General features: G+C 45.1%; 1 protein-coding gene and 1 pseudogene across 26 annotated transcripts; one reads left to right on the top strand and one right to left on the bottom strand.

Moving 5' to 3' along the window:
* Positions 1-23,844: 23,844 nt before the first annotated feature.
* On the top strand, positions 23,845-67,991 carry LOC145536802 (histone-lysine N-methyltransferase PRDM7-like). 25 transcript variants are annotated; one of them, XM_081566758.1, is made up of 7 exons: positions 23,845-24,013; positions 26,423-26,736; positions 53,004-53,100; positions 54,179-54,342; positions 63,390-64,033; positions 65,159-65,351; positions 67,034-67,991. In XM_081566758.1, the coding sequence occupies exons 5-7, from the start codon at positions 64,029-64,031 to the stop codon at positions 67,139-67,141; spliced, it is 306 nt and encodes a 101-aa protein (XP_081422884.1). In that variant the 5' UTR covers positions 23,845-24,013; positions 26,423-26,736; positions 53,004-53,100; positions 54,179-54,342; positions 63,390-64,028; the 3' UTR covers positions 67,142-67,991. The 25 variants fall into 25 exon arrangements, with proteins under 25 accessions (XP_081422884.1, XP_081422870.1, XP_081422880.1 ...); XM_081566744.1 differs by having other exon boundaries at positions 67,031-67,991; XM_081566754.1 differs by having other exon boundaries at positions 63,266-64,033.
* LOC145536804 (histone H2B pseudogene) lies at positions 45,555-46,195 on the bottom strand (annotated as a pseudogene). The gene has a single exon (XR_014076019.1). The product of XR_014076019.1 is annotated as a histone H2B pseudogene (transcript).
* Positions 67,992-72,089: the final 4,098 nt, after the last annotated feature.

The following is a 72,089-nucleotide window of genomic DNA, read 5'->3' as shown; positions in this document are numbered from 1 at the left end:
CTGACGTCGTCCTCTCTAGGATGTGACACCGCCTCTCACTGCTCCAGTCTTTCCTCTCCAGGACGGGACACCGCCTCTTATGGCTCCGTAGCGTGTTTCCTCCCTAGGACCGGATGCCGCCTCTCACTGATTTCTGACGTCTTTCCTCTCTAGGAAGTGATGCCGCCTCTCAGTGATCCCTGACGTCGTTCCACTCTAAAACGTGACGCCGCATCTCAGCGCTCCGTGATATCTTTCCTTTCTAGGCCCTGACGCCGCCTCTCACTGATCCCTGAGGTCGTCCTCTCTAGGACCGGACGCCACCTCTCACTGATCCCAGACGTCTGTCCTCTCTAGGACTGGACGTCGTCCTCTCTAGGACGTGACGCCACCTCTCACTGATCCCAGACGTCTTTCCTATCTAGGATGTGACAGCACCTCTCACGACTCCAGTCTTTCCTCTCCAGGCCCGGTCGCCGCCTCTTATGGCTCCGTAGCGTATTTCCTCCCTAGGACTGGACACCGCTTGTCACTGAGCCCTGACGTATTTCCTCTCCAGTATTGGACACCGCCTCTGACGGCTCTGTGACGTCTTTCAGTGACGTCTCTCCTGTCTAGGACCTGTCGCCGCCTCTCATTGGTCCTTGAGGTCTTCCTCTCTAGGACTTGAGGCCGCCTCTCACTGATCCCTGACGTTGTTCCTCTCTAGAACGTGACACCGCCTCTCACATCTCCGTGCTATTTTTCCTCTCTAGGACATGACGCCGCCTCTCACTGATCCCTGAGGTCGTCCTCTCTAGAACGTGACGCCGCCTCTCACTGATCCCTGATGTCATTCCTCTCTAAAACGTGATGCCGCATCTCACATATCCGTGACATCTTTCCTCTCTAGGACGTGACGCCCCCTCGCACTGATCCCAGACGTCTTTCCTCTCTAGGACTGGACGCCGCCTCTCACTGATCCCAGACGTCTTTCCTCTCTAGGACTGAACGCCGCCTCTCACTGATCCCTGACGTTGTCCTCTCTAGGACAGGACGCCGCCTCTCACTGATCACAGACGTCATTCCTCTCTAGGACTGGACGCCGCCTCTCACTGATCCCAGACGTCTTTCCTCTCTAGGAATGGACGCCGCCTCTCACTGATCCCTGACGTTGTCCTCTCTAGGACCTGACGCCGCCTCTCACTGATCCCAGAGGTCGTCCTGTCTAGGACCGGACTCCGCCTCTCAGCGCTCCATGATATCTTTCCTCTCTAGGACATGATACCGCCTCTCACTGGTCCCTCACGTCTTCCTCTCTAGGACCTGACGCCGCCTCTTACTCATCCCTGACGTATTCCTCTCTAGGACATGATGCTGCTTCTCACTGATGCCAGACGTCTTTCCTCTCTAGGACCAGACACCGCCTCTCACTGATCCCAGACGTCTTTCCTCTCTAGGACTGGACGCCGCCTCTCACTGATCCGTGACGTCATCCTCTCTAGGACTGGACGCCGCCTCTCACTGATCCGTGACGTCATCCTCTCTAGGACCGGACGCTGCTTCTCACTGATCCCAGACGTCTTTCCTCTCTAGGACTGGACGCCGCCTTTCACTGATCCCAGACGTCTTTCCTCTCTAGGACTGGACGCCGCCTCTCACTGATCCCAGACGTCTTTCCTCTCTGGGACTGGACGCCGCCTCTCACTGATCCCTGACGTCGTCCTCTCTAGGAACGGACGCCTCCTCTCACTGATCCCTGACGTCGTCCTCTCTAGGATGTGAAACTTCCTCTCACGGCTCCGTGGTGCTTTTCCTCTCTAGTACCCGTGCCCACCTTTCAGTGATCCCTGACGTCGATCCTCTCTAAAACGTGACACCGCCTCTCACATATCCGTGATATCTTTCCTCTCTAGGACCGGACACCGCCTCTCACAGCTCCGTGATATCTTTCCTCTCTAGGACATGACGCCGCTTCTCACTGATCCCTGAGGTCGTCCTCTCTAGGACGGGACGCTGCCTCTCACTGATCCGTGACGTCATCCTCTCTAGGAGCGGACGCCGCCTCTCACTGATCCCAGACGTCTTTCCTCTCTAGGACCTGTCGCCGCATCTCACTGATCCGTGACGTCTTTCCTCTCTAGGACCTGTCGCTGCCTCTTACTGATCTGAGGTCGTCCTCTCTAGGACCGGACACCGCCTCTCATGGCTCCTTGACGACTTTGCGTGATATCTTTTGTCTCTAGGACCTGTTGCAGCCTGTCAGTCATCCCTAACGTCTTCCTCTCTAGGCGGTGACGCTGCCTCTCACTTATCCCTCCGGTCTTCCTCTCTAGGAAGTGACGTTGCCTCTCACTGATCCCTGACGTCGTCCTCTCTAGGACTGGACGCCGCCTCTCACTGATCCCAGACGTCTTTCCTCTCTAGGACTGGACGCCGCCTCTCACTGATCCCAGACGTCTTTCCTCTCTAGGACTGGACGCCGCCTCTCACTGATGCCAGACGTCTTTCCTCTCTAGGACTGGACGCCGACTCTCACTGATCCGTGACGTCATCCTCTCTAGGACCGGACACTGCCTCTCACTGATCCCAGACGTCTTTCCTCTCTAGGAGCCGACACCGCCTCTCACTGATCCCAGACGTCTTTCCTCTCTAGGACCGGACGCCGCCTCTCACTGATCCCTGACGTTGTCCTCTCTAGGACAGGACGCCGCCTCTAACTGATCACAGACGTCTTTCCTCTCTAGGACTGGACGCCGCCTCTCACTGATCCCTGAGGTCGTCCTCTCTAGGAACGGACGCCTCCTCTCACTGATCCCTGACGTCGTCCTCTCTAGGATGTGACACCGCCTCTCACGGCTCCGTGATGCTTTTCCTCTGTAGTACCCGTGCCGACCTTTCAATGATCCCTGACGTCGATCCTCTCTAAAACGTGACACCGCCTCTCACATATCCGTGATATCTTTCCTCTCTAGGACCGGACGCCGCCTCTCACAGCTCCGTGATATCTTTCCTCTCTAGGACCTGAAGCCGCCTCTCACTGATACCTGAGGTTGTCCTCTCTAGGACCTGACGCCGCCTCTCACTGGTCTCTGACGTCTTCCTCTCTAGGACGTGGGGCCGCCTCTCACTGATCGCTGTCGTATTGCTCTCTAGGACCTGAGGCCGCCTCTTACTCATCCCTGACGTATTCCTCTCTAGGACATGACGCCGCTTCTCACTAATCCCTGAGGTCGTCCTCTCTAGGAAGGGACGCTGCCTCTCACTGATCCCAGACGTCTTTCCTCTCTAGGAGCGAACGCCGCCTCTCACTGATCCCTGACGTATTCCTCTCTAGGACATGACGCCCCCTCTCACTGATCCCTGAGGTCGTCCTCTCTAGGCGGGACGCCGCCTCTCACTGATCCCAGACGTCTTTCCTCTTTAGGACTGGACGCCGCCTCTCACTGATCCCAGACGTCTTTCCTCTCTAGGACTGGACGCCGCCTCTCACTGATCCCTGACGTCGTCCTCTCTAGGACGTGACGCCACCTCTCACTGATCCCAGACGTCTTTCCTATCTAGGATGTGACAGCACCTCTCACGACTCCAGTCTTTCCTCTCCAGGCCGGGTCGCCGCCTCTTATGGCTCCGTAGCGTATTTCCTCCCTAGGACCGGACACCGCCTCTCACTGATTCCTGACGTCTTTCCTCTCTAGGAAGTCATGCCGCTTCTCACTGATCCCTGACGTCTTTCCTCTCCAGTATTGGACACCGCCTCTGACGGCTCTGTGACGTCTTTCCGTGACGTCTCTCCTGTCTAGGACCTGTCGCCGCCTCTCATTGGTCCTTGAGGTCTTCCTCTCTAGGACTTGAGGCCGCCTCTCACTCATCCCTGACGTCGTTCCTCTCTAGAACGTGCCACCGCCTCTCACATCTCCGTGTTATTTTTCCTCTCTAGGACATGACGCCGCCTCTCACTGATCCCTGAGGTCGTCCTCTCTAGAACGTGACGCCGCCTCTCACTGATCCCTGATGTCATTCCTCTCTAAAACGTGACACCGCATCTCACATATCCGTGACATCTTTCCTCTCTAGGACGTGACGCCACTTCTCACTGATCCCAGATGTCTTTCCTCTCTAGTATGTGACACCGCCTGTCACTGCTCTAGTCTTTCCTCTTCAGGACGGGACGCTGCCTGTTATGGCTCCGTAGCGTGTTTCCTCTCTAGGACCGGACGCCGCCTTTCACTGATCCCTGATGTCCAAAGAGTGGGACACGACTGAATGACTGAACTGAACTGAAAATCTAACAGCACTCGTATATTCGTATGTGAAATAATAGAGTATTGCATATGTAGACCAAGGAAACCTGCATCCAAATGTCTTTGCGTGAAGTATAAAATATACCAAATTTCAGGTAAGATAATCTGTACCTCGATTTTCATTTTTGAAACATACAAAGTTTCTATTTCATGAGTGAAAATTTGCATCGTGCTTTCATATTTGAGCTATGGACAACATACTTCATGTCAGAAGATGTTAATAGAGATTTTCATATAGAAAATATATAAAATTCCGTATTTCAAGCAGGAAAATGTATGCTCAAATTTTCCTATGTAAGATATACACAATTCCATATTCATGTAGGAAAAAGTGTGCACAGACATCCAGATGCGTAACATTCCATAAGCCATGTATCACGACCAAAAATATACAACTAGATTTTCAAAAGGGAAATGCAGATTTCGTATTTCATGTAGAAAACTCTGCACCCATATTTTCATCTGTGAAACATAGAAAAGTACATATTTCATGCAGGAAAATCATCCTTCAGGTGTACATATGTATGAAGCGGGGCATCCAAAGCCAGTGATCTGGAAGAACCCAGAGGAATAATGTGGGGAGGGATGTGGGGTGGGCTTAAGGATGTGTTGGACACATGTGTACCTATGGCTCACTAAGGTTGATGTATGGCAAAAACCGTCACAATGTTTGTATAGTAATCATCCTCCAGTTAAAATAAAGAAATCAACTTAACTTACTAACAAAATCAGAAAGAAAAGCACAAGGAACTCTAGTCAGTGCTCTGGAGACACAAATGGGAAGACAATCCAACACGGAGGGATCTATGTTAGCATATAATTGATTCACACTGATGTGCAGGAGAAACTAATACACCAAAGTAAAGTAACTATACTCAAATAAAAATTGATTTAAAAATATTACAATGCAACTAGACCTCCAGCAGTGAATAAATAAATGGTTCCCCCATTTGCAATGTATATGTCTTTAGGGGCATTCCGCTAAGTAAAATATTTCAGTTAGAGGAAGACAAAAACTTGATCATCACATGATATTGTTAGTTAAAATACCTGAGTTATAGAAACAGAGAGTTGAATGTGGTTATCAAGGGCTAGTGGAAATGGACCATGATGGCCCAAGATACCAACTTTAGTCATACGTTGAATAATCTCACCAAAGAAGATGCTGTAAGAGGGCAGGAGGAATATGGAGCTGCACACTTAGCTCATGTCCATTAGTGAAGTTCGAAATCCAGCTCCACCAGAGTCAGCCTCTCAGAAGAGTTTAGTTAAAGATATATTGCAGGCTTTGCCCAGGGCCCTCCAGGTCCTCTGGCCTCGTGCCGGGTAGCAAGCCAGGGCACCTGGGGACAGGCTAAAGGCTGTGTCTTGCAGTGGCCCAGAGCCGCTTGCTAGAGCCACTCACTGGCCTGGCTCCAGGTTCAGAGCAATAGCCAAGCGCTCCCATCCCCACCTCCATGACTGAACGGTTGTGGCTTCTGCATGAGTCAGTCTACCGAACCCAGCCCCTGCCCGCTGAGGAGACTGAGGGTCAGCTGCATGCTGGACACCTGGCTCCCTCATTGAAGATGGCTGGGCAAAGTATGGGGACCTTGGTAAGAGGAGGGCACAGAGAACTGAGAGCTGCCTCTTCAGCTGGGACTGGCTTCCTGTGGGAGGATCAAGACTGGGTGCTGGATGAATGCTCCCAGTCAGGATAACCAGCATGCCCAGGGCCCCCCCCCCACTCCTAAACAGGACCTTGGAGTGTGAAAGTCACGCTTGGAAGCTTTTCTTTCAGCATAGGGAATCATATTTGTTTCGATAGAGGCTTACATGAACACTGTTACCTCACCGTGACCTTATTTCACTAGCAGAGGATCTGACAGGGATACGTTTGCAACGGTTAATCACACCCCTCCCTCACCTCTCCCAGAAGTGTATTTGGCTGAAAACCCTTGGGGAGTTCAGGATTTTTAAAGCCATATGCCATCCTTTCATGGCCCTGCAATAAAACTCTCTCTGCTTTAAGCTCCAATGTTCTGATATTGCTTGGCCTAACTATACTGGGTACGTTGGTATTCATTAACAGTAGCACCTAAAGTCCTATTTCTGAAGAGGGTAACTATCTGAGAGAATACCTCACTCCCAAACCACATTCAGTCATTAAATTATGTGCAATTGATCATTCTTCCAAACACTGATGGCTACAACAAATTACCAGGTGAATTTAGGACAAAAGAACGGTGACAAATGTTGTCATCAGGTCTTCTTTGAGGAATACATGTTACTTTGTAACCTTTGTAATGACTGTGCTTTAATAGGATCATTTCAGTCACTCAGTCGTGTCTAATTTTTTGCGACCCATGCACGCCAGGCTTTCCTGTCCTTCTCCATCTCCTGGAGCCTGTTGAAAGATATGCCCATTGAGTCAGTAATGCCAATCCAACTTTAAATCAGTATTGAAAGTAAGCAAAACGTACATTTGACTCATGATAACATATTAAATAGAAAAATATTCATCAGGCACAGTACCAGACATATGAAAACATGTGTCTTTAGATTTCTCTTCTCTTGAAAATCAAAAGCATATGAAAAGGTTGATTAAAATATCTTCCCCCCAAAGAGAACTAGCACATTCTATTTGCTGACACGAAACCAAGGCTGTGGATAACTGAACTATAACAAAGCTCTAAGTTGAGCTAGTTAAAACTGAACATTAGATTTTCTGTAAATCTATGTTCTATTGAGGTGCTTTCTAATTTATCTTCTCTGTATAGACTACATGCAAGAACATTTGGACTTTCATAAATACAAAATACACTGAGAGAAAATTAATTCGGCTATTCAATAGCAAACAGTTTAGTTACTGTTCTTTTTGAAGTCTATTTTCTTCAATAACTATACCAACATATTTTATGGCTGTTCTCTCTTTCAAAGATTATATCAATGGGTTCGTTTGAATCTCAATGGAGAAGAGGCACAGACTGTTAAAAACTGGAATAATGAGCAATAGTTTTTCAAACACTATGAAGAACACACATAATACAGTGAAGACTCATATAAAATACACATATGCTTGTAGTGAAACTTCATGATAAATGTAAAACTGCAACTGCAACTGGTACGCATACCGATTTGGTTAACATCTCGAAAGGATAGAAGAGAATCAAAACAAACCAAAGAAAAAGGGGAGAAGTTCATCCTGAACTTCAAGTTTTGTGTGGAAACGCTGAAGAATAGTGGACAAAGCAATACTCAGGAAAAGAAAATGTGCTCAGTGTTGTTCGATTAAAAATATTTTTTTCTAATATGCATGATTTCAACTTACGGGTCCTTCATGAAAAAGTTATTAGAGGACTAATGAAGGAAAGTAATCACTGATGGCATAAACAGAAGCAGAAGTTTTGCTGAGCAGAAGATCTATTTAAACCTCAGAAAACCAGTGAAGTTGGTCAGTCGTGTCTGACTCTTTGTGATCCCATGGACTGTAACCTACCAGGCTCCTCCATCCATGGAATTTTCCAGGCAAGACTACTGGAGTGGGCTGCCATTCCCTTCTCCAGGGGATCTTCCCAACCCAGGGATCGAACCCAGATCTCTCGCATTACAGGCAGATGCTTTACCGTCTGAGCTACCAGGGAGGCCCCAAATGTAGGCGATGTCAGGAGTGAGATTAAACCTCAGGTTAAAGAAAAAACACCCGAAGAATTTATGGTAATAAAACACAATGGAAATATGGAAATAAGATAACTTTTTAGAGTAGACTGGTGAAACTAGAACACTGAGATACAACGACAGACTTATTGGAATGGTCAGATACAAAAATCTGACAAACCATTTGCCGGCAAAGATGAGGGACAACAGGAACTCTCATTCGTTGTTAGTGGGAATGCCATTTGGAAGCAATTTCTTACAGAGCTAAACATTGTCAGACCGCATGATCTAACCATTGTGCTCCTAGATAGTTCAGCAAACGATTTGATAGCCACTGCCCACACAAAAACATGCACATGAATTTTATAACAGCTTAATTCATGCTATCTCTCTCCCTGTCTCTCTCTCTCACACACACACACACACACAAACACAAATTGGAAGCAACCAAAGTGTGCTTTAATAGACGACTTGATAAACTACTGTAGTACATCAACATAAGAAAATATTATTGAAGAATAAAACAAAGTGAGCTATCAAATCACAAAAAGAAATGGATGAAACCTGAATGAATGTTATAAAGTAAAATAAGCTAGCCTGGAAAAGATCACACACTGCATGCTGCCTATTATATGACATTCTGGAAAAGGTAAAACTATAGAGTGAATGAAAAATATCAGAGACTTTTTTGTTTTGCTTCAGAATAGTTTTATTAGTTTGGATAATGTATGTCAACGTTTAACAATGCCTCTCCTACTTTGACTCACAAATCCAGTCAGTTGGATTCTTCGTTGCCCCAGAGCTCATAGGTCTGCAGGAACCTCGACATTGTGGGGGCGGTGGTTACCACCAGTTGACGTGGCGAATTTCAGATTCCACACACTGGACACAAATTTCACGAGGTCCATCTCGAGCAGGGTTAAGGTATGGAAAAGGTAGTCTTCTTCAGAGGAAGACTTTTCCTTTTTCCTTCTGAGAGAGCCAAATGAACGGTCCTAATGGGCTGCAGGAGGAGGCTGCACTTTACTCTCGCCACTCTCTCCTGCCAACTTCACTGTCACGTACATCAGCACAATGAAGAAAAGCCAAAGCAACGTGATCTCAAGCAAGTCTCGGACATGCTCTTGTAGATTCTGCCGAATTAAAAAGTGCCCTCCACAGAGCAGCTTCCCCTGGGGTTCTTCAGCTTTCTCTCTCAGAGAAGTAAACTTTAAGGCGTAGACACAGGTAACACCCATGGAAAAGCACAGGAACGATTTGAGAGACCACATGGTGAGCCGAGAGGAAATGGCTCCTGGTGCGCTGGTCTGCCCTGGCACCTGGAGACTGAGGTCCAGCCAGGGCTGGGCCCTTGGTGACGTTTTAGAGGCCCTGCCCCATCCAGAACCCATGAGGCCATTGTGATGACTTCAGGGCAGAGGATAAGGAGGCTTGCAGAGGTCAACTGGTAGTAGGGCTTAAAGGAAGATGGTGAAATTTCCAGCGGGTAGTTGCAAAAGGGTTGGGGGGTGACAGAATGCCATCTCCTTGCCAGTGTATTCTTTCTGAACCTGGTGCTCTACTGGGAGGGTGGGTCTATCTTTCATTTTTATTTTTCCATTTGTTAAATCCAGACACTGGGTGAGCAGAGCAGACCCATGGGCACGTGGCCCTGTGGAACAGAGGGCCAAGTGGGAAAGAAAGATAGTAAAGGAGAGACCGCAAACTAGGAGCCGCTGAGGTGTTTTGTGTGGCCTTCACTGTTCTAAGTCGTGAGTGACTCCTTGGGACCCCATGGACTGTAGCCCAGCAGGCTCCTCTGTCCCTGGGATTTCCCAGGCAAGAATACTGGAGTGGGATGCCATTTTCTTCTCCTGGCAGAGAGGATGTTTTAGGGCAGTGAAACTATTCTGTATGATGTTATGGTAAATAGATGACACTGCATATTTCCCAAAACCCTCAGAATCTTACAGCACATAGAGTGAATCAATGTATGCATATTAAACAAATTTTGACCTCAAGAATGGAATACAGAATCTGTCTAAACTATCCAATTATATTGCAAATATTTAAAACAACCTCAATCAGATTCCCTGACTTAAGTAACTTTGGAAATGAACAGAGTTTGAAAGACTGAAAGCAAAAGATAAAAGCACTGTAATCTAGTTGATCGTGTTCTTTCTAGTAGTGATACAGGTTAACAATCTTGATATGGTTGCACATGCGTACATGAATTAAACTGTTAAATAGATGGCACATGAGTATACATACATACATTTCTTTGTTCTGTGAGCTGAAAGAGTCTAAGAGGAATGATACTCCCCATACCTGAAAGAAACAACGATGTAGAAATAAGCACACATTTTGGTTCCCAATACTTTCCCCAAGGAAAGGAACCAGGCTTCTAGGAGAAATTGCTGATTATAGGGCTCAGAGAAGAAATATAGAAGAGGAGTCTGGGGCATCTTATGGTATCAAAACGGAAGTGAAAAAAAAAAAAGCCCCACAGTAATGGGGTTATGTCAAAGTAGACAGGAATGAGCTTCCAATGGCCAAAACTAGAACAGGATGAGCAACGGAATAAATTAAGTAAGTCATCCTTTGGGATTATACCCCAAAGTATAAAGCAACTATTCATAAAGCAATTTGGTGAGGTCTATCAAGACAGGCATCCATGATAGGGGACGTGGTACTATAGTGGGCCAGATGAGATGGTAGGGATGAAGAGGATATCCATGAAGACAAAGTAGCCTAGTATGGGGAGTCAGAACCCAAATAGGGTGAAACGCTAAGATCCACAAGAACAGGGAAAAGAGGTGTGTAGTATGAGATGTGATCACACCATTGGACTTATCTGTGTCATTAAGATCTTTTCTGTATAGATCTGTGTATTCTCGCCACCTCTTCTTAATATCTTCTGCTTCTCTTAGGTCCATTCCATTTATGTACTTTATTGTGCCTATCTTTGCATGGAATATTCCCTTGGTATCTCTAATTTTCTTCAAGAGATCTCTAGTCTTTCCCATTCTACTCTTTTCCTCTATTTCTTTTCCTTCATCACTGAGGAGGCTTAAACTCTTTGCTCTTCTTTGGAAGTCTGCATTCAGATGGCTATATCTTTCCTTTTCTCCTTTGCCTTTCATTTCTATTATTTGCCCAGTTATTGGTAAGGCCTCCTCAGACAACCATTTTGCCTTTTTGCATTTCTTTCTCTTGGGGATGGTTTTGATCACGGCTTCCTGTGCACTATGACGAACCTCCGTCCATAGTCCTTCAGACACTCTCTCTATCAGATTTAATGCCTTGAATTTATCTGTCACTTCCACTATAAAATCCTAAGGGATTTGATGTAGGGCATACCTGAACCATCTCATGGTTTTCCCTACTTTCTTCAGCTTACGTCTGAATTTGGCAATCAGGAGTTGATGATCTGAGCCAGAGTCAGCTCTCAGTCTTCTTTTTGCTGACTGTATCCAGCTTCTCCATCTTCATCTGCAAGGAACATAATCGATCTGATTTTGGTATTGGCCATCTGGTGAGGTCCATGTGTAGTGTTGTTTCTGGTGTTGTTGGAAGAGGTTGTTTGCTATGACCAGTGCGTTCTCTTGGCAAAACTCTGTTAGCCTTTGCCCTGCTTTTCATTTTTTACTCCAAGGCCAAACTTGCCTGTTATGACAGGTATCTCTTGACTTCGTGCTTTTGCATTCCAGTCCCCTATGATGAACAGGACATCTTTTTTGGTTTTAGATCTAGAAGGTCTTGTAGCCCACCAAAGAACCATTCAACGTCAGCTTCTTCGGCATTATCGTTGGGGCATAGACTTGGAGTATTGTGATATTGAATGGTTTCCTTTGGAAACGAACAGAGATCTTTTTCTCATTTTTGAGATTGCACCCATCGCATCGGAGGCAAGTAGCCTAACCTATCCGTGCTTCCGTATCTCAGCCGTGTGATCTTAGGCAGGTTGCCTGACCGTTCTCTGCTTTCACTTCTGAGCTCTATGATCCTAGGCAAGATGCCTGTATGTGCTGTTCTTTCATATTTCAGCTGTGTGAGCTTAGATAAGTTGCCAAAACTCTCTGTGCTTCTGCATGTGAGCTGTGTGATGTTAGGCAAGATTGCTAACCTCTCTCCTTCCACTTCTGAACTGTGTGAACTTAGGTAAGTTGTCTGATCTCTCTGTGTTTCCACTTCTGAGCTGTGTTCTTTGTCAAGTTGTCAGACCTCTCTGTGCTTATGTGCTTATGTCCTTATGAGCTATGTGACCCTAGGTAAGTTGCCCGACTTCACTGTTGTTCCGCATTGAAGCTCTGTGATTTTAGGCACGTTGCCTGACCTCTCTGTGCTTCTTCATATGAGCTGTGTGATCTTAGGCAAGTTGGCTGACCTCCCTGTGCTTCCACTTCTGACCCATGTGATCTCAGCACCCGGCCTGACTTCTCTGGTCTTAACATTAAGAGCTGTGTGATCTTGAACAAGTTGTCTGACCTCTCTGTGCTTCCACGTCTGAGGTCTTTGATCTTAGGGAAGTTGCCTAAACTCTCTGTTGGCTTCCCTGTCTATCAACAACTCCCGGAGCTGGCTCAAACTCCTGTACATCGACTCGTTGGTGCCATCAACCTACTCATCCTCTGTCATCACCTTGGCCTCCTGCAAACAAACGTTCCCAGCATTCACGTCTTTTCCAATGAGTCAGTTCTTCACATCAGGTGGCCAACGTATTGGAGCTTCAGCTCCAGCATCAGTCCTTCAAATGAATATTCAGGACTGATTTCTTTTATGATGGACTGATTTCATCTCCTTGAACTCAAGAGACTGTCAAGAGTCTTCTCCAATATTCCAGTTCAAAAGCATCATTTCTTCAGTGCTCAGCTCTCTTTACTGTCCAACTCTCACATCCATACATGAGCACTGGAAAAACCACAGCTTTGACTAGAGGAAAGTTTGTCAGCAAAGTAATGTCTCTGCTTTTTTCATATGCTGTCTAGATTGGTCAGCGCTTTTCTTCCTGCACGAAGCATCTTTTAATTTCCTGGATGCAGTCTTGTTTCCTTTTATTTTATTTTATTTTTTTGTTAGGTTTTACGTGTGTGTGTAGGGGGCTTCACAGGTGGGGCTAGTGGTAAAAAAAAACCCACCTGCCAGTGCAGGAGACAAGAGATGTGGGTTCGATCCCTGGGTTGCAAAGATCCCCTAGAGGAGGGCATGACAACCCACTCCAGTATTCCTGCCTGGTGAATCCCTGGACAAAGGAGTCTGACAGGCTATGGTCCACAGAGTCTCAAAGAGCTGGTTGTGACTGAAACGACATAGTACGCACAAATGTGTGTATGTATAGCGAGAACACAATTAGATATACTCTTAACAAATTTCGGGGCTTCTCAGGTGGCTCAGTGGTAAAGAATCCACCTGCCGTTGCAGTATATGCGGGTTTGATCCCTGCACCAGGAAGATCTCCTGGAGGAGGAAATGGCCACCCATGTAAACTCTAGAGCCTGGAAATTTTCCAGCTAGCATTCTTGCCTGGAAAAATCTCATGGACAGAGGAGCCTGGCAAGCCACAATCCATAGGGTCACAAAGAGTCCAATACGACTAAACAAGCAACAGATTTTGAATAATACTTTAAAAATCTTCCTTCATTGTGCATTTAATATCTGAAAGCTCTGTATTGATGTCCCCTATGGCATTACTGAAATTGGTAATTAGTGTCACTACTTGCTTTTTCTCTCTCTTTTTTTAATCAACCTGGTTGAAAGTTTATTATTTTGTTAATCTATTCAAGGTATCAACAGTTGGTTTCATGGAGTTTTCTGGTACTACTGATTTTCGGGTTTCTATTTAATTGATTTCTGTTCAGATGTTTGTTAATCTTTTTTTTTTTTTTTTTTTGCTGGTTGTGGATTAAATTTTATTGTACTTTTCTAGCTTCTTCAGTAAGAAGGTTATTGGTCTTTGAACGATCATTGGCCTTTTTCCTTTTCTAATACAACGATTTAATGCTATAAATTTCCCTCTTTGAAGATTTGGTGTCACCTCATAAATTTTGATCTGTTGTATTTCCTATTTCTCCTTTGATCTTGGCATTAATTTGAAGTGGTTTTAATTTACAAATAGTTTGTGATTTTCTAGCTATCTTTCCACAGCTAATTTCTACTTTAATTCTCCTGTGGTCAGGGAATATACTTTGTATGATTTCAGTCCTTTTGAACTCATGACGTTTTTAAAATCGCATATCTCATGAACTTCCATATTCACTTTAGAAGAATATGTATTTGGTTGCTGTTGTTCTGTTGGTCTTTCCAGGTGGTGCAGTGGTAAAGAATCTGCATGCCAACGCAGGAGAGGCAAGAGACGCAGGTTCAGTCTCTGGGTCCGGAAGATCCCCTGGAGTAAGAAACGGCAACCCACACCAGTATTTTTCCCTGGAAAATTCCACGGACAGAGAAGCCTGACAAGCCACGATCCATAGGGTCACAAAGAGTCCAATACGACTAACCATGCAACAGGCTACAGTCCGTGGGGTCTTAATGAGTTGGACACAAACGAGTGACTGAGCACATTCTATAAATATCAATTAGGTCAAGCTGGTTCATAGTATTATTCAAGTCTTCTATATATTTTCTCATTTTTTTGCTCTCTTATTGTATTAACGACTGGGAGTGAAAAGTTAAAGTTTCCAGCTGCAACTGTGGATTTGTCTGTTTCTCCTTTCCATTCTATCAGCTTTTGGCTCCTATATTTTTAAAATAGCCTACACATTCATGATTGTTACGTCTTCTCAATGAACTGAATTCTCTATCATTATGCACTGTCCTTCTTTATCTTCAGTAAAAGTCCTCATTCTGAAGTATAGCTTAATGGGATTAATTCAGCCTCTCCAGCTTTGATTTGATTTGGAATTTGAAGGTGTAAGTATTTCCACCCATTTAATTTTAAATTATTAACTTTTTTAGGGTGAGATCATTTTTGACCATACATAATGTGATCTGACCAACTAGGTCTTTAAGTATTTATCTGGCTTCATGGGCCTTCGCTGCTGCGTGCAGGCTTCTCTCTAGTTGCAGTGTATGGGCTTCTCTTGTTGCAGCACAAGGGCTTCGTTGCCTCGAGACATGTGGGATCTTTGCTCCTAGACCAGGGATCACACCTGTGTCACCTGCATTGGAAAGCAGATCCTTAACCACTGGACCACCAGAGGAGTCCCCCAAAGTAGGTCTTTTAGTTGACATGTGTAGGCAAGTTACAATTAGTGTGTACACAGTTCAGTTTTAAATCTCCCATCTGGATATGCTTTTCTTTATATCACATATGTTCTTTCAGTGACCAGTTGTCCATTTCTTCTCTTCGTTTAGATGGTTGTTTTCTTTAATTAGTCCATTCTATTGCCTCTATTGGCTTTCTAGCTATACATCTTATGAAAAATCTTTCTAGGGAATTCCCTGGCACTCCAAGGATTAGCTCTTGGTGCTTTCACTGCCATGGCTCCAGGTCCAGTCCTTGGTTAGGGAACTAAGATCCCACGAGCTGAGTGCACAGCCAAAATAATCTTTCTAGCGGTGGCTCTAGAGTTTACAATATGCATTTTATACTTCTTCCAATAAGCCCTCAATTAATACTATACCCAGTTCCTATCGAAGAACCTTAAAACTGTGTGTTTCCCTTTCCTTCCTGCTATTCTTTTCTTACATTTTATTTTTGCATATGTAACAAACACCACGGTACGCTTAATATTTTTGCTTTCAATGATTATCATATGAGATTAACTACTTTTAAAATGTATATTTATAAAACGTATTACTATTTCCAGTATGAGTCAATTCTTTGTACAGACCCACATGTTTTTCTATCCTTTTCCTTCTTCCTTAAGAACTTCATTAAAAGACTTTGTATGGCAGATCTGTTAGCAATGAATATTCTTAGATTTTTAGTTTGATAGTCATTGGTTTAAATATTTCCACTTCATCTTCACGTTTCAAACAGCATTTGCACTGATTAGACAATTCTGGGTGGTATAAATTCTGATGAGAATTCTGCTTTCTCAAATTTGTTCCTGTGTATGAAACGTGTCTTTTTGTTTCTCTTTCTGCCACTGCTGATGTCACATCAGAGTCGCTGCTGATGTTTGAGTCAATCTTTTCAGTAGTTGAGCTGGCCTTCAGTTGTTTTCTGTCTATAGACATTTTCGATGCAATACAGTTTTTTACTATACTCTAGACATGGAGAATTGTACCTTGTTGAGTTCTGGATTTTATGATAATAGTAATAGCAATAATAATAATTCCTTTCAGTAGTTTTGAGACCGAGCCTGTGATGCATTTCAGATGCTTAGAAGGAGATTTATCCTTTTCAGGCTTGCTTTCAATCATTGTTAGATTGGACAAGAGCAGTCACTAATCTAGGGCTAATTTGCCCCGCTACTGAGGTAATATCTTGCTGAGTAATGTGCAAGATACCTGCATATTATGAGTGTTTTCTTCCCTCTGGCAGGTAAGAAGAAGAACTATCTCCATCCCTCTGTGAACTCTGAGATCGCTCCACCCACTCCTTTTCGGTGGTTCTTTTCGTGGCCTTAGGTGCATTCTTCACACATATGAGCTGATCGGAATGGAGCAGGGGGCTCCCAGGGAACCCTGTACAAATATCGGTAGCGCTCGCTCCTGTTCTCTCTCTCTCTCTGCAGTCCTCCCTGCTAGGTGCAGCTCCCCTTTCTCTTGTCCTGTGTTCCAGGATTTCTAGCTGTGTTGGCCTCCCTGAATGCTGTACTCTGTTTCGTCAGATCTGGCAGAGTGCTGGCCTCTGGGTGGGTTCCCTCTTCCTGCACTAACGCTTGGAAACTTCTTCAGGAAGTAAGCCAGGGAAAATTGTAGTTCTCACCTCGTTTTCCCCCTTCTCTCAGGCATCAGCATCTTGCAGGTTCTACTATGTATGAGAACCATCACAAAATTTCAGTTACTTAAAGTGGGAGGATAAATACAAGCCTGTTAATTCCTCATGGGCTGAACCAATTCCTAAGTCAGTCTTGTTGTTTTCTAAAATGTATTTATTTATTTTAATTGGATAATTGTTTTTTAAAAAAGTTTATCTTTAATTGATGTCTTTACAATTTACATTTCTGTATCTATTTTGTAAAAGACATAATTTATTAGCACAATAGTAAACCTGTACCATAAATAGAGTGTCTGTGCACCGCAAGGAAAGATCCGCAACTCAATTTGGGGTGCACGGACTCGCTAGCTGTGCCACAGGCTCAGTGGTTGGAGCGAATTCGCATGCCCTGCACTGCAACGTGAATTCTTAACCATAGGATTACCAGGGAAGTCCCCTCAAGTCCATCTTAGTTAGTTATTGAATTCTGGGTTCAGAGGGTCAGTTATCTTTCCTTATGACGTGTCTGTGTTTGTGTGTTCTGCGATGAAATGGTTGAGGGAAACTCCCAAGGAGTTGACATGAGTGCAAAGACGTAACAACTTTGATGCAGTCCTGAAAATTACCTCTATTTATGATGCGGCGGAGGCTGTCACGAGGGTCTGGAGTCTGCACCAACCCCATCTTCTCTATTGTACCTACACCAGAAGCGGATCAGCAGGGAACATTTACCGTGGCCATGTGCTGCTCTTCCCTACCCTCACATGAGCTGGGTTCCCTTATGCACACTAACTGCCTGGCCCTGGGCCATGTAAGTTTGAGAACCCTGTTCCTGGACATCTTCCAGAGGCCCTCACATACAAATGCTCTGTGCTACAGGTATTGTTTTCATCATATGACCTTGCTTTATATATTAATAGTTACTCAAATATTATCTGAGTACGGGGCTGGTGAGATTCCATTAGTATATCAGTACATGGACTACACAGGTCATCTCACTCCACGTTCTCTGCTCCCAGGACCTACCACTGGGGTTAGTTATCACTGCCTCCTTGTTCCTTTCAAACAGGTTTCTCTGTATTTAAACCACACACACACACACACACACACACACACACACACACGGCTTTCACAAACACACACACACACACACACACACACACACACACACACACACACACACACACACACAGGGCTTCCCTGGTAGCTCGGCTGGTAAAGAACCAGCCTGCAATGTAGGAGACCCCGGTTCGGACCTGGGTCAGGAAGAACCCTGAGAAGCAATAGGCTACCGACTCTGGTATTCTTGGGTTTCCCTGGTGGCTCAGATGCTAAAGAATTCACCTGCAATGCAGGAGACCTGAGCTTGGTCCCAGTGTTGGGAAGATCCCCTGGAGGGGGGCATGGCAACCCACTCCAGTATTCTTGCCTGAAGAATCCCCATGGACAGAGGAGCCTGGAGGGTTACAGTCCATGGGGTCGCAAAGAGGCAGACATGACTGAGCGACTAAGCACAGCAGAGCACACACACAGACAAATACACACACAGAGCAGGCCCCACTATGAGCATCTCCCATTTGCTTCCCCTCCCCACAACTATTAACAGCATCTCCTGAAGCAGTTCCATAGGATCAGTACACACTGGTCCCCTCATTGTGTTCCACGGCCAGTGCGTGCTGCATGCTCTACCATGAACCCCTCACCGTTAGTTTACCATCCAAAGATCATTGACAATTAATGGACATAAAGAGGTTTTGCACAATTATTTGCTACCACCTTCCTTCTACACACAGGTCTACGAATGTGGGTGTGTTGATTATACATTTTTAAAGTGGAGCTGCTGGATCAAGACTCAGTCGGTCACCAATCACCCAATGAGCACCTACTATGTGCTGGGCACTGGGGTGACTGACAAAACTGGACAGAAAATATCCTTCCTTCAGGGACAGGACAAGGATTTTGAAAGGAGTGTTCACTTTGATAGATGCTGCCACAGCGCTGTCCAATCTACAGTGCAGGAGAAGTCAAGCTTGCTTCCTACCTCCTCACATCATTCTCAGGGCGGACAGAGGGGAATCCCCTTTCTCAGATGTCCAGGAGGCCACTCCAACCCCCATTTTGCCCACGCCCGTCCCCTGCACATTAGAATACACAGGCAGCAGTTTTTGGTTGTGGGGCTTGGAAGGCAAGGAATACTAGACCACTCTGCACAGCCCACGTGGAAAACGCAGGTTCAGGCTCTCGCGGGGTACAGCGACAGAGACCCCAGATCAGACCAGGGCTCACACAGGCACTGAGGCTGATGAGCAAGAGCTTGCAGTGGGGGCCTGGGGCCTGAGCACCGAAGGGCCAGTGGAACCCAGTTTCCAGGAGTGTTTGCTGCCCAGTCAACAGGCTGGAGAGGCTTCCCCAGTCAGTGGCTGCTTTAGCGAGGTCACTCTAGGAGTCAGCAGGCATCCTTGGGCGGGGCTCTGAGTTTCAGGTAATCATCCTTCTGAGTTGCAGTGTCCTAAGCACTTCTAAGGTGCCATCTCACTTCTTCTTCACTAGGTCCCTTGAAGAAAACCCTGTCACACCTGTGGGACCTTGAGTCTGGCTCTTTCTCTCACAGACCCTCACCCTTTCCCACCAGCCCTGAGGGAAGTGCCCTGGACTCCTGGTCTGGGTCTGGATATTCGCTGGATCTTGGAGAGATTTTCCGTTCCTCCCTCAGCAGGAATTTGTGACAGACCCCTGTGTGTGGGCAGGAGAGAGGTGTCCTGAAGAATGCAGGGAGTAGACAGGGTCCTCACGGGATCCTCTGAGGAAGGGGGGTGCCAGCTGAGAGGCCACAAATGGAGTGAGGGTGTCAATGAGGCCCTGGGAGTCGGGCTGGGGGAGGGGCTAAAGAGGCCCCTGAGGTGGGAGGGGAGGCCTCTTGGAAGATGAGGGGAGGGGTGGGAATTTGGGGAGAGAGAGGAGTTGTGGCAGCTGTCACCAGGAGAGGGACTCTGGAAGATGACAGATGATTAGAGGGATGTAAGGGAGTTGTCATAGGCACAGTGAGGGGAAACCCTCTCCGATCTCCAGAATTCAGTAGCCCACAGTGGGTGCTGAGAGAGACGACCAAGTCCCCGGGGCTTCTTCTCTGGATCTGGGATTCACTCTGAACCTCCCATGGGGCAGGATACAAAGTTACCATGACCAGAGGTGACCGGTGATGGGGGGAGGGTTAGGGCCTAAGTCAGGGACCCAGACATGGGAAGTCAGTTTCAGAACCCCTCAGCTCTAAGGCACACCACACCCCTGGAGTGAAACTGCCTTCCTCAGAATGACATGCTGGTGAATGCAGACTGCAGGGGTTGCAAGACTTGCGGCCTCTCTCCCTTGGTGTTGACTTAACAGAGTCTCAGTGCCACTGCCCACACGGAAGTCCAGAGGGAAAGAATTGGGGCTCTGTGTCCCAGGGTGCAGCCTGTCGGCCCTGTGCGGAGGGGTGTGACGCCTCCGAGCTAAAGGGGAGCTGTTAGCTTGAGTAGTGTCTACTTAGAGAAAAACATACGGTGGAAGTGTTGGGAGTCTAAGTTGGATTCAGGGTCTTCTGGGGACTAGAACCCAGGACACAGCTACTCTGTTAGCTCTGAGGAACCTGCTCTGAGGAGGTAGCAGAGAAGTCAGTATGATTTTGGCTAGGAAATACATTCAGTCAAGTATGGATATTGGTGAAAGATTACTGTGAAACACAGAGATCAGATATCACAAGTTACCGCTTTTCATGCTTTTCTGTGTTTGGGAAGATGCAAGAATCTGGCGTCACTGAACCTTTTCCTGAGGTATCCGTGCAACGAAATAAAGGCCAGCTGGTCCAAAGCATAGTGTGCCTCATCCTGTTTTTCACTCTGAATTCCTTCAGGATGCAGTGTCATTCAGCAACCACAGAGGTTACAACCTCACCCGATAGAACTGGCTGTGAGCAACGCTGTTTGTCTTAGGGATCCTAACTCATCTGAGGCCACAGTGGGAATTTCTGAGCTGGTTAGGGTCTGTGTCCTCAGGTGTGACATATTTGAGCTGCTTGGTATTGGTGTCCAGGATGAGCAGGCTCGGAACTATTTGTGGATCTCTGTCCCAGGTATGGAGTCTCTGAACTATGGGGAGGAGGGGTGGTCTTTGTCCAGAGGGATGGGCCTCTGAGCTGTTCATGTATCTGCAAATGAGAGTGTTCTTGAGATGAAGGCTGGATAGACCCCACTCTCACGGGTCTAGAAGTAGACCTGTGATTTCACATTTGCTATGATTTCTACCATGCCTGCCTACAGAGATGAAAGCTTGGGGCCCCATCCTCAGGGAGAGTAAGTGATGTGCAGTTCACAGGAGCCCATGGAAATAACTCTGATAAGAACAAAACTTTCTGACATGATGACCACCCTTGATAGGGGCCCTGTGACCAAATCTGTGTTCACACACTCACTCATTCAATCTGCCCAACCCACAACAAGGAGGGCACTGTTTGTAGATGGGAGCCCAATCCAAAGCCCAGTGCAGATGGAAAGTCTCAGCACCGGAGGAGGGGAGAAACTGGATGTAAGCCTGGGTTCCTTGGAGGAGGCAGGGAAGACTCAGCACAACCCTGGCCAGGTAGTGAGGGAGGGGGGCATTTGCACAGGGCCGCAAGGACCCTGTGACTGACGCACTGTCAGGATATTTCTCTGTGTCTCCCCATCACACACTCAGCTGGTTACCGGATATATGGAATGCAACCTTCTCATCCCCTGGGAGGTGGTGCTGAAAATTACAGAGGTGAGGCTCCAAGCAGGTGGGGAGAAACTTCACACTCAGCAATTTTCATGAGGCTCCACCACAAATGCAGAGACCCCTGCCTCTCTTTCCCCCATTAAAGCATTCATTGGCACTGAGGTCAGCAGGAGTGTAGTCTGGACAGAAGAGGTTGTGAGGGACCCTGTGTACAGCATGAGCCTCCCCATGACTGGAACATGTCCTTGTCTTGATGGGCAGAGGCCCCTGATGTGTGTCAAGGGAGCATGACCGATGCCCTGGCCATGGGTAACTCAATCACTCCCTAGAGGCAGTCCCCGAGGAGGGGCCTCTTTTCTCCTGTAGAGACAGGTACATCATCCAGTAGCAGGGCTGGGCACCCATAGGTGGCTGCTAACTAAGTGGGGACACTTTGCTTCCAGAAAGAGTCTCTCTGCTCCTATCTAATGCTCTAGCTTTGTCTTTCTCCCTGACAACTCCGTGCCTGTTACATCGTCCCTCTTTGCCTCTGTAAGACTGAATGTGACCTCACTCACACCACGAGGGTCCTTGTTCTGGCTCTCCTGAGGGTATCATCCATTGACATGGATGTTCACTGGGAGCAGTAGGGGGCATTCCCCTTGAGAGTGGGGATTCGAGGAAAGGCACGTTCAGCTTCAGAGGGCCTGTGGTTTTCTTGGGGGTAAACCAGGCGTTCCTCAACAATCATTGTCTGACCTGGGCCTCTGAAGGAAGCATGGGGGCTTCTCTTGTAGGAACCCTCCTGGGGCTCAAGTCAAAGTCCTCCCCATGGCCAGTACGCCCTATGGGACCTGCCCCTCGTTACCTCTCTCATCCAATCTCCTGGCTCTGCCTCCATCACGCTGTGACAGTCACATCAGCCTCCTCACTGTTTTCACACACACGACACTGAGTTCCACTCCCCACTTTTTCCACTGGCCATTATCTCTGTCTGGGGTACTCTTCTCCCAGAGAGGCATCTCTTCTAGGCTTTTGCTCAAAAGTCACAATCTTAGAAAGAACTTCCGTGACCACTCTTTCTAGACATGATCCCCTCTCTCTATTTCACTATCCCGATTTAATTTTAATCACGGCAGTTACAAACGCCTGAAAAATTACTTAGAGTTTGGGGGTGTATGATCCCAACAGAATGTACATTCCATGAGGGCAAGGTTGATTTTCTCCTTCCTAACACTCATAGTTGTGCTTCACACATACATGTGCTTCACACATGACTGAATGACAGAATGAATAAATTTAAACTCGTTGAGAGAGGCACAGCTAGACAGGCTGAGGATTCTGCTAGGGAACATATTCAGGGATGACAAGATGATGACAAAGCTGTGGTCTTTATCTCACCTACATGGTGTCCTTGGGTCCCCTTGGAGATGACCCCTTTTCTAACAGAATGGAAAGTCCTGTTGTCCTTTCACATATCACTCGCAGTCAGCGACAGAGGCCGTCCCCACGCCAGGCCTTCGGATTCCATTCTCAGTAGCTTTATCTCTTCTGCCAGTTGGGGGACTGTGGCCGCCTTTCCCCATGAGACCTATTCTGTGTTAAGCAGGAAAGCACAAACAAGCACCAATGCCAATGCTCAGCACAGAGAAAATTCTTTGAATGCTTCCTGTTACAATAGTGGCCACCACAGAGGAGTAATCTTCAGTTTATGAAGACTTTTTTCCGAGTCCAAGAGTGTGGCAATCTGTGGGGTTTTCCTCCTGACTTTGTCTTTCCACCCTTTGCATTATCATCCTGGGAAGGTTGGGGAATCTACGTCTGTTGTTCCCCAATCTCACCACCAAGAGGCGCTCGAGATGAAACAGTTTTGTCCTGGGATGTACCGCTGAGGGGTAGCGGTAGGACCACCCACTCTGGAAGGTACCATTGGGAGAGTGCGTGTGACAACACAGAGGGTCCCCTGACACCGCGTCGGGCATCGACCACAGTTCCCAGCGGAGGCACTCATGGCGCCACTGGGTCCAACCGCATTCGCTCCACTCCGCCTTCCCGCCGCATTTGAATTTGAGTGGACACTGATATTAAGCCGCAACTTTCTTTGTCTCTTTTCCAACTCCACCCCTTCGTTTTGACATGGTCACATCCAAGGTGGGGATGGCTCCAGAGCGAGAGATTGGCTGCCGCTTTGGGGGTAAGGCGACCGGGAGATGGCCGGAATTAGTTCTTCCGGAGCGCGAGTATACGCGGAAGTCCGGCTACTCCCGCCCTCCTTTTTCTCCTGCTCAGTTCCCATTGGCTGCCTGTCTTAGACAGGCACTGAGGTCGCGGAGCTGGACCTCTGGGCGCGAGGCGTGTGTATACCAGTGCGCCTGCGTTCGTTTGCCCGGCTTTTCAGAGTGTGCCATGTTTTCTCCGAGTTTTACCGCTTTTCCCGAAGGGGTTGAATGGCTGCCTTGGTTACTGGCGAGGTTCGGCACAGTCAGTGGCTGTGCAGGGCGACCGTGTTTCAGTCTTACTGAGCTCTCCCTCAGTCTGGATCAGATGGCAACGCGCGGTAAGTCGCACAGATGCATGCAATTCATGACCAGGGAGAGGTCTCAGGGCTTGTTTCGTGTCTCTCCCTGGAGAGTAACCTGGGTCAGGGAGCTTGGGGTTGTGTATGGCTACGTGTGACATCACAGATGCTGTTTTGGGTACGCTTGATCTCTCTGAGCCATTGGCCAGGATTGTGGGTGATGGGGTATTTGATCGGAGTGGATTTTGAGAGCCATAGTCCAAAGCCTCTAGGATGTGTGTGCCTGTGTGCCGGGATGTGCATTTTTGGAGCTTTGGGGCACTTGAGTCCCTGGGTGTGAGATCTCTGTGTAGGCGTCTGCGCCCCAGAATGTGAGATCTCTGAGCTTTTGATTCTGGGTCCCAAGTTGTGCTGTCTCTGAGCTGCTTTGAGGAGGGGTTTGTCTTAAGGTGGAAACTCTCAGCTGCTTGGGGTCTGCGCACAGGGTGCAGGTTTTCCATTTGTCTGGGAACTTTATCTGCAGGTTGTATGATGTTCTTGAGTTACTCAAAGTTATGTCTTTCTGCTTAGCGGTTTCTGTATTAACTTAGTAAGTGTCCGGAGTGGTTCGGAAGTCAGTCTCCGTGATGTGAAGTATCTGTGCGATTCTCATTTGTTTCTGTCTTGACGACCTTGGTCTGTTTGGAGGCTCTTTGTCGCAGTGTGTTTGGTCTCTGTCGTATTTGAGGGTCTGAGGCTCGAGTTGTGAGCTCTCTGTGCAGATACTCAGTGACCTTTTTTTGTGTGTCTGGGTATCTACCTGAGCTGTTTGGAGTCGTTGTGTTAGAAATAAAACCTCTTGAGTTCTTGGCTGTGAGGTCTCTGTCCAGGAGCTGAGGATTTGGAAGCTGGCAGATATGATTCCGAAGCCTGGAACCTGACATGCTGACTGTGTGTCATTGAGCGTGTATGATAATTAATTCAGTGGGGCCAGTGTCGGTCTTGGAGGGTACCTGTGCATGTTAGCGATGTGTGTAAAGGGCCTGGCTCCCGACTGTCCTTCAGCAAATGTTTTCTGAGCACCTGCCATATACCAGAGCGCTATTCGAGGAGTTTGTAACAGGACAAAACGGACCAAGTCTCTCGTTTCAGAGACCTGGTAGTCAGTAAGTAAATCAAGGGTGGGTGGCAGGCACTATGAAGAAAGATAATACTAGATCAGGGGAAAGGGGGTGTGTGGGGTATGATGTTATTATTTTATTCAAGATAATGAGGGAAAATCTCCCTGAAAGATGGCAATTAAGCAGAGATGTGGAGGAAGTGAGGGAGCAGGCCATGGGCTTACCTAAGGGAAGAGCATTCCAGGCTGAAGGAGCAATAAACGCAACAGTCCTGGCAGGGAAATCTACTTGAGGTGCTTCTGAATGTCAAGGAGTCCCGTGATGCTCTGAGTTTGTCATGTTTCATTGGGTTTAGCACTCATTGCAAAGGGTCTGGTGCCGAAATCTCTGTTTCTCCCACAATTTGTGGTCATCCGCATTTCACAGATGAAGGACTCAAGGCTCCAACGTGTGCCCTGCACCTTCTCTCCTAGCTATACCTGAAATTAGGAGTGAAACCTTCTGGTCCATGATGAGACAGAAAGCTTGAGTATACCAGCTGCAGGGATGATAGCATCCAGCTGAATGTCAGTCAGCCAGCGGATATCAGTTACAATATGGGAATCGCGCCTCATAACACTGCTACTCTTGATGCAGGGCAGGACTTAAGAAGGAGGAAGCAACTGGGGCAAAGGAGGGAGGCAGGAAGGAGAAGCTGGAGGACAATGAGAAAATAAAACCAATGGCTTCATCACATTGCTTGGATTTGGCCCATTTTACCTTGAGTAACTGGTTGTGTTAGAATATAGTCACCTTTTCTCTGTCCCTACCCATTTTTTCCCTCCCTTTGTCTGTTGTGCCAGGGATACCACCTGGGCCTGGAGATTTCTGTAAATTTTTCAACTACAAGCTCGATTTTTAAATAGATTATCTATTTCTTTTTGGCTCAACTTTGTTAGTTAGTTCCTTTCACCGAAATTGCCAGATGTAGTTATTATAATCATTCACAGAATCCTTTTAATTTCTGTGAGATCTGAAATCTATTTTACTTCCGATATTCATAAGTGTTGTCTTTAGATATCTTGCTTTTTTTGGTCTACATGAGTAGACGTTTATGAATTTGTATTGATCTTTTGAAAGAGCCAGCTTTGGGTTTTGTTGATCATCTCTACTTTTTTTTTTTCTGATATGTGTTCTGATCGCTATTTCCCTTATTTTGCTGACAGTCTCGCTACTAATGAGGTTTACTAAAGTCCCTGAGAGTTTCCCAAGCATAGTGAAAACGGACAGATTCTAGGGCACTATTGTAGCTGCACTAAGTGAGATGCACCGAGTGCGGATCATGAAATCTCCATTTTTCTTTTTTTAGAATTCCTCAGTTCTGATTGACATGGACAACTTGTCTAGGCACTACTAGAGCAGAGGAATGGTCTTATTTTGCCTCCTGCCAGGCTCTGTCTCCACTGGGAGCATGTGTAGGTGACAGGGGTTTGCTGCCTTCTCTGATGCACAAACCCAAGACCTCCAGTCTAGGAGACTCACTGACCTGCTGTCTGCTGTTCTGAGGATTCAGACTGCTGTTCAGACTATCCTTTCTACAAAACATCCTGATGCAGTCTTGCCAAGCCTCTATCTGAAAGATTTCTGAAGAAATCCGATTTCTATTTCGTGTGCATTTCTGAGGTAAGATCAATTTGTGTTATGTGGTAGCTGTTATTCTACATATTTTGCCATAGCCGTTGGATCTTAGCCTTGACTGAATAAATACAGAACACACTGAGGTTTCCACAATGCCTCGAGACCAGTGGTTCCCTGACTGCTGGGCGACTCTGAGCAAGTAACATAGTGTCTCTGTGCCTCATTCTTCCATTAGCCACATAGAAGCACTAGCTTGGAGTAAATTTAACTACTTCATGGGGCAGTGTAGAACACTGACCATGTTAAGACAGGGGAAAGTGTCAGAACAGTATGTGCCATATGGTACGTTCCCGGTCAATTCTAGCTGTTGTCATTACTGTAGTTAATATTATTGCTGTTCCACATTTCCCTGGATAGTGCTCCAGGGACACAGTGTCAAGACCACCTTTGACTCACCGCATGGACCTTGCAGCATCACTTCAGCCCTTCAGGGCCTCAAGAATGGATTGTATGAGGCATGGGGGAAGGATTTTTTTTTTTTTTTTAGCATAATGAGTATTCGGCTCTTCCTGTGGGGACATTGTGAAGCCTAAATACAACACTGAGGCTTCATCATGTGCTCGTATGGAAAAATTTAGTGCATATTCTCTATGCAGTTACAAGTCTAATGACCCCTTCCTATGATATGTATAATGACAGGAAGTAAGTGGTCACTGGCCAGTTATAGAACTAGAGTATATAAAGTTTTAAAAACCTTATAGAGGGTCATTTAAAGGCCAAGAAACTTCTTCACATAGGTTTTTTTTTTTATTTTGGCTTTCTTTTTATCAAGTCTAATTCCCCTGTATCAAATTCTGAAAATCTCAATCTAATGAAGATATGAAAATGTTAATAGTCAAACTTTCATCATTAATGCTTTATTTCTTGTTTAGTTTTCACATTGCCAGTTTTAGTGTGTTTCTTATTTCTTCTGCTAATATTCATGATTTTTAATCCAAGGGTAATGGTGTGGATATTTTCATAATTTTCATAATAAAGGAAATTAATTTTCCTTTATTCTAGGAGGTTTGTCATAGAGGATTTTACTATGATTTGTGTCATACAGTATTCTGCCTATGTTTTCTTCCTAGAGTTATATAGGTTCTGGTCTTACATTTAGGTAAATCTGAGGAGATCGTCAGCCATGATTTTGGATGGAGAGTCTGAGGATGGGACACGGGTGCTAGAGAGCGGAGTTGGGGTGGGAGGGGAAAAGGGTGGGGGCAGGGACGGGGGTGTGAGTACAAGCAGAAACGGAAGTGAAGAGAGGCAGGAAGATAAGCTCACCCTTCTGAACCGTGGTTAGCTCTCCATGTGTGCACGTATAATGAAGTCTTTGAGTACTCATCACAACACTATGAGGTAGCATTTTTAATGCTGTCATCCCTTTCGGCAGCTGAGGAAGCAGAAACACGTAGCGGTTAACGGGTGAATGAATTTACCCAAAGTCACCTCCCTGGCAAGAGCTGAGTCAGATTGGTGCCAGGTGGAGAGGAACAGAGACGTGTTGTATCTGACCCCCAATCTGGAACACATTGCGGTGTCTAGTGTACTCTGGATCAAAAGGCAGATCCACATGTCCATCCGCAGGAAACTTTACCGTGTACGGATTGAACACAGTGTCTCCTAAGTGCATGAAAGACCATGGGATGTCAGGTCAGCATGCACATATCACAGAGAACAGTTCCTGGTCCAAATAATAGATACAGTATCATGAAGACATTAACTCCCCTATCTCATACTTTTTAAAAATGAAGAGAACGGAACCTGGAAGGCAATAGATCACATATTAAGGGGTTTTTTCCCTCTCAATTGTGACATTCTAGGTAATTTCCAAATTACCTATTTCTAGCTTTTAACAAATATTTATTTTTCATTGATTGATTATTATTTACAGTATTGGTTTGATTTCTGTCACACCTCAACCTGAATTAACCATAGTTTTCGGTGTACATATGTCCCCTCCCTCTTGAATCCCTCCCACTTCCCGCTCATTCCCACCCCTCTAGGTTATTACAGAGCCCCCGTTTGTGTTCCCTGAGTCATACAGCAAATTCCCATTGGCTATCTATTTACATATGTTAATGTATATTCATCCATGCTACTCTCTCCATTTATCTCACCCACTCCCTCTCCTCCCCTACCCTTGTGCACAAGTCTGTTCTCTATGTCTGCGTCTCTATTGCTGCTCTGGGATCAGGTTTATCAGTACCATCCTTCTAGATTCCACATGTATGCGTTAATATACGGTATTTGTTTTTCTCGTTCTAACTTACTTCCCTCTGTATAATAGGCTCTGGGTTCATCCACCTCCTTAGAACTGACCCAGATGCATTCCTTTTTTTCTATGGCTGAGTAGCATTCCATTGTATATACGCACCTCAGCTTCTTTATCCATTCCTCTGTCGATGGACATCTAGCTTGCTTCCATGTCTTGGCTACCGTAAATAGTGCTGGAGTGAACACTGGGGTACGTGTGTCTTTTTCAGCTTTGGTTTTTGGAAGGTCATATGCCTAATAGTGGGATTGCTGGGTCACATGGTGGTTTTATTCCTAGTTTTTTAAGGCATTTCCACACTGTCTTCCATAGTGACTGTATCAATTTACATTCCCACCATCTCTAGCACTTGTTGCTTGTGGACTTTTTGATGATGCCCATTCTGTCTGGTGTGAGGTGATATCACGTTGTAGTTTTGATTTGCATTTCTCTAATAATGAGCTTCTCTGGTGCCTCAGATGGTAGAGAGTCTTCCTGCAGTGCAGGAGCCCCAGGTTCAATCCCTGGGTCAGGAAGATCCCCTGGAGGAAGAAATGGCAACCCACTCCAGTATGCTTGCCTGGAAAATTCCATGGACAGAGGAGCCTGGTGGGCTACAGTCCGTGAGCTTGCAAAGAGTTGGACACGACTGAGCGACTAACACTCTAATCATGAGTGATGGAGAGCATCTCTTCATGTGTTTCTTAGCCATCTCTATGTCTTCTTTGGAGAAATATCTGTTTAGGACTTTTGCCCACTTTTTGACTGGGTTGTTTGTTTCTCTGGTATTGACTTGTATGAGCTGTGTGTATGTTTTGGAAATTAATAGTTTGTCAGTTGTTTCAGTTGCTATTATTTTCTCCCATTCTGAGGGTGGTCTTTTCACTGTGTGTATAGTTTCCTTTGCTATGCAAAAACTTTTAAATTAAATTAGCACCTAGTTATTTATTTTTGTTTTTATTTCCTTTATTCTAGGAGGTTTGTCATAGAGGATTTTACTATGATTTGTGTCATAGAGTATTCTGCCTATGTTTTCTTCCTAGAGTTATATAGGTTCTGGTCTTACATTTAGGTCTTTAGTCCATTTTCAGTTTATCTTTGTGTGCGGTGTTAGGAAAGTTATGACCAACCTAGACAGCATGTTAAAAAGCAGAGACATTACTTTGCCAACAAAGGGCCGTCTCGTCAAGGCTATGGTTTTTCCAGTGGTCATGTATGGATGTGAGAATTGGACTATAAAGAAAGCTGAGCGCAGAAGAATTGATGCTTTTGAACTGTGGTGTTGGAGAAGACTCTTGAGAGTCCCTCGGTTTGCAAGGAGATCCAACCAGTCCATCCTAAAGGAGATCAGTCCGGGGTTTTCATTAGAAGGACTGATGTTGAAGCTGAAACTCCAATACTTCGGCCACCTGATGGGAAGAGCTGACTCATTGGAAAAGACCCTGATGCTGGGAAAGTTTGAGGTCAGGAGAAGGGGATGACAGAGGATGAGATGGTTGGATGGCATCACCGACTCAATGGACGTGGGTTTGGGTGGACTCCGGCAGTTAGTGATGGACAGGGAGGCCTGGCATGCTGCGGTTCATGGGGTCGCAAAGAGTCGCACACAACTGAGCGACTGAACTGAACTGAACTGATGGTGTTAGGAAGTGTTCTAATTTCATTCTTTGCACTGAGTTGTCCAGTTCTTCCAGCACCACTTACTGAAACTGCTGTCTTGTTCCCATTGTATATTCTTGCCTCCTAAGTCAAAGATAAGGTGCCCACATGTGTGTGGGTTTTTCTCTGGGCTTTCTATCTTGTTCCCTTGGCCTTTATTTCTGTTTTTGTGTACTGTCTTGATGACTGTGACTTTGTAGTATAATTTGAAAGCAGGTAAGTTGATTCCTCCCGCTCCATTCTTCTTTCTCAAGATGACTTTGGCTATTCAGGGTCTTTTGTGTTTCCGTACGAACTGTGGCTTTTTTTTTTCTAGTTCTGTGAAAAATGCCATTAGTACTTTGATAGGGATCACATTGAATCTGTAGATTGCATTTGGTAGTATAGTCATTTTCACAATATTGATTCTTTCTACCCAGGAACCTGGATTATCTCTCCATCTGTTTATATCATCTTTGATTTCTTTCATCAAATTATAATTTTCTGTATATAGTTCTTTTGTCTCCTTAGGTAAGTTTATTCCTAGATGTTTTATTCTTTTTGTTGCAGTGGTGAATGGAATTGATTCCTTAATTTCTCTTTCTGATTTTTCATTGTTAGTATGTAGGAATGCAAATGATTTCTGTGTATTGATTTTGTATCCTCCGACTTTGCTAAATTCACTGGTTAGCTCTAGTAATTTTCTGATAGTATCATGGTATTCTATGTACAGCATCACGTCATCTGCAAACAGTGAGTGTTATACTTTCTTCTCTTCCGATCTGGATTCCTTTTATTTCTTTTTCATCTCTGATTGTTGTAGCTAGGACTTCCAAAACTATGCTGAATAATAGTGGTGAAAGTGGACACCCTTGTCTTGTTCCTGATCTTAGGGGGAATGCTTTCAGTTTTTCACCATTGAGAATAATATTTGCTGTGGGCTTATCATATGTGGCCTTTACTATGTTGAGGTAGGTTCCTTCTATGCCCATTTCTTGAAGAGTTTTAATCAGAGCCAATGCCCCCACAGACTGAGGGGTCCACAGGTCATGATTTTAGAGCCCCCACCACTTGATTTACACTGGGTGACTCTGCAAACCCTCCAACCCCTCTTGCGGATACAAACACACACAACAGCACAGCAGAAATTGTGAGCCTGTCTTTGTCTCCTGAGGTAATTGCAGATTTGTGGACTCACTACCCAGAGTTGTCACTGGCCATCCTTTGCTCATTCTTGTCCTGAACAGGGTCACCGCAGAGATGCGTGGACCAGTCTCCCCTAGACTGTGGACGTCTCCTGCCTCCTCTTCTCGTTGTTAGACATCTCATGTTCTTTCGCCTTCATCTCCCATGTCAGCAGGGGGCTGGGCCCATGCACATACACGCAAACACAGGTGACACAAGCACACACCTGTACACACGCATGTGCAAGGCACAGGGACACAAACAGGGAACAAATGTGTCAGTACCTGAAGAACCAGTGGTTCACACGAAATGCAGTGATTTCATATTTCTCATAGGAAAATCCATTCTGATCTTCAAATGTGAAATATACAGAAGTCCAACTTCCATGAAAGAGTGTTCAAGCCTAGATTTTGATAGAAGAAATACAAAGAATTCCATATTTTGCGAAGAAGCAGTGGTGCACATATTTTCATTTGTGAAACAGAGAGAACTCCAATACCATATAGGTTCTCCATATCTTAAGAAAACCAACGCCATGATTTTCGTCTGTGAAATATAGAGATTTCCATATTTAATGTAAGGAAGTCACCACCCAGATTGTCATATATGAGGTATAGAAAATACCATATTTCATGTAAGAAACTCAGCATCCAGATTTTCCTAAAGTGAAATACAAAAAGTTCAATATTTCATGATGTAAATTCAGCACTGACATTTTCATATGTAAAATATAGAGAATTCCATTTTTAACTGAGTAAAATTTCACCCTGATTTTCATATGTGAAATATACCGAATTCCATAGTTTAGGTAGTAATATTGGTGCACAGATTTTGATATCCAGAATATACACAATTCCGGATTGTACATGGGTAAATTAGCACCCAGTTTTTCATGTGTGACATACATAATGTTAAGTACTGCCTAGAGGAAAATTTGAGCAGAGATTTTCCTATATGATATATAGAAGATTTCATATTTTGTGGTAAATGGGTGTCCAGGTTTCACATGTGATTCTATAGAGAGAACTCCACATTTCATGTGGGAAAATTGGCAACTGTATTTTCATATATGAAATATAGACTTCAGGGTTTTTTTGTATGAATGTCTGGGATGGGATTTCCTTATATGAAAGATGAAAAATTTCTTATGTCATGTGTGAAAATCTGTTCACTGATTAATATATGTGAAAAGTAGAGATTTCATATTTCATGTAGGTAAAGTTTTTCCCAGTGTTGTATAATGTGAAATATAGACAGTTACATATTTATGTAATAAAATCATAAGATTTTCATATATGAAAAATACAGAATCCCATGTATCAATATAGCAGAAAAACCCTTCCTCCAATTATCACCTGTAAAATATACAGAAGTCCATATTTCATTTAGGAAAACTTCTAATGTGATGTCCACATGCAAAACACAAAATTCCACATTCACATTTGAGAAACTATGCCTACAAAACCCATGCTAATATTTTAATATGTGAAGTTTAGGGAATTTAATATTTAGTGTAGGAAAATGAAAGTCTATATTTTCAAATGCTAAACACAGAGAATTCCATATACCATGTAGGAAAATGTGCAGCCAATATTTATAAATGCGATACGAAGAATTGAACATTTCATTTGTGAAATGTAGAGAAATACATATATTGTAGAACACACAACGCCAATATTTTCATATGTGAAATATAGATTAGTCTATATTTAAATCAAGGAAATCTGTGCTCAGATCTTTTATATGGAATGTAAAGAGTACCACACCTCATGTAAGACAAGCTCTATCTAGATTTTCATTTGTGAAATGTACACATTTCGTATTTCTGGAATGAATATTTGCTACTGGAATTTCATATTTGAATGATAGAGAATTGTACATCTCTTGTCAGAAAATTTAATTGAGAAATTCATTTATGAAAGTAGAATTCCATGATTCAGCAGGAAAATGGATACTCAAATTTTCCTATGTGAATAATACAGAATTCCCTATGCTTGCAGGAAAATACGTGCACATATATCCATATGTGAAGCAAGCAATATTTCATATATCATGACCAAACATATACAGCTAGATTTTCAGACATGAAATACAGATTTCATACTTCCTGGAGAAAATTCTGTACCCATATTTTCGTGTATGAAATATAGAAAGTTACATATTTCCTGTAGGAAAGTCATCTTTCAGGCTTTCCTATATGAAATATAGAGAATTCCATATTTGAAGTGGGAAAATCTGCACTAATACTTTAATACAAGAAATGTACAGAATTTCATATTTCATGTAGAAAATCTGCACCTAGATTTTCAAATGTGAAATATAAAGAATTCCATTGTTCGTCAAGTTAACCTGCCCTCATGTTTTGCAAGGGACATACAGAGAATTCCATATTTCATGTGGGAGAATCTAAACCAAGATATTCATATATGACATGTAGCGAATTGCACATATTATGGAGCAAAATCAGGGTCCACATGTCATATAGGAAATATAGGGATTCTATATTTCATAGAAGCATATCTAAGGTAAGTTTTCCATATTTGAAACATAGAAAATTCCATAATTCATGTAAAAAATATGAACTCAAATTTTCGTATCTAAAATATACACGTTTCATATGTCATGTAAGAAAATCTGTACCCTGGTTTTCATATGAGAAATGAACAAACGTCCATATTTCATCTCAAAACTTCCTCATCTTGTTTTTACTTGGGAAATATAGAGAGTTCCATATATTTTCTAAAATATCTGGCCTGAGAGTCCCACATACGAAACGTGGAAAATTTCATATGTGATGCGTGAATATCTGTACACTGATTTCTATATGTGAAATATAGAGATGTCATAGTTCAAGTAGGAAAATCTGTTCCCAGATATCTATATGTGAAATTAGAATTACATATTCTATGTCAAAAAATCATAATTAAGGTTTTCTTATATGAAATATGCAGAATCCCATATAGCAATATAGCAGAAAATCTACACTTAACTTATCATCTGTAAGATATACATGATTTCATACTTCATTTAGGAAAATCTGCACTCAGATTTCCACACGTGAATCATACAGAATTATATAATTTCACAGTTGAAAACCTAGGCCCACAACACCTGTGCCAATATTTTAATATGAGTTCTAAGGAGAATTTAATATTTAATGTAGGTTCCTGAATGTCTATATTTTCCAAAGAGAAACACAAGAGAATTCCATATGTCATGTGCAGAATGTGCACACAGATTTTAATAAGTGTAAAATAAAACATTCAGTATTTAAGCAGGAAAACCTTTTTCCAGATTTTCATATAGCATATTGCATGTTTCATGCAGGAAAACCTGTGTCTAGATTTTCAAATGGGAAATATAGAGAGTTACATATTTAGTGTAGAAACATCAGCACCCATGTTTTCATATGTGAAATACAGAGTATCCCCAAACAAGGAGATCTGTGTCCATATTTCTTTATGTGAAATATGAAATATGCCAACTTTCATGTAGGAAAATCTTTACCTAGATGATCATTTATGAGATGTACAAATTTCCTAGTTCAGTAATGAAAATTTGCCTCGGTGTTTCATATTTGGACTATGGAGAATTATATACTTCATGTCCGAAAATCTTAAGTGAGATTTTCATTAGAAAACTGCAAAATATTCCATACTTTATTCAGGAAAACATGTGCTCAAATTTTCCTATGTGAAGAATACAGCATTCCATATTTATGTAGGGAAAAGAGTGCAGAGATATCCAGATGTGAAACATACAATAGTCCATCTATCATGACCAAAAATATACAGCTAGATTTCCAAACATAAATACAGATATCAAATTTAATGTAGAAAAAACTACACCCATAACTCATATGTGATATAGAGAAAATTGCATATTTCATCATTCAGGAAAATCATCATTCAGGTTTATATATGCATAAAGCAGGGCATTCAAAACCAGTGCTCTGGAACAACCCATAGGAATAGGGTGGGGAGGGAGGTGAGTGGGGCTTAAGGATGTGTGGGACACATGTATACCTATGGCTCATTAATGTTGATATATGGCAAAAAGCATCACAATATTGTACAGTAATTATCCTCCAGTTAATACAAATAACTTAATTTGAATTCAAAAACGAAAAAAGTGGAAGGAACTCTACTCAGTGCTCTGTGGTGACCTAAATGGGAAGACAATCCAAAAATGAAGGGATCTATGTATGCCTATAATAGATTGACTTAGATGTACAACGGAAACTAATATAAGATGGTAAAGCAACTCCATTCCAATAAAAATTGTTTTCAAAATATAACAATTCAACTATAGCTCCAGCAGTGAATGAATAAATGGTTCCCCCATTTGCAATATATATGTCTGAGGGGACATTATGCTTTTTAAGTATAATATTTCAGTTAGAGGAAGATAAAAACTATATCATCACATGATATTGTTAGTTAATTTACCTGAGTTATAGAAACAGAGTAGAATGTGATTATCTTGGGCTAGTGGAAATAGACCATGATGGTCTAAGTTACCCACTTTCAGTCAAAGTTTGTATAATCTCACCAAGGAAGATACTGTAATAGGGGCAAGATGGGCATGGAGCTGCCGTCCTTAGCTAAAGACCATAGAGGTTAGAAGACCAGGTCCACCAATAGTCAGCCTCTCAGCAGAGTGTAGTAAAAGGTATATTTCAGCCTTCGTCCATGGCCCTCCAGGTCCTCTGGCCTTGGTCTGGGTAGCAAGGGGTGGAGCCTGGGGACAGGCCAAAGGCCGAGTCTTGCAGAGGTCCAGAGACCTTGCTAGAGACACTCACTGGCCTGGCCCAGGGTTCAGAGCACTAGGCAACCTACCTCTGCCATCCCCACCTCCATGACTCAACGCTTGCAATAATCTGATTGGGTCAGAGTCTACAAGACCCAGCTTCCCCCCCAAAGTTAGGGTAGACTGAGAAGACTGAGGGCAACTGTGGGCTGGGCACCTGGCTCCCTCCTTTAAGGTGGCTGGGCAGGGTATGGGGACCTTGGTAAGAGGAGGGCCCAGAGACTGAGAGCTGCATCTTCAGCTGTGACTGGCCACTGGTGGGAGGACCAAGACTGGGTGCTGGATGAATGCTCTCAGGCAGGATAATCAGCTTGCCCAGGAAGCCCCTCCTCCTAAACAGGACCTTGGAGTGTGAAAGTCAAGCTTGGAATCTTACCTTTCAGCATTGAGACTAATATTTGTTTTGCTAGAGGTTTACAGGAACACAGTTACCTCACTATGACTTTTCTTCAAGAATAGAATATCTGACAGCAAGAAGGTTGTCAGAGCTAATCACATTCCTCCCTCAAGTTTTGTATAAGTGGGCATTCTTGAAAGTGTTTGGAAAGTTCAGGATTGTTAAAGGCATAAGCCACCCATCTCCTTGCATGGCCCTGCAAGAAAATGCTCTCTTCCTTAAACTGCAATGTTCTGATGTTGTTTGTCTAACTAACCCATGGGTACATCAGTTCAGTTCAGTTTATTCAGTCAGTCAATGTCAGTCGTGTCCGACTCTTTGCGACCCCTTGGACGGCAGCACGCCAGGCCTCCCTGTCCATCACCAACTCCCGGAGTTTCCCCAAACTCATGTCCATTGAGTTGGTGATACCATCCAACCATCTCATCCTCTGCCGTCCCCTTCTCCTCCCACCTTCAATCTTTCCCAGCATCAGGGTCTTTTCAAATGAGTCAGATCTTCGCATCAGGTGGCCAAAGTACTGGAGTTCCAGCTTCAACATCACTCCTTCCAATGAACACCCAGGGCTGATCTCCTTTAGGATGGACTGGTTGGATCTTCTTGCTGTCCAAGGGTCTCTCAAGAGTCTTCCCCAACACCACAGTTCAAAAGCATCAATTCTTCCACGCTCAGCTTTCGTTATAGTCCAACTCTCACATCCATACATGACTCCTGGAGAAACCAAAGCCTTGACTAGATGGACCTTTGTTGGCAAAGTAATGTCTCTGCTTTTTAATATGCTGTCTAGGTTGGTCATAGCTTTTCTTCCAAGGAGTAAGCATCTTTTAATTTCCTGGCTGAAGTCACAATCTGCAGTGATTTTGGAGCCCAAAAATATAAAGTCTGCCACTGTTTCCACTCTTTCCCCATCTATTTGCCATGAAGTGATGGTACCAGACGGCATGAGTTCTCTGAATGTTTAAGCAAACTTTTTCACTCTCCTCTTTCACTTTCATTAAGAGGCTCTTTAGTTCTTCTTCACTTTGTGCCATAAGGGTGGTGTCATCTTTATATCTGAGGTTATTGATATTTCTCCCGGTAATCTTGATTCCAGCATGTGCTTCATCCAGCCCAGCGTTTCTCATGATGTACTCTGCATATAAGTTAAATAAGCAGGGTGACAATATACAGCCTTGATATACTCCTTTTCCTATTTGGAACCAGTCTGTCGTTCCATGTCCGGTTCTAACTGTTGCTCCCTGATCTGCATACCGATTTCTCAAGAGGCAGATCAGGTGGGCTGGGGTTCCCTTCTCTTTCAGAATTTTACACAGTTTCTTGAGATGCACACAGTCAAAGGCTTTGGCATACTCAATAAAGCAGAAATAGATGCTCTTCTCGAACTCTCTTGCTTTTTCGATGATCCGGCGGATGTTGGCAATTTGATCCCTGGTTCCTCTGCCTTTTCGAAAACCAGCTTGAACATCTGGAAGTTCATGGTTCACATATTGTTGAAGCCTGGTTTGGAGAATTTTGAGCATTACTTTACTAGCGTGTGAGATGAGTGCATTGTTCAGTAGTTTGACCATTCTTTGGCATTGCCTTTCTTAGCAACTGGAATGAAAACTGACCTTTTCCAGTTGTGTGGCCGCTGCCGAGTTTTCCAATTTTGAAGGCGTATTGAGTCCACTGGTTTCACAGCATCATCTTTTCGGATTTGAAATAGCTCAACTGGAATTCCATCACCTCCACTAGCTTTGTTCATAGTGATGCTTCCTAAGGCCCACTTGACTTCACATTCCAGGATGTCTGGCTCTAGGTGAGTGATCATGGCATCGTGATTATCTAGGTCATGAAGATCCTTTTTGTATAGTGCTTCTGTGTATTTTTGCCACCTCTTCTTACTATCGTCTGCTTCTGTTAGGTCTATACCATTTTTGTCCTTTACTGTGCCCATCTTCGCATGAAATGTTCCCTTGGTATCTCTAATTTTCTTGAAGAGATCTCTCGTCTTTCCCATTCTATCGTTTTCCTCTCTTTCTTTGCACTGATCACTAAAGAAGGCTTTCTTAACTCTCCTTGCTATTCTTTGGAACTCTGCATTCAAATGGGTATATCTTTCTTTGTCTCCTTTGCTTTTCACTTCTCTTCTTTACACAGCCCTTTGTAAAGCCTCTTCAGACAGCCATTTTACTTTTTTTGCATTTCTTTTTCTTGGAGATGGTCTTGATCCCTGTCTCCTGTACAAGTTCGGGAACCTCCGTCCATAGTTCTTCAGGCACTCTGTCTGTCAGGTCTAATCCCTCGAAGCTATTTGTCACTTCCACTGTATACTCGTAAGGGATTTGATTTAGGTCATACCTGAATAGTCTAGTGGTTTTCCCTACTTTCTTCAATTCAAGTGGGAATTTTTCAATAAAGACTTCACGATCTGAGCCACAGTCAGCTCCCAGTCTTGTTTTTGCTGACTGTATAAAGCTTCTCCATTTTGGCTGCAAAGAATATAACCAATCTGATTTCGGTGTTGACCATCTGGTGAAGTCCATGTGTAGAGTCTGCTCTTGTGTTGTTCGAACAGGGTGTTTGCTATGACCAGTGCGTTCTCTTGGCAAAACTCTATGAGTCTTTGCGCTGCTTCATTCTGTACTTCAAGGCCAAATGTGCCTGTTACTTCAGGTATCTCTTGACTTCCTACTATTGCATTCCAGTCCCCTGTAATGAAAAGGACATATTTTGGGTGTGTTAGTTCTAGACGGTCTTGTAGGTCTCATAGAACCGTTCAACTTCAGTTTCTTCAGCATTACTGGTCAGGGCATAGACTTGGGTTACTCTGATATTGAATGGTTGCCTTGGAAACAAACAGAGATCATTCTGTCGTTTTTGGGATTTCATCCAAGTACTGCATTTCAGACTCTTTTGTTGACTATGATGGCTACTCCCTTTCTTCTAAGGGATTCTTGCCCACAGTAGTAGATATAATGGTCATCTGAGTTAAATTCAACCATTCCAGTCTGCTTTAGTTCTCTGATTCCTAAAATGTCGACATTCACACTTGCCATCTCCTGTTTGACCACTTCCAATTTACCTTGATTCATGGACCTAACATTCCAGGTTCCTGTGCAATATAGCTCTTTACAGCATCGGACTTTCTTTCCATCACCAGTCACATCCACAACTGGGTGTTGTTTTTGCGTTGGCTCCATCTCTTCATTCTTTCTGGAGTTATTTCTCCACTGATCTCCAGGGGGCACCTACCCGCTGGGGAGTTCATCTTTCAGTGTCCTATGCTTTTGCCTTTTCATACTGTTCCTGGGGTTCTCAAGGCAAGAATACTGAGGTAGTTTGCCATTCCCTTCTCCAGTGGACCACATTTTGGCTGAACTCTCCACGATGACCTGTCCTTCTTGGGTGGCCCTACACGGCATGTCTCATAGTTTCACTGAGTTGGACAAGGCTGTGGTCCATGTGATCAGGTTGGTTAGTTTTCTGTGATTGTGGTTTCAGTCTGTCTGCCCTCTGATGGAGAAGCATAAGAGGCTTATGGAAGCTTCCTGATGGGAGAGACTGACTGAGGGGGAAACTGGGTCTTGTTCTGATGGGCAGAGGCATGCTCAGTAAATCTTTAATCCACCTTTCTGTTGATGGGTGGAGCTGTGCTCGCTCTTTCTTATTTACCTGGGGCCAAACTATGGTGGAGGTAATGAAGATAATGGCGACCTCCTTCAAAAGGCCCCATGCATGTACTGCTACACTCAGTGCCCCCAACCCTGCAGCAGGCCACCACCAACCCACATCTCCACTGGAGACTCCTGCACACTCCCAGGCAAGTCTGGGTCAGTCTCTTGTGGGGTCAGTGCTCCTTTCTCCTGGGTCCTGGTGTGCACAAGGTTCTGTTTGTGCCCTTCAAGAGTCTATTTCCCAGTCCTGTGTAAGATCTGGCGGCTCTGTGGTCAGGCTAATGGCGACCCCCTCCAAGAGGGCTTATGCCATAGCCAAGTCTGCTGCACCCAGGGCCCCTGCCCCTGCGGCAGTCCACTGCTGACCCGTACCTACACAGGAGACACTCAAACGCAGTTCTGTCTCAGTCTCTGTGGGGGCTCTGGGTCCTGGCGTGCACAAGGTTTGTTTGAGCCCTCTGAGCATCTCTGGCGGGGATGAGGTTTGATTCTAAATGTGAATTTGCCCCTCCTACCGTCTTGCTAGGGCTTCTCTGCCCTTGGACGTGGGGTATCTCTTCAAAGTCGCTCCAGCGCCTACCATCTTGCTGGGGCTTCTCTGACCTTGGACATGGGGTATCTCCTCAGGGCCGCTCCATGCCACGCAACCGCGAAACCAGTATTAGCCAACACACTCCAGTATTCTTGTCTGGAGAACGCCGCTCCTTGACAGAGAAGCCTGGCAGGCCACAGTCTCCAGGGTTGCAAAGAGTAGGACACTACTGAAGCGACCCCGCATGCAGAGGCACAAGACTGTTTTTGCCTGTGGCAGCTCTGCCCCAGTAAGAGTTGACCGTGAAGGTGGCACAGCTGCTTGGCTTGCAGGGACCATGGCAGCGCCAAGTGTGCAGGGACACGGACTGCCTCCACCGCAAGACTTATGGCCCTATCAGTCTTTTCTCAAGCCTCTTGTAGCTGGCGATCAGAAGGCCTCTTTGGCCAGTCTTTCTCCGTAACTCCACCCGTTCAGGCACTTAGAGGGCTTCGTTGCCTGGGGACCTTCTCTGTTGTTTGGCACATCGGGCACACAGAGGGGCCCCCCTGGCTGGGTCCTACTCCGTAGACTGGCGCATCAGGCACTTAAAGGGGCACCCTGGATGGGGTCCTCCTCTGTAATTCAGTGCGTCAGGTGCTTGCTGGGCCAGCCTCTCTATTGTTCAGCTGCCAATGCTGGCAGTGTGGGAAGAGAGAGGCTATGGTGATGGCTCCACCGCCAAACGTGACTCAGCAGTATCGCCTAGCTTCCGTGGCTGCCCGACTTTCCTCCACAGGCATTTGCCACCACAGTCTCCTCCCTCATATCCCCTTGATCAGTCTCTCCACAGTCAAGAGCAGCCCTCGCTTTAGGATTGCTCCACAATCCCTAAACTCCAGCTACCAGCCGCTGCACCTTCCAGGGGATCTGCATCCCCGTCTTGGGTATGTATGGCTGCAAGGACTGTCTGATTCTCATCCCACTTAGGCTGCCACAGATCAGCTGTTTCACTCTCATCCTTAAATGTTTCTCCTCTGACTCCGACAATTGCCCCGACGTGGGGATCGGACCCTTGCTTCAGTTCCCCCACCTGCTGAAGGCAGGTCCAGTCCTACTAACACTTCTGTTTTTCCCTAGTCCCTTCATCCTACCAAGGTTTGGGTGGGTCTATATATTATTTTCCACTAGTCAGGGACTCCTGTCCACTCTCAGCTGGTGTTCTGCATGCACCTCTGTGTCTGAAGGTATATTCCTGATGTATCTGTGGAGAGAGATGTACTCCGCGTCCACCTATTCCTCTGCCATCTTGTTCTTCTGTATGAATTTTAAAAATAATTTCAAAAAACCAGGGAATTAGAAAATTGAAATGTGTGTGAAATGTTTGTTTTGCCATTTCTATACTATATATCAGTCCCCATTTATATATTTAAATGTTTCATTAACTAGGATATGTGGAAAATATGTAAATAAACTGGGATATGTGGGATAAGTGTGATAGAGGTAGTGGATGCGTATATCAGTTTCTTCACTTTATCTACTGCATATCACACATAAACTGCTTCTGAAGAACTCCATAGTACACTTTGGGAGAATGAGAATAAACTGGGAAATGAAATTGCTAGGAAAATAATTTAGAACTTACCGAACTCTATCATGACTGACCTCGAGAAAACACTACAGCTGGGATCAAGAGGTTGGAATTTTGTAGATCCTCCTAGTTTTTCTCTCATTGTTTTGCTGAGAATCACATCCTTCACAGATTTCTACATCCAATAACAGTGGTACTGATAAATTGTTTTTAACTTTAATTTCTTTTTTTGTGGATGTATTCATGAGTTGCAATATTATATTTGTTCAGATTTACAACATAGCAATTCAGTTGTTTTATATATTATACTCTGTTTACATTTATTATTAGATAGTTGGTATATTCCTCTGTACTGTATAGCATATCCTTGTTGCTTAAAGTTCAAAGTGAATAGTTTAAAATGAAATATTAAGTTCTAATGAAAACCATTGTAAATTACAAAGGACTGAAATCACAGTGTGCTTTCTCTCTCTCCAAGGATGTAGTAAGCTTGAAATCAATCTTTTAAAAAAGAAATAGGAGAATAGAATTATGGACATGGGGAAAGGGGAGGAGAGGGTGAGATGTATGGAAAGAGTAACATGGAAACTTACATTACCATGTGTAAAAGAGATAGCCAAGGGGAATTTGCTGTATGGCTCAGGAAACTCAACCAGGGGCTCTGTATCAACCCAGAGGGGTGGGATGGGGAGGGAGATGGGAGAGAGTTCCAAAAGGGAGGGGATATATGTATCCCCTAGGCTGATTTATGTTGATGTTTGACAGAAAACAGCAAAATTCTGTAAAGCAATAATCCTTCAATAAAAAATTAATTAACTAAAATCACAAAAAGTATCTCAAACAAAAATAAAAGGAATAGGGAAATCACCAACTACTTTGAAATGCAGCAATATACTTATAGAAATAAAAATGTCAATGCACCAAGAAGGAATCACAATGGACATTAATTTCAGTAAATATTATCATAAGCATTAGCAGTCAAATACTTGAGGTAGAAGAAGGAGTCATCTTATTTCTCTTAATTGCTGAACATCGTCCTCCTTCTTACTTTGATGCAAGGTGCTAGAGACATGTCCCACAACAAGAAATGGATGCATGCATGTGTGCTAAATCTCTTCAGTTGTGTCCGACTCTTTGTGACCCTATGAACTGTGGCCCACCAGGCTCCTCTGTCCCTGGGAATTATCCAGGAAAGAGTACTGGAGTGGGTTTCCATGCCCTCCTCCAGGGAACCTTCTCCACTTAGGGATAGAACCTGGGTCTCCTGTGTCTCCTGCATTGCAGGCAGGTTCTTTACTACCGGCGCCACTTGGGAAGACCCAAGAAATGGATGGCGTGTATGCTAAGCCGCTTCAGTCGTGTCCGACTCTTTGAGACCCTACGGATTGAAGCCCGCTAGGCTCCTCTGTCCATGGGATTTTCCAGCAAGAATACTGGAGTGGGTTGCCATGCCTTTTTCCAGGGCATCTTCCCAATCCAGGGATTGAATCCGTGGCTCTTAACGTTTCCCACATAAGAAGGCAGTTTCTTTACCACTAGCGCCACCTGGGAAGCCCCAAGAAATGGATACCTGTACTTACATCGCCATGGTTAAAAGCAGGTGCTTGAATGGAAAAACATCAGGGAAACTATCACCCCACCTTCCCGCTCCATCTCTAGGCTGAGTGCCACAGGAAGGTTGTTATTTGTTCAGCCCTCCTCACTCCACCATACGTTTGGCCAATTGCTTTGGCTCATGGGCTACCAGTCCCTCATTGGCTGCTACTGTGGAGACTGTCGCTGCATTCACTGTCACTGGACTATCCCATCATCCCTGCAAGTTTGCAATTCAGTCCGGATTTTTTTTTTTTTTAAAAGCCAAATGTTCTAGTTTGCAAACAAAAAAATAGGATAAGAGAAATCTAGATAAGGTAATTTCATAAGATATGGTGCTTGATTCCAGAAATTTAGAATTTTCTCATTTTACACTGTGTTTGAGTCCTATTTTACACATGGAAGTGAATTGGGATTGAAGAGATAGAATGGGTAAGTGTGATTTTTATATCTGCTACTGCTGGTGCAGTGGTAAAGAATCCACCTGCCAATGCACGAGACGAAAGAGACATGGTTTCTATCCCATGGTCAGAAAGATCCCCTGGAGTAGGAAATGGCAACCAGTTCAGTATTCTTGCTTGGAAAATTGCACGGAGAGAGGAGCCTGGCGGGCTCCTGGCCATGAGGTCAGAAAGAGTCAGATATGACTGAGTGACTGAACACACACACACACACACACACACACACACACACACACACACACTGCTCTTTGTGTCCATGCGTGCTACCTCGCGACAGTGGTGCCCGACTCTTTGCAGACCCTGTGGACTATAGCCCACCAGGCTCCTCTGTCCATGGGATTCTCTAGGAAAGCATACTGGAGAGGGTTGCCATGCCCTCCTCCCGGGGATCTTTATGACCCAGGGATCGAACCTGCCTCTCCTGCGACTCCTGCATTGCAGGCGCATTCTTTACTGCTGAGCCACCCGGGAAGACCACACTGTTCTTTATCGGTTGCTATACACCACATAAAAATCTCTGGATGGTACCTAAGTATAGGTGGGAGAATGAAAATGAAAAAGGCCGATGAAACTTTTCGGGAAACCATTTTGACCATAAAGATCCCTAAAATCGCTGAGAAACCACAAATAGATATAACCATTTAGGAAAGTGACGAGTTGCAATACGCTAAGAAAAAAGTACACGATTTTCCATCGAACGAATGACACATCCGACACACATTGAAGCAAAGTTAATGAAGTTTTTAATGTTTTCGTTGGGGTGGAAATGTGCCTCTTCATCGCTACAGGTCTTTTCTCTCCAAGTGAGAGAAGAAAAGTCTGGTTTGCGATGTTCAGGCGGTCCTGAGGCAGTTTATCTGCAGCTGTTGTATCTGATGATCGCTTTAGTGGCCTCGGACATGGCATGCTTGCCGATCTCTCCAGGCAAGAGAAGACGAACAGCTGTCTGGATGTCATGATTTGTGATGGTGCGGTGCTTGTTGGAGCGGGCCAGGCGCCAGGCCTCTTCGGCGATCCGCTCAAACATATCCTTCACGAACGAATCCATGACGTTCACGGCCTCACGGGAGAGACTCAGGCCCGGATGGACTTGCCTCAGCAGCCTGCGGAAATAGATGGCGAAGCTCAAGAAGTCGTCCGGACGGGAGCGGCGGCGACGGCGACGGCGACGGCGGCTCTTAGCCGTCTTCCGCTTTGCCTTCTTTGGCTCGGCATCAGACGACTCTGGTCTGGAGGGCTCTGTTTCCGAGGGCTCAATTTCGGAGGTGCCAGTTTCTCTGGTGCTCAGATCTTCCTGAGAGTTGTCAGAGGCTGGTTCAGCCTTGTGGGAGACACCACCCCCCATGGCTCAGAGGGAAGACCAGTGCGGGCGTTGAAGGCCGTTGGCCGAGTTTATAGGCCCTGCGTTCCCTGACGTCACAGACACTGTCCATATCTGATTGGATAAAATGCAAAGCAGGGAGGCCTGTTACTATGGCAGCCCATGTCACTTCTCACTGGATGTCCCACCTCCCAACTCCTGCCACGCCCCTCCCCCACGCTTAACCCCCAGTCAGCCAAAATCAGTGGTATCTTCAAACTTTCCCTGACCTCCACCAGAAAAATCTTTGAACTCTGCCCCATGTAGGAAACAGGCATCCATTCACCTCAGCTGACTTATGTCTACTATTGATGCATGAGAAGTTTGAAAGATGTCACCAAAGTCACTGAAGTTGAAAAATGAAATAATCAGTTAGAGCTTCCTGAGAGAGTCTGACTGACCTCCATAACTCAAGCTCTTTCAGGCATCAGAGAGACTCAGGTCACTTGGTGGATATTTTACTCCAACACAGAATCTTCTCCTGATTGACCTGCAGTGGCATGAGCAGAATGTCCTGGCTTCCTCAGCAGAGTGCTCCTGAAAATCCTAAGAATTAATTGACCAGCTATTATCTCCGAAACTTATCAAAACCAATGATCAATTTGAAGAGACTGACAAAATCCCATTCTCCAAATACAGAACACAAACAGAAATAGGAATACTTACACATACACAGTGAAAATATTTAACATTTTTCAAATTTTAAATTGTTTTCTTAAACATTATATAGGTCCCCCAAGTACCACACATACTGGAATTGATTAATGATTTATAGCGGTTATTTCTCAAAAAATGATCACTCTTATTGCTGAAAAGCCACCAGGGTGAGATAAAATGAATAAAATGATAAATAAAGCAGCTAGGAGTAAACGTATCTAAGGTGGTGAAAGACCTGTACGTAGAAAAAGTAAAACCCTGATCAAAGAAAGTGAAGATAATACAAACAGAGGGAAAGGTTTACCTTGTTTATGGATGGGAAGAATTGATATTGTTAAAATAAACATGCTATCCAAGGCAATCCACATACTCAGTGCAATTGCTGTGAAAATACCGGGGCATTTTCCACAAAACTAGAACAGACCATTTTAAATTTTGTATGGAAAGACGAAAGACCCTGAATCGCCAAAACAGTCTTAAGGAAGAAGAGCAGAACTGGAGGAATCAGGTTCCCTGACTTCGAACTATATCAGAAAACTACATTAATCCAGTCAGTGTAGTATCGGCACAAAAACAGACACGTGGAACAGAAGAGAGAGCCCAGAAATAAACCTATGTGCTATGGTCAACTAATCTATAATAAAAAAACAGAAGAATATACAGTGGAGAGAAGACAGTCTCTTCAATAGGTGCTGCAGGGATAATTGGATAGCTACATGCAATAAAGTAAAATTAGAACATTCCCTAACAGCATATACAAAAATAAACTCAAAATGGACTAAAGACCTAAATCTAATACATATATTGTGTATGAAGTCATTTTAAGAAATAGAATCCATTAGATATCTTAATGACCTGTGTTTCTTTCACATTTGTAAATTCAGAAATTAAATGAATACATCAGTTATAAAAAAAACATTAAAAATACAAAACAATTGGGTTTTGAAGAGATAATTGGGACCTCAAAGGACTCTGATACACAGAAAATCTAGGATGGAGAAGGGAAAAGCAGTTTGATGTTGAAGATTGGAAGGGGGAGTAACACTAGTAATTATTCACTTCAGTTGATGATTGAGGAAATAAGAGAACCTAGTGAGGAATCACCTTGCAATGTTGTGGTTCACTGTAAAGGCAAAATAAGGGAAATGGCTTCATAGCTGAATTAACAATTGCAAGTCTCAACTCGTGGATGGTGGTGTTGATGGGATAGGCATACCCCATTCAGAAACCTTTTCAACATTACCATTGTTTATGGATTCCCTTAAAAAGAGGACCCCAACACAGCATAGAAGTTAAGTGCAACAAAAAATTTCAGGAGAAAAACCTCATTTCACACTGCCTAGAATCAGAAGTTTCTACCCTAACTCGTTCAGATGATCTAATGTCATTCTTTTCTAGCCCTTATTCTGTTGTTTTTGAAGTGGAAAATCTTGATGATTTTCAGCTTAACATCATAGGGATGCTGAGGGCATTCAGTCAGAGAAGCTAAAAAGTTCATGTTGACTCCATGTCAGCCAAGGAGGGAGTCAAACTGGTAGCCACGGTCACTGAGCCACTCTACAGCGAGGTTATCCTGACTAAACCAATAATGGTCTTCCTGGTGTGTTCGGGTCTAGTGACAGTAGTGTAACAAGTATGATTATTTATCTACTGTATTGTTCATTTTATAAAACTAGTTAAGATCATTTAAATATCATATGAGTATTAGAAAATGGCCAAATAGTAAAGAATCCACTTGCAATGCAGGAGACTCAGGTTCAATCCCTGGGTCCAGAAGATCCCGTGGAGTAGGAAATGGAATCCCACTCCAGCGTTCTTGACTAGAAAATTCCATGGACAGAAGGGCGAGGCAGGCTACAGTCCATGGAGTCACAAAGAGTTGGACACAACTGAGCGACTAATACTTTCAACACTTTCAAGTATTCTAGAGCTCCTGTACAAAATGCTAGTGATTGGGTCACTTAAACAACATTCATGTATTGTCTCATACTTGTGGAGGCTCTAAGCCCAAATCAAGGTTTCATCTGAGTTGGATTTTATGCAAGGTGTGAATGCATAACGGGCCTCCGTTCCTGGCCACTTTTCTTGGCTTGTAGATAGCTGAAGTCTCCCTATGCCTCCCCACGTTTTCTTCCCTATATGTATGTATCTATGTCTGATTTTCCCTTATTATATAGATATAAGTCATTTGGATTAAAACCTACTCTAATGAATGCATTTTAACTTGATCACTTGGTAAATACTCTATCTCCAATTATGATCACATATGAGTATGAGTGTTTATGGCACAGATACATTAATTTTAGAGGCAGAAAATCAACCCTTAGGAGATATGTATTTTGAATTAATTGTGGGCATATCTCCTGCCTCTTCCATCTTATTTAGAGAACACTGGTGACCACTTATGAGAAACAAGGTGGCCCCACCACAGTCATTTTCACAGTTCTGTGATTGTTCAGTAATTTTGTTTTCGTATTTTATTTCTTTTTCTCTGTGTGAGCGAGAAGATAGTGTATCATTTTCAATTGCTGCAAAGTATTCTTTACACCTACAGTTGTAATTATTTCCTGTTGTGTAGGATATAAGAATCTGTAAGTACACCACTGTCAGCCAAACATTGAGATGAAATCCTGATAATCCACGAAATCAAACTTTTCCTGAGCCCTTCAGGAGAGGGACAGGGCTCTACAGGACAAAAAAAACAAAACACTTTCTTGAAACTGGCAGAACCTCATGAGATAAAGGAAAAGAATTGAGGTCCTTGGGCAAGATACTAGAGAGAGCCTCCCTGAGTAGTACAGGTATGAAGTGGACAGTGCCTTTTCAAGAATGGGCAATGAAGGTCTGTATCTTTTGGTCCAAAATAGAAGAATTCTGATGGGCTATTATACCTCCAGGGCTCTCCTTGGTCACTGCAGTAAATATTTAGGAAATGTGAGTCCAATTATCAAGAACATTATTTGGTGTTTTGTGGAAAGTTAGAGAAATCTTATGAGAGAACATTTACAACAACTACAATGGGAGGGGGGGAAGGGGAGAAAAAAGAAAAAAAAAATCCAAAAGAATCTACAGAACAAGTCAAAACAAAAATAATCAATGTTTTTCTTGAGTCACTGCTGTCAGAATCCTTTCCCTCGCTGGGAGTCACAGTTCACCTCACCTCCCTAGAAACCCCTCTAACACTGTGCTGCTGTCTGGACCTGCTGTGGGGGCAGCTCAGATTCTAATCTGGTCCTAATCTTCTGTGTTCTTGTCTCCAACGTCCACAGCTATCAGAACTAGTGCGTTTTCTTTTGTGGGAGCTCTCGATGACCTTTTATATATTCCATAGGCACAGAATCTGCGGATTGAATCTTCAGCTTGTACAGCTGGTGGGAAGGTCTGGGGTCTTCTTCCTTAGCCGCACTGCCCCTGGGTTTCTATTGTGGTTTCATTTCCACCTCTGCATGTGGGTCGTCCACTGGGGTTTGCACCTGAGGCTGCCCTGGAGGAGTTGGGTTTCCCCTGTGAGGGCCAGGTGTGGAGGTGGTGCACTTGCTTGGGTTGCAGGGGTTCTGGCAGCACCAGGTACTCAGGGGAGTTGGCGGCTATGGTAACAGGAAACAAAGTGCTCTAGAAGGGTATCAGTTCAGTTCAGTTCAGTCGCTGAGTCATGTCCGACTCTGCGATCCCATGGACTGCAGCACGCCAGGCCTCCCTGTCCATCACCCACTCCCAGAGTTTACACAAACTCATGTCCATTGAGTCGGTGATGCCATCCAACCATCTCATCCTCTGTCATCCCCTTCTCCTCCCACCTTCAATCTTTCCCAGCATCAGGGTCTTTTCAAATGAGTCAGTTCTTTGCATCAGGTGGCCAAAGTATTGGAGTTTCAGCTTCAACATCAGTCCTTTCAATGAATATTCAGGACTGATTTCCTTTAGGATGGACTGGTTGGATCTCCTCAGTATCGAAGGGACTCTGAGGACTCTTCTTCAACACTACAGTTCAAAAGCATCAATTCTTCAGTGCGCAGCATTCTTGATAGTTCAACTCTCAGATCCATACATGACTACTGGGAAAACCATAGCTTTGACTAGACAGACCTTTGTTGGCAAAGTAATGTCTCTGCTTTTTAGTATGCTGTCCAGGTTGGTCATAGCTTTTCTTCCAAGGAACAAGCATCTTTTAATTTCATGGCTGCAGTCACCATCTACAGTGATTTTGGAGCCCCCCCCACCAGAAAACTCTCTCATTGTTCCCACTATTTCCCCATCTATTTGCCGTGAATTCATGGGACCGCATGCCATGATCTTACTTTTCTGAATGTTGAGTTTTAAACCAACGTTTTCACTCTCCTCTGTCACTTTGATCAAGAGGCTCTTTAGTTCCTCTTTGCTTTCTGCCATAAGGGTGGTGTAATCTGCATATCTGAGGTTATTGATCTTTCTCCCAACAATCTTGATTCCAGCTTGTGCTTCATCATCACGTGTTTCTCATTATGTACTCTGCATAAAAGTTAAATAAGTGGAGTGAGAATATACAGTCTTGACATACTCCTTTCCTGATTTGGAACCAGTCTGTTGTTTCGTGTCCAATTCTAACTGTTGCTTGTTGGCCTGCATACAGATTTCTCAGGAGGCAGGTCAGGTGTTCTGGTATTCCCATCTCTTTCAGAATTTTCCACAGGTTGTTGTGATCCACACAGTCAAAGGCTTTGGCATAGTCGATAAAGCAGAAATAAATGTTTTTCTGGAACTCACTTGCTTTTTCAGTGATCCAACAGATGTTGGCAATTTGATCTTTGGTTCCTCTGCCTTTTCTAAATCCAACTTGAACATCTGGAAATTCACGGCCCACGAACTGTTGAAGCCCGGATTGGAGAATTTTGAGCATCACTTTGCTAGCGTGTGAGATGAGTGGAATTGTGCGGTAGTTTGAGCATTCTTTGGCATTGCCTTGCCTTGGGATTGGAATGAAAACTGACCTTTTCCAGTCCTGTGGCCACTGGTGAGCTTTCCCAATTTGCTAGCATATTGAGAGCAGCACTTTCACAGCATCATCTTTAAGGATTTGAAATAGCTCAATTGGAATTCCATCACCTCCCCTAGCGTTGTTCATAGTGATGCTTCCTAAGGCCCACTTGACTTCACATTCCAGGATGTCTGGCTCTAGGTGAGTGATCATGCCATCGTGATTATCTAAGCCATGAAGATCCTTTTTGTGTAGTGTTTCTGTGTATTCTTGCCACCTCTTCTTTATATCTTCTGCTTCTGTTAGGTCTATACCATTTTTGTCCTTTACTGTGCCCATCTTTGCATGAAATGTACCCTTGGTATCTCTAATTTTCTTGAAGAGATCTCTAGTCTTTCCCATTCTATTGTTTTCCTCTCTTTCTTTGCACTGATCACTAAGGAAGGCTTTCTTAACTCTCCTTGCTATTCTTTGGAACTCTGCATTCAAATGGGTATGTCTTTCTTTGTCTCCTTTGCTTTTCACTTCTCTTCTTTACACAGCCATTTGTAAGGCCTCCTCAGACAGCCATTTTGCTTTTCTCCCATTTCTTTTTCTTGGGGATGGTCTTAATCCCTGTCACCTGTACAACGTCATGAACCTCCGTCCATAGTTCTTCAGGCACTCTGTCTATCAGATCTAATCCCTTGAATCTATTTGTCACTTCCACTATATAATCGTAAGGGATTTGATTTAGGTCACACCTGAATAGTCTAGTGGTTTTCCCTACTTTCTTCAATTTAAGTCTGAATTTGTCAATAAAGAGTTCATGATCTGAGCCACAAAATCTGCCAACAAGGTCTCCCGACAAGATCTCTCAACTTCCTTCTTAGCCAAGCCTAAAAGACAGACTCTGTAGTGCAGCACATCAGGCCAAATACCGGATAAACTGAGAATATTTGTATGTAAGAGTACCAGGTACGGGATATTGTGCAGAAGATGTGCACTGCGAGTGAAGTCACGTAAAAGTCTTTTGTGCCACTTTCAGAGGGAAACTATTCGTCTTCCAGACGATCCAGTCGACAGGATTCAAATCACTAATAATAGTCAACTCAGCCACAAGGCAGGGCAGGGTCCCTTTGTGGAACTTAATAAAGAAGTTCCCATGCAAGCCTGTCTGCACCCTCTAATTTTCATTACTCAAATGTTTTCATTCCATCAACAGAGAGTTCAAATACAGACCATGGGCAGGCACTCGTGGAGATGATGAAGACTGCAAGAACACAGCATCCTTCCGGGGCGGTGAACACAGAATGCTGCAGGTTGGTGAGAAGATGGAGGAAAAATGGACCAGAGAATGAAGGGGAGAGTTCAGAGCAAAGATCTGGCTTTTTGGGGTGGTGGGAGCTGCTCCAGACCTGCCTGCAAGCCTTGGGGACATATTTCAAAATGTAATAAACAATGTAGTCTCTGGCCTCAATGAGCTTTGACAATCTTAATGCCTCAGCATACTAGACTAGACCAACTGCAGTGCAACAGGTTAGAGATTCAGGAGATATTATTTGGGGAAAGGGGGACAGTGACTTAAAGGAGACTTGCTCGGTCACACTTTTTCAAACAGTGTGACTACTTAATAGAGCTGGAGCCAGGATTCACCTATATATAGACTGTTCTCTTAAGCATATTTCAATTTCGTGATCATCACGAGATAACCACGTTTATGTGGGATTTCATTTTCTTTCTGTTTGAATACTTCTCTACTTATACAACCGGAAGTTAGCACTACCTTGGAAGTTACATTTTTGTATTAGGACTTTTCTCTCACTTCTCCAACTGTACCAGTTGTGCTAGATGACTTCCTACCACTAAAGATGGCCCAGTTCATAGTAATTCCTCCTGCCATACAAGAGTCTCTCAAAAAAACGAAAAGGCAGATAGAATGCAAAAGCACAGACAAGCCAAGCTTCTGAGGACTGTTTGAAAAAAAGGCCATGGGAAAGTAGGCCATGAGTTGGCTGATTGACATAGTAGTGTGGTTATAGAATCCGTGGCATCAGAAAGAGACAAGCGGCACTCAAAGATGCAGAACAGCCGAGTTTATTCAGCACCGGTGTGGGCTCAGTGGAGTCGCCGCCAAAGACTGAGTGCCTCGGCTTTGTTCTGGGTATCTTTTAATACACCGTAGATTTCCTGCTTGAACAGCTCAGATCCCTCCCTTCCCCAGGTAGCCCTAGTTCCCGAGAAGAGGAGGTGACCACCAAGCAAGAGATCAGATGTGGAAGCGGTGATTGATGAGCAGCAGCTGTTAACACAAGATAAAGGAAGGGAAAGCAAAAGGTTGTTACTTTAATTGGGGGCTTTGATCTGGTTTCTATTTCATTCCCCGCTCTTGATATTTAGGGTGCATCTGCGGCTGTCAGAGAACATCATCATCCAGACCTGGTTGGTAACCCCTTAAAAGCAACAACTAGGTGGCTGTTCTCCGTTTGACAACTCTTTCTATGAATGAACCCTGTTACGTGTTTGATTAGGACCGGTATGAAGCAGGGAATAAGCAGTCATCGGTGAGTATGACTACGACAATCCCAATCATTGTTTTAACCAGAAACATTGTCTGAACTAGAAGATGGGCAGTCTTCCTGATATTTTTAGCTATGTCTGTCACAACTCTTCGATTGTCTCCTATTTGGATGCAACAGTCAGTTTGGTAGAATTTCCCACAAGCTCCTCCTTCCTCCACTATTCGATTTGGATAGATGGCAGTCCTCATCTGGGATTGTTGCTGTGCCAACAGTTCCAACGCAGTTGCAATTTCATTAGTTATACTCTCAAGTACCGCCCGCAGTCGGATTATTCCGTTGAGCATGTAAATGTGGGTCCTGTACCCCCAACTGCCGTCTTGTGGCTACGTGGCCGGACCATAATACGGGATTATCTGTTGGGGGCGCTCAGCTTTGCCCCAACTTTGTTTTCCCCCTAGCTCGAGGAATCATTTTTCTCTATGTCTCAGGTTGTCGCAAATTGGGAACACCAGCGTGTCCCCTGGTGAGTCGGGAAGAGGAAGAAACCTGACTGAATTATTCCTATGGTGCAGGTTCCTCCGCATCTGGATGGGAATCATGAGTAGGCCTTCTCCCGCAAATCCAAAAAGTCCCTCTCGGGGCTGCCATAAGTCTGGGTTTGTGGAGTTAAAATGCTTCCAATATGGGCTAATGCCTGGGATTGCAAGAAAAGGATTAGTATCAGGTTGACTTCCCGTACAGTTTCGCTCTGGAATCCCAGAAGTGGAGTTGAAGGGAGTGCAAGTGTGATTTCCATTCCCTCCCTTTTGGGGATCCCGATACCAGGTTGGGGCCCCTGACCACCACAGACGTTTGTTACAGGTACCATTATAGACCAGGGCTCTTCTACATTTTGTTTCTCTGACCCAGGTATAATGTGTCCCTTCCTGGCTTAGGCATTCTTTGCCTTCTGTTTCCTTGGACAGGGTCCAACTCTGAATAGAACCCCCTGCCCGCCTGCTAGTTGTTCGATTCCATTGGAATAGCAGAGAGGCATCCAGTGCAGTACACTTCCAGGGCCATGTTTTATGCATCAGAGCTCCTCCACAAACACAGCAGCTAGTGACATTTAGTTCCAGGGCTACCTCCTCGGCTAGATGGATAAAAGGATTATTTCCAATAGTGGTCATTTCTAACTTATCTTTGAGGGAAACTCAAAGCTGGTTATAAAGTCCAGAGGACCCCATCTTTGGACCTGATGCCAATGGGTCTGGCTTGGTTACTTGGGCCTTTAACCATTTGACCACCTCCTGGGCTCGTTCTTTCCTAGCCTGGTCTTCCCCCCCACAATCTATCATCCCAAAATGAGTCTGTCGAGTCTAGCAAGCCATCTGTCTTGGGGTACCATAGCACGTTAGGCCATTCACACTGTGGGCTCTAATTGTCCCTCGCAATGATGCTTCCTTTCTCTAGTTCATGGGAAAGCTGAACTATAACATGCGGCTGGTTTGTATGTGCAGTCAGTGAATCCTTGGGCCCATTTACCCTCATGGTAGAAAGACTCCGTACATTCAGAACAATTATCCTGGCTCTCAGATGAGGAGGCGACTTTACAACTTAACAGAACTATAAGGCAAAAATACACTGTTTTCATATTTAAGTTGATCACAGTCGGAGGAGACTCCTAAAAAAGAAGAAGTATGAAGAAGTAGGGAAAGCAGAGAGAGAGTTTTTGGATACAAGTCCACTCTGTGGGAGAGAGGAAAGCCCTATTCCAAATAAGATGAATAGGGGGAGTCCCAGACCAATTAATAACCAATACATCTGCCTTGTGTAGGTCCTATTGGTTCCTCCAGCTTCAGCCGTGTGTTTCTTAACCAGCTCCCGGTGTGGCCCCCAGCAGGGCTTTGGGGTGCTTGTTTCCTTCTTTGCAAGGTCAGGCACAGGAGTTTCTCCAGACTAAGGGTCATTTCCCACTTTTCCTGGCTATCAGTGGGACTTGCAGGTTTGACTCTGGAGTAATGGGTCCAAGCATCTGTTCATGCCACCTTGAGATCAGTGGGGGTAGTTAAGATTACAAAATAGGGCCCTTTCCACATGGGTTTTACAGGCTGTTGTTTGCAATCCTTACCCATACTCGGTCCCCTGGTTGGTGAGGATGTGCTGTTATACCTAAGGAAATGGGTATTCTATCAATTATCCACGTATGTATTTGAGAGATTGTGTGTCCTAACCCTTTTAGCTGCCTATATAAGTCCAAGTTCCCCAGTTCTCTGGTGTCTCCCCTTAAGTTGACTAGCGAGGGTGGTCGTGCATACAGGATTTCAAATGGCAAAAACCCTGTCCGTGCCCCGGGTGAACACCTCACCTTTAAGAGGGCCGCAGGCAACATGCCTACCCAAGATAAGCTGGTCTCCTGGCATAGTTTTGCTAGGGTTTGTTTGAGGGTTCCACTCACGTGTTCCACTTTCCCTGAGCTCTGGGGATGGCAGGCAGTATGCAATTTCCACTGGGTTTTCAAAGCCTTTGCCACCTGTTGTTCTGCATCGGCTACAAATGCCGGTCCATTGTCCAACCCTATGGTCAGACACATTCAATATCTGGGGACAATGTCTTTCAGGAGTGCCTTGGTTACTTGTCTTGCTTTTTCAGTTTGGGTAGGAAAGGCTTCCACCCAGCCTGAAAAGGTGCAGATCAAATCTACAAGGTATCTAAATCCTTGATTTGGAGTGATTTCAGTGAAACCTGCTTCCATATCCTCAAAGGGGGATAGTCCAAAATGTTGTGTCCCTGCTGACCTACTAGGCCCCTGGCGAGCATTATTTTGTAAACAGGTTACACATCACTGGGAGACCGAAGAACAGAGTGCGGGGAGGTGAGCAACGAGATAGTATGGGCCTAGCAACGTCTCTAAGGCAGTCTTGCCCATATGGGTCAGTTCATTTCGCTGGTGCACCAGCTTGTAGGCAAGGTGTTCCAGAACATAGACTCGTGGTCTTGTGTGAGCCACCATCCCATCTTGGCCTTGGTTCCCCCTTCCGTTTTCATCCATTTCCTCCGCAGGCCGGCCGGATTTCCCAGGCTAACAGGGCCCCTGGGCTGCTGGAGCTGTGAACCACTCCCAGGCTGCTTGGCCCAATCTCAGCCATTGGCAGAGAGGGTAGTGGGCGTCACGCTCCACGGACAGGCCCCTAGCCCAAAGGGAGTCGCCTCGGGCCCACCTCACCCCCTTGCCCCGGCTTCCGGGGCTCCAGCGAGCCACGTGATGCCTCTGATTCGCTGAGTGCCCACCTCCAGGCATATTGCCTGTCTTCCATCTGGCAAAACCCAGGTGCGAGCTGCCATTTCCTTGGCCTGTAGAAATTCAAACCATGAATTCCCACTTCCATATCCGAAAAAGACACTCCTGCGTCCCACAGGACCTTAGACATCTGGGTGCTCTCCCAAGGTGTCCCATGAAAGGCAGGGGGGCAATGTGGCTGGAGAGTTTCCTCCATAAAGCAGAGAGCCCGATGTGGTCTGGATGATAGGAGAGTGGGTACAAACCCAGTTTGATACAATTGAGCTCTTTTGCTCAGGAGCCACAGGGTACAGAGCTCTCTGTGTCTCTGTCTCTGCTTCTGGCACGCACTGTTTCTCTGTCCATCTTTCTCCGTGTGTAGTAGGGGCTTGTGTCTGTGTGTCTCTGTCTCCCTGACTGGTGCTGTTGCCCTCTGCCACTCTCCGGACACCGGCACTCATAAAAGACACTTAACCTAGGCATAAAGCCAAAGTTCTCCTCCTGTGTGAGTTGCACCCACGGGAGATCTGACTTTGTCAGTTCACAAAGCTGGGGAATGCTTTCTCAAACTTAGAGGCAAACACAGGCGATCTCTTCTGAACCACAGAAGGAGACAGGCGTCCCTCCCTCCCTCACATGGTGGACATGAACACTGCACAGGACTACGGTGGCTTGGCCACACTTTGGACAGGGGGAGAAACGGGGCATGCTCTAGCTGGCATGAGGGAGCTCCATGAAATGTGCTTAAATGCCAGTCAGTGAGAATGCTAAGGACAGCTCTCCATTGAGGACCATGACTCACCGGTGCCAGAGGCATTGAAGTCTGCCCATTTAGTGTATACAGGCCCTTTCAAAATGGGGCTGTTCTCGTTCAGCCTCCAGGTTGAGAACACACCGCAGCCTACCCTGTCTCCCCAGCCCTGTGGGGTCGGGAGCAGCGAAGAATCAACTGACGCCATCCTTTGCATAGTCCTGATAGCCAAGCTTTCTGCGAAGAGAATAAAGAGTGATGTTTCCAACTGGAAAACTCTGCAGGTAGCAGCTGCTTATGCTGGAGTCCCGTCAGTCAACCAAAGCTTACATACAAAGCAAGGTGTGCTCATGCCCCTGGTCATTTTGGGGCATGAATGCTGCTACACTTGAGAAGGACAGAAAGATCCAAGGGACTGTAGCCCCGCCCCCTCTTCTGTGCCTGGGAATCCACCCCATTCTGTTTCTTGGCTCCTTTCCATCCTCACCGACTTCCCACTGGTGCTTTCTGCCTGCCTATCCTTTCGGCAAGGGATCCAGGGTGCAGCAGCACACTCGGAAAAAGGAAGGAATTCACGTCAGGACATTTTTAAACGAGCAATGTGGTGTCTTCCTCATGACTGCTATTCAGTAATGCCTGGAGCCTAAATACAGCAGGCTCTGCACTGGAACCTGTCTCTCACTGTCCCAGGGTCCCTGCATGCAAACAGCCTGCCGTCCTTGCTTCATCCCTGTTCCCTCCCTCACAGGCAGACACTGGCAGAGGGGCACTCACACACACCGCCCACCTGCGCTTTCCTCACCCTTCTGCACTGCCAGGTAGCTGGAAGTGCCCGGACGGATTGCACGCTCACACCCAGGCTCTCCTAGGATGCCTGGGGATTCACTCTGAGAGCCTACATTAGCATGTCATTTGTCTCGCATGGTGCCAATATGGAACACACTTGGAGAGGGAGTGTGCTGGCTGACAGGCTGATCCTAGGCAGCACTAGCCTAGGACTTGCCCAGATCGCCTTCTCACAAGTGTGGAACAATCTTCAGTGAAGCCGGCTCTCATTCCAATCCTCCTCCTTCCAGTCTCTTCCTTTATCCGAAGCACCCTGGCCTCTTCAAAATCGGGGGTCCTGCCCTAGCCTCGTCCAGCATTTCCACAGGGTAGCCAATGCACCACAGACTGAGGGGTCCACAGACGGTGGTTTTAAATCCCCACATCACTTGATTTATTTCCTCTGGGTGACTCCTCAAACCCCCCACCACTGCTTACGGATACAAACACACATCACAGCAGGAATTGTGAGCTTGTTTATGCCTCTTGATGTAACTGCAGATTTGCAGAGTCACTGTCCACAGTTGTCATCTGTCATCCTTCCCTCATTCCTGTCCCGGACAGGGGCATGACAGAGATGCATGGACCCGTCTCCCCTAGTCTGTGAGCGCCTCGTGCCTCCTCTTCTGGTTGCTCCACATCTCATGTTCTGTCACCTTCATCTCTGTGTCTGCAGAGGCCAGTACCCATGCACACACACATGCAACACAAGCAGACACGTGTCAGGGACAGGGACCCAAATGCAAACAGGGAACACGTGGCAGTACGTGGAGAACCACTGGTTCATTCAAAATATAGAGATTTCCATATTTCTTATAAGAAAATCTCCATTCTGATCTTCAAATGTGAACCATACCAAAGTCCAACTTCCATGAAGGAGCATTAGCACCTAGATTTTGGTATAGGAAATATAAGGAATTCCATATTTCATGGTGGATAATGGTTGTCTTGATATATGTATGAGAAATGCAAAGAATTTCATATTTCATGAAGAAACAGTGGTGCTGACATTTTCCCTTGTGAAATAGGGGAATACCAATACTATATTGGATCTCCGTGTCTTAAGAAAACCAATGCCTAGATTTTCATGTGTGAAATGTAGAGTATCCCATATTTAATGTAAGAAAATCACCACCCAGATTTTCATATAGGAAGTATAGAGAATTCCATAGTTCATGTAAAAAACTCTGGATACAGATTTTAATCAAGTGAAATACAAAAAAATTCAACATTTCATGTAGTAAAACCATCGTTGAGATTATCATATGTAACATACAGAAAATCTATTTTTAAGAGAGTAAAAATGTCACAGTGATTTCCATATCTGAATTATGCAGGGTTCCATATTTTATGTAGTAAAATTGGTATGCAGAATTTGAAAGATATCTTAAATATACAGAATTCCTGATTGCATGAGGGGAAATTGGCACCCAGGTTTTCCTATGTGATACACATAATGTTCAATACTTCCTCTAGGAAAGTTTGAGCAGAGGTGTTCATATGTGATACATAGATATTTCATATTTATGTAGAAAATGGATGGCCCTAGTTCAAATCTGATATATAGAGAATTCCGTATTTCATACGGGAATATTGTCACTCATATTTTCATATATGAAGCATAAAGATTTCTGTATTTTTTGTGCAAATATCTGGGCCGAGATTTTCTTATACTAAATGTGAAAAATCTCATATGACAAGTATGAAAATCTGTTCACAAATTTCTATTTGTGAAATGTAGAGGTGTCCTAATTAATGTGGGAAAATTGGTTCCCTGATTTCTATAACATGAAATATAGAAAATTACATACTTATGTCAGAAAATCTTAATTAAGATTTTCATATATGAAATATACAGAATCCCATATGTCAATATAGCAAAAGTCTTTGTTCCAATTATCATCTGCAAAATGTATGTGATTCCATATTTTATTTAAGCAAATCTGCACACTGATTGCCACGCATGAAACATACAGAATTTGGTATTCCACATTTGAAAATCTATGCCCACCAAAGCCAGGCTAATATTTTCATATGTGTTGTGGAGAGAATTGAATATTTAATGTAGGAAAATGAATGTCCATATATTCAAAGGTTTACCATGGAGAATTCCATATATTGTGTAGGAAAATGTGCTCACAGATATTCATAAATGTAACATAAAGAAGTCAATATTTCCATTGGGAAAACTTTTTCCAGATTTTCTTAGAGCGTATTCCATATATCATGCAGGACAATCTGTGCCTAGATTTTCAAATGTGAGCTATAGAGAATTATATATATTTAGTGCAGAAATAACAGCATCCTAACCCTTACCCGACACCCTAACCCGACACTCTAACCTGACACCCGACACCCTAACCTTAGCCCAACACCCTAACCCGACTGCCTAACCCGACACCCTAACCCGACACCCTATCCCACACCCTAAACCTAACCCACACCCTAACTTACACCCTACTCAACCCCTCACCCCTAGACTTACCTTTTGAAGACCTCTGTCTGTCTGTGGATTTATGTATGTCTCAGTGTGAGTCTTCTGTTTTTTGATAATATTGCTGAAGTTGTAAGTGAGTTCTTATTTAAATAATCTAAAGAAAAGGAAGCCCTTACAAATCAAACAGTTCTAAATACAAGAAAAAATTGACCTAAATGAATTTTAGATTCATGTGAACTGGGAAATAGTCAATATTAAATACCTGGTATTTATTTTTTTTCACTACTCTAGACATGTCTGAGTCATTAACAGTAAGCATAAAATTTTTATAGTGCCTAGGTTTATTATAAGTTAAATATTGCTATATTGTTATGTCTGTCACAAGCTTGTCAACAAAGAAAGTACCTCTAAAAACAAACAAACAGAAAAACTCCTAAAGAATGTAAATGCGATATGAGCTTTTAGATAAACTGTTAAAAATAATTATACTTTAAAATATCTATCTACAATAGTCTCAATTGAAGGCAGAGGAGAAGGGGACGACAGAGGATAAGATGGTTGGATGGCATCACTGACTCGATGGACATGAGTTTGAGCAAGCCCCGGGAGTTGGTGATGGACAGGGAAGCCTGGCATCCTGCAGTCCATGGGGTCGCAAAGAGTCAGACACGACTGAGCAACTGAACTGAACTGAATTTACAATAGTTTCTCCAGATTTTGGTTACCTGAATTTCTATCGTTGTGCTAAACTAAGTGATGACAGTGTATTGAATAGCTAGGTCATTTCCAAATAAATAAGGTTCTGAGACATTCACTACTTGACAGGACCTTCCTCTTACACAGACACTAAAGAGGTTTTTGACCATCCATGAATAGTGTCTGGTGCCATCCTAAGATGTTCACTATAAGAAAGCAAAAATGTTTTTTAGATAGTATCACTGATACGTATGTTCACCAATCTATAGAATGCCAATGTAAAAGTCAGTTCTTTGTTGCTTAAGGAAAATGTATGTCTTGTTATTAAAGAAGGTATGAGTAATGAAATCACATTTTATGAAGGAAAAAGAAATAGTTCTGACTTCGGGTGGCAGTTTCAGGATGGGAGAAGCAAAGGAATGGGTACGGAAAGGGATAAGGAGGTTTTATGGGAAGTGGACCTCCAGAAAAGTGTTTTGTGCCTAGTACAAGTTTTCTTGAGAGGTTGAACTGCCTTTGCTAATGGATTTTAAGTTTCTTTACCTCTTGAGTGATCTGTTCTAGGTTGACCTTTGAAATCCTTTGTTAACTTTGGCTAAGTGGATAAGTATTGTTTCACAGTGACTTATGTCATCCTACTTGACTGTTATAAACCCTTTTGATATTTATAAACAAACCTTCCTAAATAATTGACGTCTAGCTACCTTTGGGATGCTTCAGAGGGCCCCTGAGACCTCCCAAAGAGAGATATTAAACAGCCCGAGTTCATTTGGCATGTTAAACTACATGGGAAGTGTTGTCAGAAGAAGTGATGGATCTTCTCAAGTTATATTGTATGGTTGATGATACTAATATAGATATCCTAGAAATTATGTGACATTCATGAAAATCTGATATGTTTTGGTAAAATGCTGTCAGTTATAATTCTAGTTATCATATTCAAGTGTTTCAAGTCACAGCAATGGCCAGATTACTTTGTCAATTTCAATTTAATCAGGTTTTAAACATGCCTTCTATGGTTTCACACTGATGCCTTTGCAAAAATACTGCTACTTCAAGATATATGGAAAAGACTTTTCTAAGCTTACCCATAAACAATTTTTTTTCTGTCATCTGGTAAGCTGGTACCAGACTGGAATTTGGTCTAGTCTCTAGGATCATCGAAAAAGCAAGACAGTTCCAGAAAAACAGCTATTTCTGCTTTATTTACTATGCCAAAGCCTTTGACTGTGTGGGTCACAATAAACTGTGGAAAATTCTGAAAGAGATGGGAATACCAGACCATCTGACCTGTCTCTTGAGAAACCTGTATGCGGGTCAGGAAGCAACACTTAGAACTGGACATGGAACAACAGACTGGTTCCAAATAAGAAAAGGAGTACGTCAAGGCTGTATATTGTCACCCTGCTTATTTAACTTATATGCAGCGTACATCATGAGAAACGCTGGGCTGGAAGAAGCACAAGCTGGAATCAAGATTGCCGGGAGAAATATCAATAACCTCAGATATGCAGATGACACCACGCTTATGGCAGAAAGTGAAGAAGAACTAAAGAGCCTCTTGATGAACGCAGTTGAATCCATGCAGGCTGAAGAGCACCAATGACAGCAGAGAGAAATCGTTCTTCTATTGCTTCCTACACAAAAAAATAAATAAAAGAGAGAAGAAAGCTTGTAACTCTTTTTCTGACACTCAGATCACCAAAGGGAGAAACTGCTATGAATATGTGGATAGAAAGGACACGTCTTTGGCCAACTGGATGAGGTGAGTGCAGTGAGTCTGCAGTTTGTAGACGTCGCTCTTCCCTCAAGCCCACACCCCTTTCCTTCTCAACCTGTCTCCCTCAATAGCTTTCACATCTTCTTTCCTCTTTTCCTTCCATATCATGCTCTTTCATTTCAAAAGATATTGGAAAGAAAGAAATACAAATATAGCATGTGCCCTCAAAATACAAGTCTATGTGCTAAACAAAACTGGGGGACTTGAAAACAACTTGAGGAGTCTAGATTCACCAGGGACACTGTAACTCACTTAATTGACACTTACCAAGCACTTCATGTTTCAGTTTAGACAGTGAACTTCATTACTGAAGCAGGTCACACAACCCATGTCCTTTTGGAGAACATACTGCAGACAGACATTAGCCAATTGGTTTTAGAAATAGTAACTTTAATTTTTCCATTTTTGAGTAACTGCACAGTGCCAGGATAACCTAACACGAGAGACCTTGAGTCCATGTGGGCAACAACCTCCCCAGGCTCGGTTCCAGTGAGAAGTGAGCCCTGAGGCCTGGGAAGGAATGCGGGGCAGGATGGCCGTGAGCATGGCCATTCTCTAAGGGCCTCTCCTTTCATCAGGGCAGGCAGAAAGTGAATAAACTATTACTGTTCTGGGTCTCAAGCTATGTCAGAGCACTCTCCAAGTTTCCATGGGAGGGGGTGGGCAAGTGAACAGGACCCTGGATACACATGGGGAGATTGAAGAAAAGCCTCGGGAGAGAAGGCAGGCTGGGGTGAGTGCTGAGGGGTGTGTGCTAGCCTAGGAGCACCAAGTCCTGTGGAATGAAAGAGAACTTAATTTAGAACTTAGGGGAGCTGGAGGTCACCAGCCTCATGGACAGTCCAGGTGGAGACGCGGCTGGGACTGGGCTCCGGAAAATGGCTAATTAGGTAAGGAGAGAAAAGCATTCCAGCCAGGAAGAGGACCAGAGACAGGATCTGGAAATAGGAATTCGCACGGCCTGGTCGAAGGTGTGAACAGAAGGTCCCCATGAGGGGCGGTGGGAGCCACAGCGGCCTCAGAGTCTGAAGGCAAGGAGCTGGGCATGGTCCGACAGTGGGGGGCGCTCGTCACCTGAGGTTTCTTTTCCTTTCCCTGCCTCGACCCCAGGTATGTGAACTGTGCCCGGGACGATGAGGAGCAGAACCTGGTGGCCTTCCAGTATCACCGGCAGATCTTCTACCGAACCTGCCAAGTGGTCGGGCTGGGCTGTGAGCTGCTGGTCTGGTACGGGGACGAGTATGGCCAGGACCTCGGCATCAACGGGACAGCAGGGGGAAGAGCGAGCTCGCGGCCGGGAGAGGTGAGCGCCACCCCTCTTCCAGCGCCCCAGCCCACCCCGGGGAGCCTCCCTGGTCCGATTCCAAAGCAGAGTACAATCCAGTCTAAAGTCAGTCAAGTCGCAATTAAAATGCCTCAGAATTAGATTCATTTCATATGACTGTTAGGAAAGATTTTTATGTGAAAAATGTTAGTTCTAATTTTCAACATTTTATGCAAAAAATATGTAACATCACCTTCTGCTGAAAGGCTCAGAAGCAAAAAGCAAGTTTTCTAGCACCTACCAGCTCTCTCACCTTTCCCTGTTTCTTCCTCATTTCCTCCCATTTCTAAGCGACAGGAGTCCAGTGATTTGCATTCAGTCACTGTTTCAGTTTGTTGTCCTGTGAGTTCATACTCTGTGCCAGACAGGGCTCCACCCACCAAAACAGACAGAACCACTGCCCTGGGGCAGCACCGGCTTCATACCAGACAGGGGCTGGTGCTCTGAGGAAAACAGTGCAGGAAAAGTGCCTTGGATCAGTGTGAGCAGAAGGCGGGGTGTGGTGCAGGATGGTGGGGCAGGGTCTCTGCAGAGATAACACCCGTGGGAAAGGATTCCAGGCAGGGGAACAGCCAGTGCCGCAGCCCCAGGGCCGGGACGAGAGGCCATGCCGGTGGTCGCAGGAGGAAGCACAGAGGGACAGGAAGGAGGCTGGACGGGACACGGAAGCCTCAGGGCCTGTGTCCACGTACAGGCCCCAGGGGTCTTTCTGGGTGACACAGAACAACCGTGAGGTTTTCAGCTGCAAGCGGCATGTTCTCTGTTCTGTGACAATGCTTTGGTTCATTTTGGGGAAGAGACAGCAGCGGAGAGTCCCCTCAGAGGTCAGTTCATTGCCGGACACGAGGGGAGAGTGGGCTGGCTGAAGATGCACGGGAGTGAGGGTGTGAGGAGTCTGGCTGGAGATGTATTTTTAAACAGGACTTCCTAGTGCATGTTAAATGGACTAAGACTGAATGAAATAAATGAGGTATGAATACTGGTGAGGCTTGAGAAAGGACATGCCTTTATTTTCGGATTTATGGAAAACTGAGAGAGGAGCAATTTGTGAAGCAGTTGGGGCAGCAGGAGCCAGAGACCTGTAGTCAGTGGGACCTGGGCCACTCGGTCTCGTCCAGTCTGAAACCCACTTCCTGCAGAGATCGGCACAAAGGCTGCTCTTTGAACCAGGAGCCGCAAAGTCAGCTTTACTCACACCTGCTCTAACTACCCCCTGTGCTACCTCCCATAGGCAGAGAGCTCCAGGCCAGGCGCCCCTAACTTAATAGACCCTTTCCCCTCACAGGGAGCCACTCAGGAAGATTCTACCTAAGTCATCAAGAGTCTTATCTCTCAGTAGGGTAAAATACCTGTGGCCACTGTGACATGACTTTTCAGATACTGACACACAGGGAAAGGTCCCTGCAGATCCACCTCTATCAGGAGAGACGCTGCTCTGATGCTGCTGGAAGGTCCCTAGTCCGGGTGATACGTAGAAAAGGCCCTTGACACAAGCTTCCCGGATTTCTGTAGATGTAGAGAATAAGGATGGAATGGAAAAGTGGACTGTAGAGACACACTTGATGGGAGACAAATCGTGCGCTGTCAACACCAAGATGATTAGTGGGCAGGCCTTACGACGGCAAACCAGCTACCTGACCAAAAGCTTTCTCTTTCAGCAGAACCGAAGCCCAAGATCCACCCATGTGCCTCCTGCTCTCTGGCCTTCTCTAGTCAGAAATTCCTCAGCGAACATGTCCAACGCAATCACCCCTCTCAGACCCTCCTGAGACCATCTGCAAGAGACCACCTCCAAGCAGAGGATCACTGCCCAGGCAATCAAAATCAGCAGCAGCGATATTCTGATCCGCACAGCCCGAGTGACAAACCTGAGGGTCGCGAGGCCAAGGAAAGGCCCCAACCTTTGCTGAAAAGCAAAAGGCTGAAGAGGATTTCAAGGGCCTCTTCCTACTCGTCCTAGGGACAAATGGGGGGCTCTGGGATGCATGAGAGAATGACGGAAGAGCCCACCACAAGCCAGAAACTGAATCCAGAGGACACAGGCAAATTATTCATGGGGGCAGGGGTCTCGGGGATTATAAAAGCCAAGTGCGGAGAGTGTGGGCAAGTCTCCAAGGATAGGTCAAGTCTCATCACAAACCAGAGGACACACACAGGGGAGAAGCCCTATGTGTGCAGGGAGTGTGAGTGAGTCATGACCAACAAACCACATCTTAGCCACAGGAGGATTACTGCAGCCGCCCCATGCCTCAGCTCTAAGGGGGCCTCAGAGGAGGTCTATGACCCTTTACTGTCCCCAAGAGTATGAGAAGAGACTTCCCAGGTGGTCTAGTGGCCAAGACTCCAATGCAGAGACCCATGTTCAATACCTCATTAGGGAACTAGCTCCCACATGCTGCAACTAAGACACAGTGCAGCCGAATAAATTAATACATAAATAAATATTTTAAAGAAAAAGTGTGATAAGCCCAGAATTAATTGATTAAACAGACCTTCCACTTTCATGACAGGAGAGGAGGTAGATAAACAGCAGAGGGTTTCTTAAGTGTTCTGGAGATGTTCATGCCAATTGCCTTTGTGGGTTTTTTGTACTCCTAATAAATTTTGTCTCCAAACAAATCTGAAGCCCAGACTACGTACTTATTCCCCGCTTATTACTGAGAGCAGTGGGGTCCAGTGGTAGCTGAACCCCTGGGAAGGCATAATTCTGGAGCCAACTCAGTTAGGTCATGGAACAGTCAGTTCCTGGGTCCAGGGAGAGGAATCTAGGGTTTGAGACAGACTCACCAGGGAAGAGAATTTCCCGGCCTCCTGGGAAGTGTGGCCTCTCCTCCTTATAGACCACGACTCTCCTTTGGCCTCTCCTGGTTGCCCTCTGGTTTCCTCTGGCTTCTGTGGCCTCAGAGGTGAAGGCCTCGTGCACGTGTGTGTGCGCATGTGCGTGTGCCTTGCTCAGCCTGGGCCATCTGGTCTTTGCTGCTCCCCCAGGGTCATCACAGCATCTGGACTCCAGATTCGACCACAGGGGTCCAGTTTTCAGCCCTGCCCTCAGCAGCTGTGCGACCTGGGGCAAGATGCTCAACCTCTCTGTGTCTCTATTCTCATCTGTGATACACGGTGGAGGCAGCAGCATTTTAGTCTTATGCATAAGCACAGGGAGAATCTGGCAGAGGCTGGCTGAGAATGCAAGCCCCACCTTTGCTGTTCCTTGTGATGTTTTCTTTAACCTTTTATTATTTTTTAATTGAAGAATAATTGCTTTACAGAATTTTGTTTTCTGCATGTCCTTCAGCCCCCACACCTTCCAGCTCTTCAGAGCTAGACGAGGAAGGGGCCGTTTAGGCACTCGGCTGCCCTGATGAGTGGGTGTGAGGTCAGGGGTGCTAAGGGAGGGCGACCTCCCTTCCCACCACTGCCATTCCTGCTGAGCTGGGCAGCCCCAGAGCCCCTCCACAGACAGGCAGTGCCGACAGTAGTCCGCCCTGCCGAGAACAGAGCCTGGAGCCGCGTGTGCAGGAAGTCCCTGTCCAGCCCCCATCCCACCCCCACACGCAGGGTCCTCGAAGCCCACACAGCGGCTTCTCTGTGCACGGGCCTCGTACCTGTGTCCACGTGCTCTGGTCAACGCTGTCGCGACCTTGAAATTCTTAACTATGGAACAGTTCATCCTTACACGTCCCTTTTATGAGTAAAGTCTGATGGACCCTGGGGTGTGCTGTGAGCAGAGCAGATACGCACAGCACGGGTCCCAGGGGTGACCAGGCTGCACGAGGGGACAAGGTGGACACAAAGGCCCCCCGGTGAGTGAAGGTGGTGACGGCATCAGGAAGCCACACTTGCTTAGACCCAGAACTGAGCTCTGACACAGAGTGGAGGCAATGGCGTTCTAAAGAGTCGACCACACCCTCCCCTCTGTGAAGGACCTCTGCCCTGGCCTGATCCTTCCAGGATGTGTTCAGGAGGCTGAAGTTCGCCCGGTCACCAGAAGACACCAAGGGGACAGTGGGCTGCGGGACGGGGGGTGGAGGGTGCAAACTCCAGGACTGGGGGCAACAGCCCTCAGTTCCCTCCCTGTGCCAGGCTTCCGAAGCGTCTCTACACGAACCGTGTCAGTAATAACCAGCCACTATTATTTTCTCATTTCTTTCACGCTTTCTTAAAGGATCACGTTTGTCTGTGGCTTGGTTTCCCTACAGGAAGCGAAGCCGTATAGACTCCCCATCTTCTGTGGCTTTAGGCAGGGGCCACGGGAGGGAGAGTTAGGGGTGGTGCAGGCAGAGGGGCTTCAACTGAAATACGGTGGGGACCGAGAAACTTGCAGGGGCTTCTCACCTGCACCTCCCGCCGGAGCTGGGCCTGGAATCCCCTGGAAGCCTGAGCAATTCAAAGCTTCTCCCTCCCCTCTGCTCCCCTCTCTTCCCCTCAAAAAGCTGACTCCTGGGCCAGCCCACAACACCCCCAAATCCCCCATCACCCACAGCCCCTCACAGCCCCTCCCTCACAACAGTGGGACAACCTGCATGGTGGCAGGGATGGTGTGTGACCCCAGAGCTTGGGGTCTCAGCTGATCTTGAGCAAGGGGGCTGGTGCTTTACACAGCCTCCCAGCCCTAGGGAGCTGCCAGCAGCCACAAGCCACGATCTGAAGCGGGGTGGGGGGGGTGGGATGTGAGCTGCCTGAGGTCCCATCCTGTCCCCACGACAGCAGCCAGGCCTCATCTGATACCGTGACTGCTCTGCACGAGCACACAGGACTGTAGCAGTCACGGGGACAGGACAGCCAGCTGCCTCCACCGCAGGCTCCACTCTGACTGCAGCGGTCCCACGGCTGTACCAGCCCCGCCTGCACGCCGCTCTGCTTGTCTGCCAGAGCTCGGGGACCCTGCGTGAGTCGGTGAGGGCAGAGCTCCAGAGGCCAAGCCTGTCTTCAGCCGCCAGACCCACCCTGGTTGCCAGACTCATGAGCCCAACCGGAATCTGAAGCCTTTGGGAGAATGACACCGCAGATGCTGACCTCAGAGCTCAGACTCCTGAAAACTTACTAGACAGGTTGCTTTTAGTCTTTTTTTTAAGTAGGAGGTTGGCAGGAAGGGGAGAGGAGAATGACTTCCTTGGTGGTGCAGTGGTTAAGAATCCAGCTACCAATGCAGGAGACATGGGTTCAATCCCCGATCTGGGAAGATCCCACCTGCCATGGAGCAACTAAGCCCATGCACAACTACTGCAGCCATGAAATTAAAAGACGCTTCCTCCTTAGAAGAAAAGTTATGACCAACCTAGCATATTAAAAAGCAGAGACGTTACTTTGCCAACAAAGGTCCATCAGTCAAGGCCATGGTTTTTCCACTAGTCATGTATGGATGTGAGCGTTGGACTATAAAGAAAGCTGAGCGCCGAAGAATTGATGCTTTTGAACTGTGGTGTTGGAGAAGACTCTTGAGAGTCCCGTGGTCTTCAAGGTGATCGAACCAGTCCATCCAAAAGGAAATCAGTCCTGAATATTTATTGGAAGGACTGATGCTGAAGCTGAAACTCCAGTCCTTTGGCCACCTGATGCGAAGAGCTGACTCATTTGAAAAGACCCTGATGCTGGGAAAGATTGGAGGAGGGAGGAGAAGGGGACGACAGAGGATGACATGGTTGGATGGCATCACTGACTCAATGGACATGAGTTTGAGTAAACTCCGGGAGTTGGTGATGGACAGGGAGGCCTGGTGTGCTGCAGTCCATGGGGTCACAAAGAGTCGGACACGGTTGAGCGACTGAACTGAACTGATTCTTAAAGATCTTATTCAGAAAATCAAAAGACAAGCCACAATCTGAGAGAGAAGTATTTGCAAAGCTCACATCCGATGAAGGATTTGGACTCAAAATAGACAAAGACCTCTTGAACAACCCCATAAAAAATGAGTAAAGATCTGAACAGACACCCAGCCAAAAAAAAAAAAAAATACAGATCGTCAAAAACAAAAGCATGCTCAACATCATACACCATTAGGGAATTACAAATTAAAATCATGAGATATCACATCACACATGTTATTAGGACCCCGTCATACCAATTACTGGAGGCTGAGGAACAGCAGGAATGCCCCCTCACTGCTGGTGGGACACATGCACAGCCACTTTGTAACACAGTTGGGCAGTTTTCTCTGAAGCTAAACAAACCTCACCTTGGGATCCAACAATTGCTATTTCCAGTATTTAAGAAACTGCTTTGAAAAATCCATGCCCAAATGCAAACAAAGATGAACTTATGCACAGCAGCACTATTCATAGTAGTTAAAAACTTGAGGGCAAGTAGAGTAGGCCACCCCAAAATAAGCCTATCTGGTGTGAGGATTATTTACGTTGGCTTAGAGGAAAAAAAAAAAAAAAAAAAAAAAGAGGACTCTCAGTAAACTAAGTAGCAATTGCCTTTTGTGAAGGACATTTACAACAGAGAAATCTCTGCATTTAAGGCTTGCCCCTGTTTGCACCAGAAATAGAAGGATAATTAACTCAAGTAACTCATCAATGGGAAGGTCCCATCTTAAATCTACCAACAATCATCCTTCTTTACTGTGTCTTGCATGATAACTTTCCATAAGTGGCTTCTCCCATTCCCCAAGGTCTTACTTCTGTCTTCAGCTGAAGAAGGTATTTAAGGTGATGGCTTAGGACATTTCAGGGACTGACTCAGTTTTCTTGGGTAGCTCCCCTGTATACAGTAGGCATT

Source organism: Giraffa tippelskirchi, chromosome X, assembly GCF_054371585.1.
Source record: "Giraffa tippelskirchi isolate mGirTip1 chromosome X, T2T-mGirTip1v1.2.pri, whole genome shotgun sequence".
Lineage (NCBI taxonomy): Eukaryota > Metazoa > Chordata > Mammalia > Artiodactyla > Giraffidae > Giraffa > Giraffa tippelskirchi.
Note: the sequence above shows the minus strand (reverse complement) of the source record. Positions and strands in the feature narration are given on the sequence as shown.

What these genes read in the sequence shown, in the direction of transcription:
- LOC145536802 (XM_081566740.1), top strand. An exon ending in CGAGCTCGCGGCCGGGAGAG is followed by an intron (nt 65,352 to 67,017) that starts GTGAGCGCCACC and finishes CCTGACCAAAAG; the next exon opens with CTTTCTCTTTCAGCAGAACC.